Here is a 71,267-nt window from a genome sequence, read left to right on the forward strand (position 1 = left end):
ATGCATGTTTATTTGTACTACTAGACACATGCGCTCGTGTATCTGTTAACTTTTGTTCTATTTTATATGACACAGATAAAATTTAGAGAATTAATTAAATTATAATATAATTTTAAATACTTTAAGTTATTAATTATCGTATATAGTATCTTATGTAATTTTAAATAATATATGTTATTTTTCTTGTCCTAAATATAAAATTTAGAGAGTCAATATGTTGTTAATTATCGCTTGGAATCACACATGTGAAGCAGACATATCAGTTGTCTCTTGTGTTGTTAAGATGGTACAACTAAAATATGGATAAGGTATATATTATGTATACGAAATGTCAAAAGCCTCAAATCAATAAATAAGCTGAAATTAATCAAAGACCTCTACTAATTAAAACACAAATTTTCAAGGTGAAATCTCATAAATTAATTAGTAGTTGTAGAGGTCTTTAATTTTCGAAATAATACTCCCTCCGTCCACTATTAATTGTCATACTTTTCATTTTTAAAATCAAATCATAAAATTTTTTACTAACATTTTACAATATATTTTTTCATCATATTGATGTAGCAAAAATTTGCAATATAGATTTGAGTATCTAAATTTTTTGGTTAAAATATCAAATTAATGTAATCTAATTTAACTTTAAAAATTAGTCAAATTGATTTTCAAAAAGCGTAACATAACAAATAAAAATAAACGGAGAGAGTAACTGATTCACGGGGGAAAAAAGTTGAAATAAAAAATTATATTGACAAGGTTTGAACTCTAGACATTGGAGTTGAAATATCAAGCCTAGTCCAGTCGATCAAATAGCTGGTATATAAATAAGTATACAGCTGAATCAGACATGTTGACTTTCGGCTGAAGGCTGTGTGCTTATTGCCACTTATATATAAGTAGTAGAAATAAGTACTACTAAGTGTAGCAAATATCCCAATGATTAAATGTAATTTTTGGTTTAATCGTCCAAAAAGTCCATGATATTTTATTTATACTAATGAAGTATTCTAATACATTTGATTATTTTATTTCTCGAATATTTTATCCATATTACCTTTGATTTATATTGTTAATGTTGGATTGTTAATAGTTTAAAAAAAACAAATATTATCATATTTAAAAAATTAAAAATATCACAAATAACGAATTTCAAACAATGGTGATTGAGCTCGTGCAGAGCACGAACTTTTCCTTTTTTTAGTATAGGTACAAAAGTATTTTTATCATAAAATATAAAATATATACTCCCCCTTCCTTTTTATACGTCGTTCTTATTGTAAATAATTATTTTAATATTTGTCATTCATAAAATCAATATATAAATTACAATATTCTACTTATTATACCGTTGATAGTTAATTAGTTTTAAAAATAAATCTTTAACCAACTTAGAAAAATTCATAAGTAATTAATATTCATTGTCATTACTTCATACATTGATTAAATACTTTTACCATAGATCTGCTTGCAGCCTTTTAGATTGTATTGTATAAATGAATTACATATAAATATAAAATATAAATAAAACAACGGAAAAGGGTGAAAAATCACCATAAACTATGTGAAATAGATTATTTATATTTTTCGTTATATTTTGGATAAAAAAATATCCCTGTTGTTAATTGTTATCCTAAAAGACCACTTATACCCTTAAGAGTTAACACCTCATATTTTTATTGACTTGACAAATCACGTGGGACTAATCATTCCACCTAAGCATTGTCAACTGGGATTCATTACAAAAGAACTAAACATTTAGCTGCAACAATAGTCGCCACAAAAGCCCAAAAGAACATCACTAAAAGTTTTTAACATTAAATTTTAATTTTGTGTTTTTTTCTTCATCATTTTTAAAAAATCAAAAATGATATCGATTAAGTAAGAGTTTGAAGACACTGTAGATTTTATTTGTATGTTATAAGTAAATGTATAAAATGTACAGTGATGCATTATATAGTAGGAGATTTAATATTAATATTGCAAGTTATTTTTTTAGAAAATTAGATTGCAATCAAAAAATTAATTATCATATTTTTTTTGGTTGAAAAAATAGATTTTACTATTAGTCGTCACTAAAGGTTACTCATAACCTTTAGTGACAATATTTTGAGATTTTGTGGCAACTTTATCGTCACTAAAGATCAAATTCTTTTGTAGTGAATCTTAGTTGGCAACGCTTAAGTGAAGGAATTAGTCTCGTGTGGCATGCTACATCACTAAAAAACTAGGGTGTTAACTCTTGAGGGTATTTATGCTACATCACTAAAAAATCAGGAACTTGTCGTCTAATAACATCAAATTCAGCAAGAATATTTAGATTAATGGAATTTAATTATTTGTGATATTGTCATGTTTGCTTTAAGAATTTATATAAAATTAAATCATTTTACGCAAAATATATAAGAATGTTGAAGTGGGAAAATATTAATTTTTTCAAATTTTAGATTAATTCGTACTCAATAAATTTGGTTAAAAAATAAACTCAAAAATTTAAATAGCCATCCGAATCTATTTTAATTTTTTGAATGTTTATCATTAATTAAAAAATTGATTTCGAAAAAATATTTAAAAAGGATAGAATTTTAAATTTACTTAATTTTTTTAAATATAAATAAACTCTAAAAAGATAACATATAAAAAAAAAAAAATTTACAAACACACTCTATAATAAGGTGTGTCATCGACACCTCTACCTCCCAAACCCCACCTCTTGTAACTTTTATTTACCCTTCAAACACAAGAAAATAAGTGAATTTCAGTCTGTAAGAAAAAACTGTAAAAAATACCTAGATTCTATAATGTTAAAAGCTGACTACATCTCATTTTTATTATTTTTCAAATTACAAAAAGTTTCTTAAAATTATAAGATCTCGGATACATTAGGAAACCTACATATACATAGCTCACAAATATATCCAAGAGAAAAGGAATTTATCTGAAAGAGAATATGAATGTATTCGAAAGAAAAATATTTCTATTTTTTTTTAAATGATAAGAAATTTTAGATAATGTGTGTACTTAGATAATTTTTCCAAAAGTTTTCTTTAAATGTACTAGTCTTCTCTTTGATAATGTTTTTCCAAATGTGACATCTAATTTATTTTTTTTCTGTTTCACCTGCCTGCCCATAATTTGATAATTCCATCAATTGCTTCAAGAACAACTAAATGATGGCAAGCATTGTGCAAATTAAAATAAAAAGTGTCCAAAAGAATGCATTACATAAAGTTGAAAAGTGACATCTTTAATACAATTCAAAAAATTACAAAGACATACATGTGTACTGTAATAATCTAGTGAGTACATAAAAGCTTAAAAGAGAAAATACAAAGTCTCTATTGCTTCATTTCAAAACTATGATAGCATATTGCTTAGTGCAAAAAATTGTGTTGCTAAAATTATAAAACAAAAAAAAAGGAGAGAAAAGATTAACGATTTTCTGCTCCCACTCTCCACTCTGTTTGCTCCCGCGGAACTATACTCATGGATATTAACAAGAAGAAACATCGATATCCAAAATATGTTTCGTGCAACTTTCTCCCTTCACCAAGGTTTTCATGCTGCTCTGAAGTGTTTTGATAACTCCTGATAGTATTTTATTTGCTGCATCCGCCCCAAAAAGAAAAGAAAAAAATAGAAACAGTATAATAAGAGACCAATATAGGATTTAGCATACAATCATAAGTGTCTTAACTTGTAGTCTAAGATGATTTCATGTCATAGAATCAGATGTACCTCATTGGAGACGGATGGAGATACTTTTTCCAAAGCGCATTTGAAATGTGACTCCTTAATAACCGATGATGTGTCATCACAACTTGTAGCCATCGCTGTCAATTTATCTTCTAGTGCAACCATTGCAGCTTCATTCATCTAGAACATTTACGCGATCACTAAAAGTCAGTAAAGGAAACACACCTTCGATAAAGGTACCAACCATGAAAAAAAGTTATGTGACAAATTGCATATGTTCCATTTTATTTTATTTTTTTAACTTCTTTTTTTTTGGGGGTGGGGTGGGGGGGGGGAGGTAGGAGGGAGTGGTAAAGACATGTAATAACAAGCATGTTAAAAGATGAACAAACCAGTGCTGCTAGGTCAGCTCCACTAAAATTTTTACAGGCATCATCTCTTCCAATGGTCATCAAGTCAACACTAGAATCTACAGGCTTCTTCCGGGCAAGAGCTTTTAAAATGAGTACACGCTCATCTGGACTAGGTAGAGGGACATATAAGAGTCTCCCTAACCTTCCAGGTCGAAGAATAGCTTGGTCCATGACTTCAGGCCTGCAAACATGATAACAAGAATAAGAATGTGAAAAACCAAAGGCACAATTACACAGAAGAACGAAAAATACCTATTTGTGGCACCAATCACATAAACACCTTTTCTCTGATCGGCACCGTCTAGTTCTATTAGTAGCTGCAATAATTAGAGAAGTTTCATAGTTGCAAAGGTTAAGAAGAATATTATGTCATGTTTTGTCAAGAACATATGCCTGATCATACAAACCTGATTCAGAAGTCTTTCAACGACCCAACCTCCTTCCTTACCACGCTTAGTTGTCAATGCATCCATCTGTAAAAATATGAAAGGATAAAAACAGATGTAAAATAGAAGGAAAAAGGTTGACAATCATGTGTTTTTCAAAAAAGTTCTACTTTCCCTTTTTCTATTACTACTACCTCCGACCACTTTTACTTGTCTACTATACTAAAAATAGATGTCCACTTTTACTTGTCCGGTTCGGAAAACCAACAGACGATTTACCCTTACCCTTACTATTAATTATTAATCATTTCCAATTCATTTCCTAATGACTGAGATGACTTATAAGGGGTGATATAGTAAAATTAACATTTTATTTATTGTGTTTTAAGGGTCGTGACAAGTGAAACACAAACAAAAGTAGTTTTTTTTTGGTAATTAAACCATCACAATTAAACTTCGCACTCGTATTTGAACACTGTACTAGTGTACTATGTATTAGACTTTGTGGCAAGCATCTTACAAGAGCACTAGAATTTTGAAAGATTCTATTATTGTATATTCTATTATTAATTTGGGTACTGAAGCAACATTGTAGAGCATTCTCTAATATCTGAACACACTGTACATCGTGTTAAGACTAAGTGGCAAGCATCTTACAGATGCATGTAAATTTTTGTAAGAAATAAAAATGAGCAAACGCTTCCGCAGTACTTTTGAAGGTGGATGGACGCATAAAATGAGAAGATGACAGCACTAAGTGAGTTTAAGTTGGAAAGAGTGATAAGCACCTCATCGAAGAATAGAATGCATGGAGCACATGTCCTTGCACGGGTAAATAATGTCCGAATGGTTAGCTCACTTTCACCAACATACTTGTTCAAAATTTCAGGTCCCTGGATGAAGGAGATAAGTAGATGAGAAAACATGACTTGCCTCAGTCGTGCAAAACATTAGAAAAAGCAGTCATTTAAGAAAATAGAAATGTGCAGGAACCTTGATGTGTATAAAATTTGCTCCAGCTTCATTAGCAACAGCCTTGGCAATTAATGTTTTACCGCATCCCGGGGGACCATAAAGCAAGAATCCTGTTTCCAAGTCCACTCCAAAACCCTGAAATATGAAACAACTTTTAGAAGTTTTATACTGTGTACTCATCGGAAAAATTAACAAACAATTTGATGTTAAGGCACAAAAAACCAGCACATAACTGGTCCTAGTTGGATTTTTGCAATCATCAACTGATAGCTTACTAAACTTGTAGCACAGAGGATGCTTGCTAAAGGAAATGAATGAATTTTACAAAGTCCCAGCCAAAGGGAAAGACATTAGTGAATCCTTCCAACCAAGTAGCAGTGACATAAGTCCATCGGACATTTGCAACTACAGTTGTGACACAGTTGGACCCATTGGTAGGACCAAGGACACAATCATATAGTTAAGAGAGAGTACAAGTGACCACACCAAAAAGAACACATGGTCCAGCACATTATGTTCAGGGGTGTCGAGAAGATGATGAAAGGCTCTTCACTACTTAAAAAGATATGTAACAGTACAACTCTGGTATTCCATGCTGCAGAGAAGTTCTATAAGGATGGCAAAACTCCATGTTAACATTGATAATTTAAAGATCCTCTGCAATGGAATAGGAAACCAGCATAAACTTGGCCAAAGAAAAGGATAAATGCCCAAAGAAAGAAGATGGACGAAATAAACAAGTAAACAAATGCACCCAACATGAGATAGAGGGAAAGGAAAAAGGCATCATGTAAGGAGCTCTTAAATGAAAATTATCAAGCCAATCAGCTGACAAACCAGTGCAGTATTTATATCTGAATGTTTGACATAATTTAAGAGAATTACTGACCATGTAATCTTTAGGATTCTTTATACGCCTGACAATGTAACGGTCAAAGTCATGTCTTAACGAATCAAGGCCCCCAACATCTTCCCACTTAACATTAGGGATAGCGGAGAAACCTTCTCTTCGAGATGAAGGTTGAATCAATTTAGCTGCTTCCTGCATATTATCAAATGAGTTTTGCAGATGACATGAAATAGCTTGTTTTCAGATTTTACATAGAAGATAATCCCATACCCGGAAAGAGAGTATCAGATACTAGGCTACTAAACAACTAAATATATATTAAACATGCCAAACTTAATCCCCTTTTTTGATAAGGTTAGTGTTCAAGCCAGCTTCATGCACCTGATTAGTTCACTGGTTACCTTCTACCACAAGAAAAGTTCTGGGGTAACTCCATACACCAAAGACTTTGAAAAATGGGAAGAAATCAACTAAACTTTTTTGTGCCTTTGTAGGAACTTGAACCCTGGTCATGCGTGCTAGCTTTTATCCTTGATCGTCTTACCCATATACGTATGTTTTATTCTTTTAACATGCATAAGTTTCATGTGATAATGCTATTAAAGGATGATGCCCTCCTTACTAAACTGACAAACTTGATCTTGGATTTCTCAGTCTAAAAGGAGGATGCATCATCCTTTAAGAGCATTACCATGTGAAGTTTATATAAATATTAAGTGGATTAAAAACACGGATAAAGCAATTTTAAATCATATATTGAACTGTGAAAGTTAAAACCAACCACTACAATTATGAGAAAGTAGAAAAGGTGGTTTTAGAAGATGCATGTAAATGAAAAACCATGGTGTTCATCTGTAGTTTCAGCGACAAGATATAAAATGTCAAATGGCAATTACATACAACAATTTAGGATCACAAGTCACAACCTAGAAACATTTCTCATAAAGATAAATCAAGATTCTCTGCATCATACCTCAAAATCAGCCATAAAAATGCTGAGCTTTTCCATCTCTTCAGGTGACCATGGCTTTCTCCACCATTCTTCGGCATCTTCACCATCTGACAATTCTCTTGAAAGCTCAACCTTCCTCTCATCTATTATCCTCTTCATTGCCAAGTTACCTGCCTTGTTAGTTAAAGCAGCCAAGTCTGCTCCGACAAATCCTGGGGTTGAACTAGCTATCTTCGTGAGATCAAATGCACCTTCAACTCTTAGGTTACGTGTAAGCACAGACAAAATTTGCACCCTTGCATTTTCATCTGGAATACCCAAGGCGATTTCACGGTCGAATCGTCCAGGCCTCCTCAATGCTGGGTCAATAGCATCAGGTCTATTTGTCGCCCCAATTACTAGGACATAACCAGGTCCACCATTAGATCCATCTGATTTTGCTTCATTATTTCTTTTATCAGTGGGTAGAGCAGTTCCCTTTGCATCATCGGGTTTTACAAGTCTATGTGACTCATCCATGCACGTCATTAGTTGTGTCACAATGCGCCGCTCCATTTCTCTCTGTAAATTTTCTCTTTTGGCAGCAATTGCATCTATCTCATCAATAAACACAATAGAAGGTGCTGTCCGGTATGCTTTTGAGAACAGCTCCCTTATGTTCTCTTCTGATGCACCTGAAATGGAGAACTGCCCAATTAAAATTCCTTTAATTGAAAACAATAAGAAAACGACACCCACTCCTTAAAACACTCAAGACTGTCATAATACTGACTGATGCACCATAATTGCTGCTAAAATAGCAGGGTTACGGATTTCCAAGAATATTCTCCCATATTCATTTTCTAAAAGGGAACACACCTCAACTATTATAAGTAACTCTATGCTACAAAATGCCTGCTAATAGAAAATTAGTAAAGTGAAACGAAAAAAAACATCAAACAGTTAGCTTCACCAGTAATTCCAAAAACCAATTATGTGATAAATTAAGATTGCAAAGATAGAATCATGACAAAAAATCAAAGAACTAGTTTCACCTGAAACTCCAGAGACCAACTCAGTAGCAGATAGTTTGTAGAATGGAACTCGAGTCTCATTGGCAATAGCATGAGCTAGTTTTGTTTTACCACAGCCTGGTGGCCCGTGTAAGAGTATCCCTGACATAGGCCTAACTCCAAGATGCTTAGTCAGCTGAGGATGGTACAATGGAACAATCACCTCCATTTTCAGTTCCTCCAACACTCCATCCATCCCTCCTAAATCCTTAAACTTTGGGCCATCAACATTCCCTTCACTATCCCCAAACCTTTCCCCCTCTCCTCCTCCTCTTCCTCCTCCTAAATCCTTAGTGGCTATGTTTCTTCGTTGTCCTCCTTTAGACATAACAAGTTTCTTCCTTTTTTCATCATTATTGTCATGAATCACCTCGTATTCAATCTTTTTCGACTTGGGAGTACTATTGACCTGTTGATTGTACGTATGTCGAAGCATAGACTTCATTAAATCAGGCTTCTCTTCCAATTTCTCTCCATAAATAGCATCGGAAGACGAAGAAGAATAAGAATCATCACTATCGGAAGTACTTGCGAGAGTCGTCGACGAAGAACCATCCCCTTCCTGCTTCTTTCTTTGACTACTCATTATATGCTTCTTCTCAAGGAGCTGCAAACGCTGCTCGCTGCCGTCTCTTTTTGGCTTCTTCTTCGGAGGCGTTACTTCTTCAGTTGAGTTAGGGTTTGAGCGCTGGAGCTGCAGAACATCTTGGACCCGTTTGGTAAACGGCTGTAACTTTTCGCGGGAATACTTGTGATAAGATGAACGGAGGTGGTCGACGAGATCTTCAACGGAGAGGTAATTGTTCTTACAGGACTCAATATGGGTGCGAAGCTCTCGATCGAACGACGACGAAAGTGACCGGCGTCCACCGCTGCCTCCGCCGCGTCCTCCCCTTCCCATCTCTTCTCTGCCGGCGGCCGACGCTTAAGGTTTAACAATTTTCTGTTCTACTTAGCACTTCGACCAGAATTTATCACTGTTTTTTCGAAATATTAATTTACTTTATTTGAATAAGAGAATACGGTCATAAAAATTTTAAAGTTATAATTTGAAATTTTAATACTCAAATTTTTTGTTTCCACTTTTGCTAATTATTGTTTTTTCAAATTCTACCTTAAAATATACGTTTATATAAACATAACTATAATTTAAATTATATTTCATATTTTTAGGAAAAGTCCATTCAATATATCAAATATTATTTATAAAAATTATAAGGAGATATAACTTTAACTTTAGAAATTTCAAAATAAAAGTGAAAAAATATTTATGTTAGCAAATAATAGTTTGTTTTTGAAATTTAATCTTATAAGAGTATAAGAAAATGTTTCCTAGACATCCAAAAAATCAGTTGAAGCTAGTTTTTGAAATTATATGACATTATTACTTTTCTAAAACAAAATTTGGTACTCCTTTCGTTTCAAAAAGAATGGTCTAGTTTGATTTTGAACGGAGTTTAAGAAAAGAAAAAACATTTTAATCCTGTGATTCTAAATTAAAATTATATCAAATGTACCAAAACGTCATTTAATTTTGTGATCTTAAACATGTAATGTGAAAAGTTAAAGTTAAAATGTTGTTAAAACATTCTTTTTGAGACAAACTAAAAAGGAAATATGGACATTGAGTGAATATTTTTTGTCCCTTTAAAAAATTGAGTGTATAAATCATATTTTTTAGATAGTACATCTAAATTTTAATTATTTTCTAACAAAAAGTATAGTCAAACACAACCCTAACTTCAATTCAATATGAATACTTAACTTTTTTTTTTATTTATTAGACGTTTGATCATGCGATATCATATCGCGATATAGAATTGTGAGATGAAATCATCGTTTGGACATGCGATTTCATGTCACGTTTTAATACCATGAGAAGGAATCTCATATTCTACTAAAATTATGATACAAAAATTGTCTCACAAGTTTATATTTTGTTAAACAACGCCACATTTATATTTACAAATCATTTATTTTATTATAAATAAAAATTATAATCACATTATTACTTTAAAAAAACTTATTATTCTCACTAATATGAAATTTATTATCATTTTAAATTTGGTGGATATAAATGATAAAGTGAAAATTGATTGGTGAATGAAAAAAAAATGGAGAGAGCAATACTTTTTTTGTTTTTTCAAAATTAAAAGAGAAAATACGTAATTATCCCATCGAACTTATATTGAAGTATACAATTTAAGTTTGCGAGAGTCCTATTTACCCTACGAAACTATTTTTAATCATGATAAATACACCCTTTTAATTCATTTTCAGAGTATGTGTGTCACGACCCAAAATCGAGCCGCGACTGGCACCCACACTTACCCTCCTATGTGAGCGAACCAACCAATCTAAACCTTAACATTTCAATGTAATATCATCATAAGGTAATGCGGAAGACTTAAACTCATTAATAAAAACCAATTCAATAACTATTATTATCCCCAAAATCTGGAAGTCATCATCACAAGAACATCTACTTCAAATTACTAAATCTAAGAGTATCTAAGAAGCTAAAATACATAAAAAAGCTAGTCCATGCCGGAACTTCAAGGCATCAAGACATGAAGAGGAAGATCCAGTCCAAGCTAGAAGCATTAGCTCACCCTGATATCCGGAGTAATGAAGACTGGCTAGAGTTACTGTTGAGTCGAAAATGACGGCACGTTTGCTGCACTCCACAAATAAACAAGAAGAAAACATAAAAGTAGGGGTCAGTACAAAACATGGGTACTGAGTAGATATCATCGGCCAACTCAAAATAGAAATCGATATATATACCAAGTAATATCATAAAATCAACTATGATACTCAACATGTAGCAACAGCAAGTACTATATCATTAACAATTACCGTCAAGTTCACACATGAGGACTCAAGCCTCAATACCATACTCATTTGGGAATTGTGTTCATTCGATTGAGTATATTAACATCTTTCAAGATTCATTATCTTTATTTCTCTTGTGTCGGTACGTGACACTCCGCTCCCTCATATTTATTAATCCTCTTGTGTCGGTACGTGACACTCCGATCCCCTAAATCTACGTGTCGGTTCGTGACACCCGATCCCCTAAATCTACGTGTTGGTTTGTGAAACCCGATCCCCTAAATCTACGTGTCGGTTCGTGACACCCGATCCCCTAAATCTACGTGTCGGTTCGTGACACCCGATCCCCTAAATCTACATATCGGTTCGTGACACCCGATCCCCTAAATCTACGTGTCGGTTCGTGACACCCGATCCCCTAAAATCTACGTGTCGGTTCGTGACACCCGATCCCCTAAATCTACGTGTCGGTTCGTGACGCCCGATCCCCTAAATCTACGTGTCGGTTCGTGACACCCGATCCCCTAAATCTACGTGTCAGTTCGTGACACCCGATCCCCTAAATCTACGTGTCGGTTCGTGACACCCGATCTCCTAATCTCCTTCTATCAATTCATCAAGCCTTCTTTCTTGCCAAGGCATCATCAATCTCATTATTTTAGTTTATCACGCCTTCTTTTATACCAAGGCCTCATCATTAACAAAGAGATTAGGGTTTCGCAAGATTTGGGATTCAATAACTTCATCATGCTTATATAATCACAATTATATAATTACATTCATGCAAGCATACAATTAAGCACATAGCAGGGTTTACAATATTATCAATACATATCATTCGCTATTAAGAGTTTACTACGAATATCGTAAGAGAAACCATAACCTACCTCCACCGAAGACTAGTGATCAAGCAAGCAAATTCCCAAAGCTTTGTTCTTCTTCTCTCCCTGTTCGTTCGTTTTCTCTCTCTCTTGTGCTTTCAAATTTTCTTATTCCAACCCTCTTTCTTTTACCCTAATTAGTATATAATTAAGAATAAAAGATGGCAATAATAACCCACTAATTAACTTAAGGTTACCTCTTTTAACCCCCAAGTAATTAGACTTGTTAACATTAACCCACTAACTTTATAATTAAAGCAGGAATAGTCAAAAACGTCCCTTAAAACGTATAAAGAAATCCGGCCCAGACTGGGATTACGCAGTCTGTGACGGCCCGTCGCGCCTGCGACGGTCCGTCCTGCTGCTCCGTCACAGAGTTCAGAGACTCAATTTCTCTGAAGAGTCTGTGACGGTCCGTCCTGCCATTTCGTTACAAAGTTCAGAGAGTCGATTTTCAGTACCCAATTTCAGATTTTCTAAGTGTTTTGAAACGAGACCCTGTGACGGTCCGTCGTGGGGTCCGTCGCCTCAGCCTGTTTTTCCAGAAATAAAATCTGTTGCTCAAAACGACTAAACAGGTCGTTACAATGTGCAATCTCAAATTCAAGAGACACGTGAAAGAGTGAAATCAATCCCTAAGCCAGTGTTTTAGTGAAACAACTTTTCATCTTCCACAGACCTCCATTGATGGCCATTGAATTTCTAAAATTCTCTAGTCGACATGATTATGCACAAAATATTTAAGATCAAAAAGGGAATTTGTCAAGACTTTGAATGGGTCTGGGTGATACCAACCCCTTTATTAAAGAGCCAGAAAATTACAATTGTAATTATTTTATTTGGAGGTGAATCACACTCGCTGGCAATGATATTGTAGATGCTGCTAAATGGTGTATTTGTTGGGTTGAAAATAATTTCGTTGGGTAAATAGGACTTTCAAGAACTTAAGATGTCTACTTCAAAAAAGGGTACAAGTCTGATGGGGTAATCGTGTATATCCCTAATTGAAAACAAAAACTTCTCTTTTAAGTACATATGAAAATGTTTAAAGCAATTTAATATGTAAAAAAAAATAAAATTTGTGTTGTATGTTTGATAATTACTACATGTTTGATTTTACCACAAATTAATGCATGAAAATATGTAATTGTACACAAGTCAAACAAGACACGAATCATTGTGATATTAACATACAAGTGAATATTGTCATAGCTTGTAGAGTAGTGTTACATAATTATTTGTGAGAATACCAAAGGAGTGATGAAATATTTATAGTCTATGAGCATAAAAATATAGTTGGAGATGATTGATCAACAAATTACTCAGAGTAACAATGTTGGTTCGTTTTCTCTGTCACATGATCGATAAATGCAAGTTCAACATGAGGAAATTATCCATAATATGTAGGAGAATTATATTAAAGACTAATACACTACAATTTATGTTCATTTTTTAAAAATTGAAGTTTGATCAATTAAAGTTAAATGAAACGATTACTTAAGTGGAAAACAAATAACTTGATAAAATTGAATAAACAATTGGGACTATTTTAATATTTTTGCAACTTATTAGATTGTTATGTTTATGGGTAAATATACAACATAAAAGTTTATATCACATGTCCAAACAAAACTTCATTTTCATATCACGATTTCATATGGCATGGCCAGACATGCCGTTGCTTCTACTTATTCACCTTTTCAACAACAACATACTAGTGAAACGGAATTTACGGAGACAAAGTCTATGCATGAAGCAGAAATACTCTTTTTGAAAGATCCTCAACTCAAGTGTATACAAATCAAAGTAAACGAAGATGAAAACAATAAAAAAAAGCCATATCAATAAGTAAATAAAAGTATTGTAAAACCTACACGAAATAAACAAAAACAACAATTAACTAGTGTGATAATTGAAACATATTGACAAAGAATTACAAGGGGATGACTAGTACTACAACATGCACTAGAAGGCCTAAACTTTAGCATAGCAAAACAATACTCATTTCCCTACTAACCTTCTGTCTTATTAAGTGACCTCTGATCTTTCTCATCCAAAATCATATTTTCGATAATATGAAATTGCGTCATATCATGTCGAATTCTTTCTTCCCAATACTCTTTGGATTGTAATTTTAGTTTTTACTTGTTACTTTTAAATATTTCAATTAATAGAATTAGTGTGCTAAAATAATCATATCAATTATTTTAAAAATAATATATCAATTTCAAATATAACACGTAAAATTAAAGGGGGAAATAACTTTTTATTTTCAATCCCCAAATGTCCAACTAAAGTAATCAATTTTATCCTTTTACCAAATAATTTTTTTTTTACAAATGTAAATTATGGTATACTAATAAAATTCTTTTGTTCTAAATAAGATATTTCATATTTTAATTTTTACAATGAAAAATTTTACTAGGAACAAAGTTTTTGCAATAAATAATTCAAATTTACTCGAAGCTGTAATATGAATATCGATCACAATTTTTTTTTAATCGAACTTTATTTTTGGTTTAAGTGGTAGAACCTACCCTCATTTTCAGCTTTTGAAATCGAGTCCTGGCGCCATTTCAACTCCTCCTTCCCATCACAAATCGAACAAAATCAGTATCCCAAAACCCTAACCATTTGAACCAAAATTGCGAAACTGGAACGAAAAGTTTCTTCAAAAGCTTCTGAATAAACATAGGAAAAGAACCCAAAACCCTAGGCTGAACGAGTCTTCTTCTATTGAAGAAACAATCATGGAGAATAAGAAAGTGGTGGTATGTCCGGAGAATGAAGAGTTAGCAGCGTATATGTGGAATAAAAAGCAAGAAATGGCTCAAAGCCCGAATGGGATTTCGGAGAACATCTCGATGGCTCTCCAAAAAGCATATACCAATCTTTGCAAGTCCAAGACCCCGATTAAGACTCTAAAAGAGTTTTCTATGATCAAGTGAGTAAAATCTTAAAACCTCATTTGCCCCATTTGAGCCACTAAAATAGTTAATATTGGAATTATTGATTTATTGTTTGACTTGCTATTAATTATAGGGGGGTTGGAAAATGGTTGTTGAGGTTAATGAAAGGGTTTTTTGAAGCGGATGATGGCGATGCTTCGTCCTCTGAGGATAGTGATGACTCCACTGGGAAAGGTAAATCTTGAGGTTATTTTTTGTACTCTGCTTATTATCATGTATGATCATTGCACTACTTAGAGGAAAAAAGGTGGAGTCTTTGTAGTGATGGTGGAGTGTATAAAGGATGATCCTTTATAATGCTATTGGAGTGTATTCTTGAGAAAATTAGCTTATGCTCTTTTTGTCTTTTTCAAATGCATTTGGGTGTTTAAGTTTAACCGATTTATTGATTCATGTGAGTTTTCTCAGTAAACTGGTTGACAATGGATTCTGCCGTATGAACTCGATAATTTTAGTTAAAGGCCAAATTAGGCTACATTTGTATGCGTGGTAATTTGACCCATTGTATATTGGACCTACTGATGGACTGTTCTTGTGGTTTTCAGAAATAAAACATCAACAATTGTGTAGGTCAGAATAATGCAAGAATTATTTTTTTTTTGGTCGAACAAACTGTTATATTGATATCATCAAATGTTTCATCCAGTTCTATAAATTTGTGACAAATACACCATAAAAAAACACTTAACAATGCAAGAATTTGTGTATGTGGAATTGAGTTTTCTTAGTTAATTACTTTATTTATCTGATCTTTTTTGTATTTTGATGGAGGATATGATTTTGGATCAATTGGAAGTTACTCATTTCCTTTCCGTATCTCTAGGGAAGAAAAATAAGGGAACAAAGCGTTACATGCCGCAGAAGAATTCTGTGGCATATGCCTTATTGATCACGCTGTACAGGTGAATAACTTAATGTAATGCATTCGGCATTGCTTTGTTTTAATAAATTGCCTTTTCAGCAATGAAAATTCATGATTCTAGGAGTACAACAAACGGTGAAAAATTTATGCATAAGCAGGAGCTTATTGATGCTACTGAAGCAAGTGGCCTTTCTCGTGCACCTGTTGGGTACGCCTGTTGCTGCTGAACTTAATTTCTTCCTATTTAGTTCAGCATATAATTTAGTATGTACTAAGTGAATTTTATGCTCTTTCTCCATGCTATATGCAATGCGTTAGACCCGAGAAAGGGAAAGGAAAACCCGGACAATTTAGCTCACCAAGGGACTGGTACAGCGGATGGAGCTGCATGGCGAAATTAGTAAGCAAAGCACTTGTTGCTAAGTCAAGCTGTCCTGCAAAGTATGCTTACCATGATTATGCTCTTTCCTGGAACTCTGGTTGACTGCTTTTCTTAGATTTCATATATAATTGCCATTTCATTTCCTGCAAGGTAGTTTATGTGCATGTTAGGAGATTGCAGCTTGCTTTAAGATCTGAAAGTTATGGCTAATTTTAAAAGGGGCCTATGGGTTACCTCCATCAGTTTGGATGTGTTGCACATAATCCCTGTGAATTTTAGAGTATCCTTTAAATTAATTTCATTAATATGTGGACAAAGAGGCCTGTATGCAAGAAACATACCAAAATGTAGATAACATACACAACTCAATCTTCTATACAACAAGTGACCTCATGGGTGCATCAGAACGAAACAAGAGATGGAAGGCTACTACTCAAATGTGCACAATCCGTCTCTACATCTTCAAAAGTGCTCCTATTTCATTCTTTACAATCAATCCACACAAGTGCTAGTGGAGTAACATACCAAGTCCTAGGCTTTTCCTCATTCCACCACAATTCCAGCTGAACATTACCTCTTTCACAGTGCCTGGTATCACCCAAATAGTTGCAAACCAGTTAAGAACTTCTCATCATAACCTCTAAGCAACCGTGACAACGTAGATTGAGATGGTTGATATCTTCACTTGATCCCGTGAAACTAAAGTACACATAAGTGGCCTTCCTCTTCCACAGATTCTCAACCGTCAAAATCACTCTTGTAGTTGCTAGCCAAAAAAAACCCTTTCTTGAAATCTTAGTAGTCCAATCGCTTTATATGGAATTCAACTACCTCCTTATTCAAAAGATTCTCATAATGATTTAACTGAAAAAACTCCCTTTATTCATGACATCCCACCTCCATACATTGTGTCTACCTTGTGAAGTTCTTTCTTGATTAAGCAAATCGATCACGCTTTAGAGCTTAGTCACCTCTCAATCTTGAAAATTCCTACTAAACCTCAAATCTCAAAAGCGACATCTTGTAGCCTCCGGACGTTGAACTTCACCTCCCTTTGGCATTAAATTCTGTTGACTTGTATTTTTTTTATGAGCTGGATACATCAAAAACAACATATCAGATGCATGGATCTGGGGGGAGGGCGGGCACAATTTATTTACTGGTAGTTCTTTTTATAAGAGTTTGCTTGTGAAAGAAGTGTTCTTTCCTTCATGACTCCATTTGGATCTCTAGAGCTCTGAAAAAGATGTGTTTGTATGATTGGCAACTTGGTGGCAAGGAGTGTGATCTTAACAGCAGGAAATCTGAGAAAGAGGAATATAACCTATATTAGATGGTGCTTTATGTGCAAAAGTCCGGGCAAATATGTAGATCATTTTATGCAAAGTGACTTATCGATTATGGAGGGTGGCTGTCAACTTGTTTGGGTTGCAACGTGTGATGCTGGACACAGTGAAGTAGGCTTTGCAAAGTTGGACTCATATGAAGGGGAAGAGAAGCCCAAGGGCATGGAGTGTGCCCCCCTTATCATGTGGGTTATTTGAAAAGAGAGAAAGCATCTTTGAAGGGGTGAAGCAAGTTTTTTTAAAAGAGCAAAGTAGTTTCTGTCTCTAGCTTCTTTTAGCTGTACTTACGAGGTCCCTATATGTATAGAGGATTGAGCCTTTTTTGTTGAGAATCGTATTTTGGGGCAGATTCTCTTCTTTTGGTATATGGCTTGTGTACAAGGTTCCCACGATTTTTAACAAAATTATTTATCTTATAAAAAAAATGAAACACATGAGAGGTGTACGTAAGAGCTTTTCTTGGTTATAGGGGTGAGGGGTAAATAGCTTTCCTAATGGTGAATCAATTGCACCCATTCATAAAATGAGATGTATCGAGATGTACCCTGCTAACTGTGTATACGTATAAAGGCACTACTTTGCAGCCATATTACATGAACCATCATCTTATAAACAGTCATATTGTGCTTTAGTTGCTATGCATGTGTGTATCCTTGCATGCTCAATCAATTTATTTTCCTGATCTTTTTACTTAGTAATAAACCAGGCATCCTTTGCCATCAAGTGCAGATATATGCTGACAGAAGAAGGCAAAGAGATTGCACAGGAGTGTCTTTTGAGGTCAGGAATTGCCGATTCCAAAGAAATATCGGCATCTTTGACTGGATTTTCGAATTTGAATAAAAGGGACAAACCAGATAAGGCGACATCTAGCAAATCATCAGATTTGGAAGTTCGACATACTACCTCAGTGAAAGAAAGGGCAGTGCCATTATCTCAATCATCTGACAATGTGAGAGAAAGGGCAGTTCCATTATCTCAACCGACTGGGAAAAAGAAAATGAATGTCATTCCATCTGAATCTCTTGACAGGGTACTTCTTCTGTTTTAAATGTGCAACTTTGGATTTATTGCTTTCATCAGTCTTCAAGATAAACATAAATATGTAAATATAAAAGCGCTCTATTTAATGCTTGCTAGTTGCCAAATTTGGTTCATGTTCTATGCAGTTTTTATGGTCTAAGGTGATGCTGCAGCATCATTGCCACTACCATATTAGATTAGACCAAGTACAGTAATTCCTGTATTCTGTGTTTGGCTACTGTTTGCTGCAGAAGCTGTAAAAGTTGTTTTCTAAGCATTGACCATCCAGATATCTCCTTTTTTTCCACTCAAAAATTATGTTTGAATGCGTTAAAGAATTCAATCCTTATTATATTTTCATCACTTAGTAAGTCCTTCCACTTGTTCAAGTCTTGGACTTGTTGATGTTTTTACTACTGTGTTTTCTCATAGAAACTGGAAAAGGACTGAACAAATATTTGTTTTTGTGATCTTAGAAAGATTCACCCAAATTACTGTAGCATCTTTATATTAAGCGTACCTCCAAGCAGATCTAAAGGTCCAATATTTGATAACAGTCCTTATCCTTGATTATCTCTTTGGGAGGGGGGAGGGGGGTAGAAAGAAAAGGCTGTGTATCTATATGCATCCAGTCAGTGATATGACATCTCTAGCCTATTCTATTATACACAATGTTTCCTTTCAGCAACTTTTTCTTTTATTTCCACTGAAAGATGTTTCTTGAGTTCTACTTTGCGATGCTTCAAAGTTGTTTCTTTCTTCTTTTAAGATTCTTTTGAAGTAATCCTGGCGTTTGTTGAACTTATTCAATTATCAATTTGTGCTTTGTCTTTTGTTCTGTGCATCTGATGTTGATTAGGTTCTTGTAGTTTATTCAAATGGGATTCTCCAAGGAACAAGTAATTCAGGCTTACTCTGAAGTGTTAGAAACATCACCGAACAAAGATATATTGTTACTCTGGCCATCTGTTCTGTGTCGTCTTCGAGAAGATCAAGTTTATGGTTTGTTTTTTATGACTCCCTTTAGATAAGTTCATGTTGATTATATTGTTGATACTAAGATTTAAGCATTCATAGTTTGGATTGGTAGAGGTGCTGAATAAAACCGTTATAATTTATGTCCTTTTTCATGACTTTGGTGCCTCTCAATGCCCAGGTCAAGTTGGCAGTAATAGAGTTGAAGATAGACTATTCGAGTCTACTTGCAATGGAACATTAAATAGTGCAAAACCTTCTTGTCGTGCTGATTTTGCACATTGTTCGAATGCTTTGAGAGCTTGTTCATCCACTGTAAGTGCAGAGTGATACTATCTTTTATCTGAGTTTAATGACACATTAAAATGTATTACGGAAGACTAAAAACATGCATAGAAAAATTAGGTTGTTTTCTGTTTTTAATTTGTTCGTTCAATAATGTGTTCAGGTTGTTGATGAGCAAATACCATGTCTGGATTTTAGATCCAATCTCTTGGCTGCGCCGCCATTGGCCAATGGAGAGAAATTTAAAGATGTTTATGAAGTAGTTTTGATATTAGATGATCGGGAGCAGTTTACTTCTCGAGGGTAAGTAAGCTTCAGTTTGTTCATTTTTGACAACAATTTTTCAGTTTGTTCATTTTTTACTGCAATTTTAGTTTACTGTCAGTATTATTGTGACACTTGAGACCTGAGTGTGTAACCTAGTGGTCAATTAAGTGTGCGCGAACCTCGGAGACCAAGGTTTAAATCCCAATTCTCAGCAGATGCTCGGTGAAATAGTCAAAGTGTGTGCAGAAGGCCCAGAAGTGACCACCATGTATAAAAACCCAGTATTATTATGATGGTTTACCACTTGTTTAAGCACTATTACAATTAATTTCGTTTTCTCATGTGTGCTTAGACCAGAAATGTGGTGATATTCACTAAACCATATTCAGGTTATCTGCTGAAGTCTTGTGTAACTTATCCTATTAGTTTAAAAATCTTATATATCGGCATTCAACTGTATGCCTGGTGCTCTGGGGATGGCGATCTTTATGGATTAAACTTCGGATCCGCTCCAATGTTACCGATTTTAAAAGAAAATAAAAAGTTATTCTGATCCAGCTCCAAGTTTCTTCCAGCTTTTCTGCAATGGTGCACTTTGACATGCCAGATATTTGATTCTCCCTATCACTCAATTCTGTAAACAGATTGTACCTTAGTAAAGCTGTTTTTTTTAACTTGCCACTAATTTGAAAGGTGACCTAGCAGCATCGCTACCTTGCTGTGCTAATATGGAAGTAGAAAAAAGACCTGATTTTTTCCTGATCAAGTTCTGTTTATTCTGAATATTAAAAGGATATCTGTATAAATATATAACAATTTATTTGCTCAGAGAAAGCAAAGATTGATTTGTCCTCAGATTATTGGTTATTTCATATATATCCTTGAAACTTTGCTGATTAAGGGAGTAAGCATTCAGATACAATAATGCCTAGAGCGTGCTGTTTTCATCTACTATTGTTAAGTAAAAATAGAGACATGAGAACAATATCATTAAAGTTGCAGTCATTCAGCTCTCCTTTTTATTTCCCAAATGCAACCCTCCCCCAAGCATGTGCCGCAGAATAAAGAGAAGAACAAATCCAGGATGACCAGAAAATTAGCAATGCAGTAAAAAGACATCCTTGATATGAAGATCTTTAACTTTTGTCTTGTACTTGTCTATTTTTGATGGGATGTTTAATTGACTATTTTTTTTTTCTTGTGGACTCATTGAAATTTGTGTCGTTATTCAGGTCACGATCCAGGAAGATAGTTGACAACGTCAGCACACAATTTAAAATTAAAATAGATGTAAGTTTTTGCAGTTTTTCCTCTTTAAGTATCTCTTTTCTTGTGCTTTCTTTTATTAACTGAGACAGGTGCAATTATATGAGATATCAGATAAGTAATTGTAAAACACTTTATTTTGGTCAGCTTTCAATTATTTGAAAATTCTCACCATGTGTTCCATGCTTATTTTTTTTTAAGTTGTAGATGCTTCTTTCTTATAAGTAGTTAAAGATCTTATAAATCTTTGCAGTAAGTCCTTTCTCAAAATAATCTTTGCACTTAGCCACTGAATAAGGCATAACTACAGTTTTTTGCATCCTCTGTGGTGTCTAGCATTGCATCTAGTTCAAGTGCAACACCAGATTGAACCAAAAGCTACCAAGAAAACATCTCTGCTCAAGGCTGTAATATTTCTCTTTTCTGCTATGTCTTTCAAGCCAGATAGTTCACCAAATGGCCAGAGGTTAGTATTCCAAGTCTTTAAGAGATTTCTTTCCATCCTTGCAAGAACTCAATAATGGATTTTGGTATGCGTCAACCATGTCAACTATTACCAAAAGTATGTTCCTCGACTGGCTAGTGACCCGAAGAGGTGGCAAAACTTCTTCTGAATTCTCTTCACACAATGGCCATCTGCTGCAAACTGAAATCCCCTCTTTTGCAGGTTTGCTTGGTGAGACAAGCCTCCCAAGCAATGATCCAGGAAAAACAAGAGACCTTCAATGGTGCGTTGTTTTTCCATATCTTTTTCCAAGGTCATAAAACCCTGTCTATGCTGGAAATTAACATTCTGTAATAACTTCTTGCTGAAAAGAGACCCTTAGGATGTCTTTTCCAACCGATGGAGTTTGTTCATTTTGATCTAAAGCTATATTACTCAACATCTGGAGCAAAAAGCGTAGTCCTTCCACTTTCCAATCTCTATTATGCCTTCTGAGAAAGAGATTCCACCCTTGTGTTGAACTAAACACAGCAATTTGCTGAAGATATCCTTGAAGAGGTCTTTAGAGGAGCCTGACCCAACGTGTCTCTAATTTGTTCCAATATCCTCAGATATGTTTCCATAGTCCAGTACCATGAGGTGCTGTAGAGATTTTGGTGCTCCAGGGGCTCCAAGTATGATTTTTTTTCCACCAAAACACTCCAATATGCATTTACTTCCTTATTGAATCTCCAATGCTATTTCATCAACATGCTTCTGTTATGATTCTTTAGTTTCTTATTACCAGCCCTTCTTTACTTTTGTGTCGGGTGACTCATTTTAAATTCACAAGACAAAAAGAATAAGTTTGGTTATTTCCTTGCCAAAGGAAGTCTCATTTCAATTTGTCCAATCGTTTCAAAACAGAGGAAGGAGCCAGGAAGGGAGACATTGTGTATGTAGGAGTGCGATGAGCACACTGTTGATCAAAGACATTCTGCCCCCCTAATCAAATATACTGCTGCTTTTGGCTTGCCAACTTCTTATCCATCTTACCAATCACTTCATTGTCACTGATTTATATATGTCTCCCAGAGGTAAATCATAAGCCCAACTACTTCGTGGGAAGAGTTCTGACATTGCGGCATTGGTTAGTTGACTGATATTTGGCTTTATTACTGGAAAGAGAGAACTTTCGTGAAGTTAATGTGAAACTCCAAGACAGCTTCAAAAAAGGTAGAATCATCCCCAAAATCAAATCGGATGTTTCTCTGTATCACAGATGGTCAAAGTATTGTCTGCATATAAAATGTTAGTGATTTGGAGTCTTGGAGATTTCAATGGCCTCTACAGTCCGCTCAAAACCTAAGATCTAATCTGCTTGTAACTGCACTAACATCTTGCTAAGACCCTCCATGACATGAATAAAGAGAAAAGAAGAAATAGGATCACCTTGTGGTAGTGATAGATGCTAGTACTCTATAATTGGAGACAGGACTGCTGGGAATTTCTTCATTTTTTTCTTTCTTTACCTTTATTATATTTCTAACAGTTTCAAATTTTCAATTTATCAAAATATAAATAAGGCAAAGGGTTTCTAGCAATTTCATCTATGTTGGAATCAGATACTTCATTAGTACTTTTAAAGGATACTTGCACAATTTGTAAACGATGAGTCATCACACTCATCTGATATTGAAAAGGAAAAAGGTACTTTTAAAGGGTATTAACACTGTAGTTGCGATACTTACTGTCTCAACAAGGCTTAGGGTCGCATAATATCTGCTGGTGGCCATGCTTAATGTTGAAACCCTAATAAGCATACAACATAGTTTTAAAACTATTGGCTCCCTGTATATTCCACAGCAGCTGATAGACGTAAGATTATTTTTGGCACTTCCATAGGTTAGGCGCTTGCCTGTTGGTGACGCAATCTGGATAGCTCGTAACAAAGTTATTGGCACTGAATACGTTCTTGACTTTATTGTGGAGAGGAAGAATGTTGAAGATTTGCAAAGTTCAATAAGGGATAACCGATATAGAGATCAGAAGCTGCGTCTTTTGGTATTTTCTCATCTTCTTTTCCTTTGGGGCTGGTTAAGTACATTTGATATGCTGTGGTTATATTTACTTCTGTATCCGACCTTTTATATCGTCTTTTTGTAATTTCCAGCTTTTTTTCATTGTACTGAGCCTTCCACAGCCATGATACATTAACATAAGATTAGTGATAATGCAGTTTGCTCTGTTAGAAATGTACCTTTTTAAGCCTATGACTCTAACCCCTGATGATCTGTATGAATTTGTACGTCGTTATTCAAAAGCAAAAGTGTAGTTTAATTTATTGGCATTCACATATTGCACACATCCTTTAAGACTGGCGTGATTTACTGTTAATGATATTGTACGACTTATCAACAACAAAGGAAAACTATAAAGGGATTAAACTGCTGTTTAATCTCTTGTAATGATGGTAAATGGGAAATTGAGCAACTAGTTTTATTATATGTGAGTGAGTACAGGCACTTACATGAATACTTTTTTAATTTCTTGAATGTTTTATCTGTACTTTCATTTCGTTATGGGACTAACTTTACTAGTTTTATCACAGTGAGTGAGTAAATGCACTTATATGCATACTTTTTAAATTTCTTGACTGTCTTATCTGTACTTTCATTTCGTTATTGTACTCACTTTTGCTCAGTGAGCTAGAATCTTGATATTCGATAGTATTCAAAATGATCCTTTTGAGATCTGATCATTTTTGTTAATATCGTTAAATTCTAGTAAATAAAAAGATGCAGTGATGGGTTGAACACAGCCAATCTTGTACTCATTATGGTATTAGATAGACCTGCAGCTTAGTTTGAATTATGTTTTAACGTACATCAACTGTGAATATCAGTTGCTGGTACACAATGTCAAAAGAGGAGAAGACATCCTTTTGATTACTAATTATAATTTTCAACTACTGGATTTGGCTTAAGTGTGTAGCGATTATCTGGTTCAGAGACAAATTTTGCAGAGTGTGTTATATACTTAATTCCCCTGTCCCAATTTATGTGGCACCATTTGACTTGACACAAAGTTTAAGAAAGAAAGGAAGACTTGTGAATTTTTGTGGTCTCAAACAAACCTTAGCCATTTGTGTGGTTAAATATTAAGGGTAAAGGAGGAATTTTAAAGTCAAGTTGTTTTTGATTATAGAAATGTGATGTTCCTTTTGGGATGGAGAGAGTAATATTATTTCTTGTACAGAGTATAATTTAACATGTGTTTTTGAAAAATTTGTTTAAAACAAGAAAAATACTTGGTCATTTTAGTTGGTTTAATCCATGTACTACATCCCCTTGTTATTTTTCCACCTCCCATCCCTCATAAAATAATGCATAGGATCCCACATAATTATGCAAATACTTCCTTTGTCCCTATTTAGTTGTCCACTTTAAAAGTGACACACATATTAAGGAACCAATTATTATCATAGGATAGTTACAATTTTACCCTTAACTTAAAAGCCTCCCTAAGTATAATAAATGTATTTTCTGGTTCCAAAAAGCATGTATTACAACTTAGTAGTACTAGAAATTTTCTAGAATTAAATAAGGACATATTAGGAAAAAAATATTGTCCTTTCTTGATTTGTTGAGATGGACAAGTAAATAAGGACATATATAAAAGAAAATATGGACAAGTAAATAGTGACAGAGGGAGTAGTATTTAGAGAAAATGGTCAAATGACCTCCTAATCTATAGTCGAATTCTCAACTACACATTTATACTTTTCTGGGGTCCTATTACCCCCTAAAATATTTTAAAGCGGAATATAAACAACCCTAAAACTAGACAACCATATTTTTTCCATGTAGTGTGCACCACGCGTTGCCAGTTGTCAAAATCACATAAAAAAGAACAAAAAAAAAACGTAATTATATTTCTTTCTCTTCATCATCTTCTTCCTCTTCACTTGTCCTAAGTCATGCTTCAAATTTTTCACTGTAACTCTCTAAAACCTTTCTCTCTCTCCACCCCGTTCCTCTCTAATCACTCCCCACCCCCGCTCCACCTTCTATAACCCACAAATTAAGTATCAATATTCATCAGCAACACCACAACAACTACTTTATTAGCTATTTAAACCTCCATTTTCACCTCTCCCACTCAAATTCCACAATGGTAATTCCAGTTTCAAGCTTGAAGTTCTCGTTAATCGTCTTAGAATTGAGGATGAATACACCCTTTTATTTATTTTTTAAATTTTGAAGGATTAAGGCCTTCTACATTTAAAGAAATCATTGAATTATTGGGATTGAGTAGAATCAATTGATTGTTGCTGCTCAACTTCGTGAAATTCTTATAATGTGTAGGTTAGATTCCTTCATCGCACATTAAGAAAGACTAAAGATAAGATCCGAAGGTTGATAAATTTTGCCTGAGCAAAAAAATCAATGACTTAAATTTATCTTTTTACTACATAAATATTAATTTTTATGATGATTTGATGATTCTGATGGTTAATGGATGTGAGTTATTTAGTGAGATAAATTATGAAAAGTATTAGGAGATGGGTGTGGAGATAGGGCTGCTATGGTGATGGTGGTTCAACAATGGTAATGGAGATTTATAGGTATGGTGGTTTTTGATGAGAGAGATGGGGAAAAATGATAAAGGTAAAAGAAATGAAAAAGTAAAGAAAATAGAATTAAATGCAAAAGTTGAAAAATGATATTTAATAAAAAGTTAAAATATTTTTGAAATGTTTTTTATCAGTTCTTTGTCTCTTACATGCCTTTGAGAGTGTGAGTTGTGCCATATCAGCATTTAAGGGTACATTTATTCTGCATAGGACATCCGTAAAAAATAAGTGTATAGTTGAGAATTCGACTATGGGTTAGGGAGGCATTTGACCATTTTCTCTAGTATTTATGTTAGCAATAATAGTGTATAAATAGTGCTGAATTTTATGCATATAAAAAAATGTAACCAAACATGGCATTGCTTATGCTGAAATGTTGGTAGTATCACTCTTCACAATTGAAATCAAAAGAGGACCTAGTGTTTGTGAACTTAATGAGCTGGGTTTTGCTTGTGTTCACAATTTGTTTCTTGTGACAAAGGTTGTTCCACACCTTTCGCTTAGAGCGGGAGTGGTTCGTAGTCTCTTCTCTTAGTTACTGATGCCTATAATAACTAAGGGTGAATGTTTGATTGGATTTCCATTTTCGGGGATTGGACTTGTATCATAGTTTCCATGGGCAATAAATAATAAAGACGAAAGAAGAATGATCATATCGGCTTAACATCTCTACTTAGAAATGTCATGATCCTTTGGAAGAAGTTTATTGTCACAACTCACAAGCTCCATTGTGGTTCCTTTGATTATTTCCCCATAATTCTTAAGTGGGTTTTCTGTTGATTTATGCCAGAGATGTGGACTCAAAAAGCTGATATATGTCATTGAAGGAGATCCTAATGCTTGTGCTGCTGCCGAAAGCATCAAAACAGCGTAAGTTTTAAGTTTCTCTTCTTCTGGTTTCTTTTTATGTAGTTGGATCCAGCAAAGACATCTTAGCTTTTCGTTTTTACTTGATGTTTTTAAATTTCTACTTCTGATTTACCCATGATTGCATTAGTTGTTTCACAACCGAGATCTTGGAGGGCTTTGATGTGCAAAGAACAAGTGGTTTGGGAGAGACTCTGAGAAAGTATGGCTACCTTACTCAAGGAATCAATCAGTACTACAGCTGCATGGATAGTGAGCGGTCTGATTCCAGGCTTTGCCCCAAGTTTAAAGAATTTGTTAGGAAGTGTGAAGATCTCGATAAAATGACAGTTAGCGATGTGTTTGCCATCCAACTAATGCAGGTACATATTTTCACAACAAAGTTGGCATAAATTTAAGCTTCCTTATTAATACTTGTGGACTTAAAAATCTTAATCTTGGGTTGTCGGGATTTTCTGCTTGATAATAATCATGAATTATGTACTAGTAGGTCACTGTTTCTATGTAAAAACACCTCCACCAAGTTTGGGTAATGGTATGCTGTATTAGCCACGAATTCACTCATTAGCTGTATTTTAATGCATGCAGGTCCCACAGGTGACAGAGGAAGCTGCTATTGCTGTTCTTGATGTGTATCCAACACTTTCATCTCTTGCTCGTGCTTACTCTCTGCTTGTGAGTTTGCTGTTAAAAGCTTCTTGTTTACCCCCCTGTATTTGAACAAAGAAAGATAAGAATATCCTTCGTTCCAGAATTTTGGGCATACTCCCACATTTAAGGCAAGAGGGAAAACTGATTAAAAGTGAGAGAACAGAACACTAGACTATTTCATGACTTCATCTATTTAGAGTTTGCCAACCTCACATGATTGCACTAATTCATACAAAAGGCTTGTTGCCTAGAGATGCTTGGACATCCCTCAAGATAATTCATTCTAAAGAGATTGTAGCATTGCACTATTAACGTAAATGCATGACTTGTTGGCAAGTATGTCATAAGGTCATTAGGACTTAGGAAAGCTATATACGTGTATTTCAGTTTTGGTGCCAAATACATCATAAAATGGATGAAATTTAAATGAAAAACCATTATAGGTGATGTGACTTTTCATGGGAACATGGCTTACAACTGCCACTTTAGGTGTATTCTCTTTCTTGTATTATAGTGCTAATAAAAGCTATCTGTGGGAGAGAGAACAAAAGGATTGCAGTGTTTGAGAAGCCCTTAAAGTTACTAGATATCTGTGAAATTTATCCTTCAATTGTTAACAAATTCTTTGGAGGCTATGCGCCATAGTATTCCTCTCACTATGTAGTGTATGAAAAACGCCTGGATCTCTGGATCTGTATTCGTTCTCTTTGCAAATTCTCCACCCAGTAGTTCTCATTAAGATCATCCAAGAACTGTTTCTTATTTTTTTGGCGATTCCATTGTGGTTTTTTTCCAGGACGGTGATGTTCGTGCACAAGAGGAAATGCTCAAGGAGCAGAGCAACAACTTAGTGAGTTCAGCTGCTAGTAAAAACATTTTTCGACTGGTCTGGAGCAGCTGATTTCTGTCAGTCAAGATAACTGATAATGCTGTACAGGATTTCTAATGCTTTGTGTATATATCCAAAAAAGCCTCATCTTCTAGCTATTACCCTTGGTTACATTTGTCATTCAAACTAGCTATTTGTGTGACTTGCTGGAGGATCACTACTTTATTTTTTAGTGCAGATAAATCAAAGAAGCCCTTAATATCAAGGTTTTTCTTGTTCTTACTGCATCTGGTTCTGTCTTTGTTCAAATTTTGGTTGAATTAGAGTGAATTCAAGAATGAAAAGTTTGATTATTTCCCCCACAAAGTTTGGCTGTGTGATCATAGTACTTACAATGTATTTTTTTTTTTATTTCAAAGTATTCATGATACTTACGATGTACACAACTTTGGTGAACTTTAATATACTCTCTTTTTCCTCTTTTGATTAACTACTATTAACTAAATACCTTTCTTTACCAAATGTTCTTTTTTTTCATATACAAATGTTAGCTACAAAACCATGTGAAGGAATATAAGCATCCAATGCAAAACTTTCATTAAAGTTCTGAACAGAGTGATCTCAGTCTAAAATAAACATGGATAAATTTCAATCTATAAAATTATTATTATTATTTTTTATATATAGAGTAAAGATATACAAAATTATTAATTTTTTTTTATAACCGCGCGAAACGTGCATAATTTCACTAATGGATAAATAAGTGAATTGGAGTATAAAAAGCAGGTTATGGTTCCTATGGGCACGTAATGAAAAGCACTAAAGAAGAATAAAGGAGTTATCTTCAGCATCTTCTTTTTGTTTATTGCTAAACTTTAACTCTTTTTTTGCCCTTTATCTTTTGGACAAAACTTAGGAATTATTTAATCTAATATACAACTATCATTTAGAAAACACACACCATGGTATGTCATATTAAGCTTTGGAAAGCAATGTCAGAAGCCATAATTTTCATTAAGGGGTTCAAAAGTATAAAGAAATAAACACACAAAGAAACATAAGGAAATTCAACACCTACTATATATACTTCAAAATAATTTTAATCATGTATAGATGGTGAAATTCTCCGCCAAAGGGATAAGGATGAAACCCTCGGTCCTACCTAGCTCCGTGGAAAGATCATTTAACTAATTTAAGTGGAGTGTTGAACAGCAATTGGATGTTTTAGTTTCCATGTTTGGAGTTCCATTTTACATATAGATATAGTAAAGAAAAAGAGTGAAAATTGAAATGTAGTTCTACATTTTGCCTCAATACTTACAAAAATAATGAAAAGAAAGTTACATTAAAGTGTCCAAGAGAGGATGGCTTCTAACCAACTTTGTCTGAATTATACAACTGACAATTATTTTGCTGCTTTCATATCTTTAGACAAGATTCAGGATGTTTCCCCTTCTTAAAGCTATCAATACTTTATTCCTCACAAAAATAAAACTAAGGTACATAAATTTAACTTAATTGTTCATTATTTGAAATATAGATTAGTTGGTGTAAATTTTCTGTGATGAGAGAAGTTGATGTTGTCTTGAAGTCTCTCAAAGTTCTTTTATGAACCAGGTAAAGCCTCCATAGCTATCATGAGCTTTCAAGAATATATACTCCGTTAACGAGTGAAATGAATTGATTTTATGATAATATTGCATAGTGTAATGTTATTGAATAACTAAGTTTGAACAGTGCTGCAATTGCAGGTGTTCTCAGGAAAAAAATCATTTATCATAAGAGTTGTTGAGCCAGTATTGTGGTGATGGGAAAAGAAATGGGAGTTGAAAAGCTTCTGGTTTTGTTTTTGGTACTAATCTCAATAAGATATTCAGAGCAATTGCAATCATCTCAAGTGCAAACTCTTTTGAGAATTCAACATCTTTTGAACTATCCAACAGCTTTGAGTAGTTGGAATAATGAGACAGATTTCTGTAAGATTGAGCCAAGTTCAACTGTTACTGTTGTGTGCTACGACGAAAACATAACTCAGTTGCATATAATAGGGAGAAAGGGGACTTCCCCATTACCTAGAAAGTTCTCCATTCGTTCATTTGTCAACGCGCTTGCCAAGCTTCCTAGCTTGAAAGTCCTTAGATTAGTTTCTCTTGGTTTATGGGGGCCATTGCCTGAAAAACTTTCGAGAGTTTCAGCTCTCGAGATACTTGACTTGAGTTCAAATTACTTTCACAGTGGCATACCTGAAGCAGTTTCATCCTTGACGGACCTCCAAACTTTAGTGTTAGATGGAAATAGGTTGACTGGCAGAATTCCAGATGGCCTTGGTTCACTTTCAGTTTTGGCAGTTTTGAGTTTGAAGAGCAATTCACTAGATGGACATTTGCCAGATACACTGCGTGATTTGTATAATCTTCGTGTACTTTCACTTTCGAAGAATAATTTTAGTGGTGATGTACCTGATCTAAGCAGTTTACAAAATCTTCAAGTTTTAGAATTAGAGGACAACTCTTTTGGTCCAAAGTTTCCTCAAACTGGAAGTAAAATAGAAAGCATTGCACTGAGAAATAACAAATTTACTGCAAACATACCAGACAAAGTTCAGTCCTATTATCAGCTTGAGCATTTTGATATTTCTTCCAACAACTTTATGGGGCCATTTCCTCCGTCGTTGCTATCTTTGTCATCCATCACTTATCTGAATGTTGCAGGAAACAAATTAACAGGAATGCTCTTTGAAGATAATCCATGTAACACAGCATTAGATTTTGTTGATCTGTCTGGTAATCTGTTGACAGGATCATTACCTAGTTGCCTTCTGTCTAGTTCTAGGAACAGGATTGTGCATTTTTCAAATAACTGCTTAGCAACCGGAGATGATACTCAACATCCATTTTCATTTTGCCGGAATGAGGCTTTGGCTGTTGGTGTCTTACCTCAACATCAAAGACAAAAACATGCTTCTAAAGTGATTCTTGCCTTGATCATATGTGGTAGCATCACCGGTGGAGTCATACTCGTATGCCTGACCATCTTGATTGCCAAATCTTTTCTTGCAAAGAAGGCTTCTGCCCAAAATACGCCAACCAGATTTATTTCAGAAGATGCATCATCTTCATATACCTCCAAGTTATTCACAGATCCAAGTAAGGTTCCTGTCTTCTTTCGCTATGTCTGCCTATATTCTTTGCATTCTTATACTCGCTCTCTGCTTCCTAGATGCATCAAGGAAACTGAAGGTGAGGGCTTTATAACTAACTTGATACCTATGTATTTATTGTATAAGGATTCATTACTCAAGCAATGAAGCTAGGAGCACTTAACCTTCCATCTTATAGAATATTCTCTCTAGAAGAACTTGAGGCCGCAACGAACAACTTTGATACAACAACTTTTATGGGTGAAATTCCTAATGGCCAGGTATGGTATATGAACTCTATTGTTCTTTACTGCTATATCATTGAGGTCTTTGGGTGTTATACTTTTGCCATATTAGTAATGTCGCTCACGTGGCAGATTTGGAAGTGAGTTTCAAGTATTTGGGGTCAATAATCCATGGAAATGGAGAGATTGATGACGATGTTACACATTATATTGGAATATCGGAATGAGGTGGATGAAACGGAAGCTTGCATCTAGAGTCTTGTGGGATAATAATGTGCCACCAAGTCTAAAGGCAAGTTTTTTAAAGTGGTAGTCAGACCAACTATGTTGTATGGGGCGGAGTGTTGGCCGGTCAAGAACTCGCATGTCTAGAAGATGAGAGTAGCGGAAATGAAAATGTTGAGATGAATGTGTGAACTTATTAGGAGAAATATGATCAGGAATGAAGCTATTCGGTACAACGTGGGAGTGGCCTCCATGATGGACAAGATGAAGTTGGCAATATTGAGATGGTTCGGGCAAGTGAAGAGGAGCTGCACATATGTCCCATTGAGGAGGTGCGAGAGGTTGGCTATAGTGGGTATTAGGAGTGATAGAGGTAGGTCGAAGAAGTTTTGGAGAGAGTTGCTTAGATATGACATGACTTACATGCAGCTCACCGAGGATATGACCCTAGATAGGAAGATATGGAGGTCGAGGGTTAGTAGGTCAGAATGTTTCTAGTTTCCCTTTTTAGTATTGCTATCTATTATTACCCTTCTACGATCTTATTTTTCGATATCAGTTTTACTGGTTTTCTCCTTTGCTTCAGTTATCATATTAATTTTTGTTACTACTAATCCTTTCTTCATTTTGTATCAGCATGACTTCTTCGACTATGTTTGCTTTACACACATGTTTTCTATATGTTTTACTTGAGCCAAGTATGTATCGGGAACAACCTCTTTACCTTCACAAAGGAAGGGGTAAGGCTGCATACACTCCACCCCACCCTCCCCAGATCCCACTTGGGATCATACTGAGTTTGTATCGGTATGGGCGTTATAGTAGAGAGGTGGTGTTGGACTTGTAATAGTAATGCCATCTGTTTGTTCTCTATCATTTTGGCACAAAAGGATGAGTGTGACTCTTGAAGAGTAAACCTATTAATATTACCAGCTGTTCTCGAGGACTAAGGCTCACAAACGTTTTCTGTTTGTGATTCAGATGTACAGAGGACAGATGAGAGATGGTTCCTATGTTACGATTAGATGCCAGATAATGAAAAGAAGCAACACTAGGCAAAATTTTATGCATCACATAGAATTGATATCTAAGCTCAGACATCAGCATTTGGTCAGTTCTCTTGGACACTGCTTTCAGTTTTACTCGGATGATTCAAGTGTCAGTAGAATTTTTCTCGTCTTTGAATACGTACCTAATGGGACCCTAAGAAGATGGACTTCTGGTAATTACTTGACAAGCAGATATAAACCCCTTCCTATTGTTGGATGTAAATGTGCTTCAGTAATTTGATGTTCTCTGCTTCTTATTTGCAGATAAACATGCTAGACGGAAACTAACCTGGACACAACGTATAGCAGCTGCTACAGGGGTAGCAAAGGGCCTGCAATTCTTGCATAATGGAATTATCCCTGGCCTCTTTTCGAATAATTTGAAGATAACCGATATTTTGCTGGACCAGAACCTTGTCGCCAAAATTAGCAGCTATAATCTGCCTGTTCTGACGGAGAATATCGGAAAGGTGTGACTACCAACCTATCAAAGTTCATGTCATTCTTTTGTACTCACACCAGCAAAAGTAGTTCATGTATATGCCACAGTACTAACTTATGCATATTTGCAGGAATACTGTCAAACTATTCCAGTTGGTTATAACCAGAGGTGTGTACAAATTATTATAAATCATTCTATGACATGCATTTTCACTCAAACTCAGAAAATATTGTACTCTTGAGTGATTCTGAAGCATGGACATACTTTAATTCTTACCTACAACTGATTTATAGGGAAAAATATGAAGAGAAGTTGGATGTGTATGACTTTGGAGTTATACTATTGGAAATCATTACAGGGAGACCGATAAAAACCAAAAATGACATCCTACTTCTACGAAATCAGGTACTACACACACACACTTATCATCTGCCTAGTTTTCATTACCTTTGTATAGCTCTGAGAAATATGAAGTGAATAAGCTCAGAGCGTGTACATGGAAAATGAAAAAACTTCAGATGGAGCTGTGAACATTTGAATACTGCAATAAGATGCACATCCAGAAAACTACAGAGGTTAAAATGTACTCATCATTCGTTTCTTCTAGATGCAAAAACTGTAGAGTTATCTATCAAAACTCAAATAAAAAGTAATGTTAGGTAGTTATTGGTGCCTATTCATGATTCTGAGGTATTACTTATATTACTTATCTTTAGAGTTAATTTCTTCTTGTTATTTGATGTACTAGTTGCAGGTAAGCATGACTGGCAATGGAGTGAATGTGGTTGATCTAGCAATAAGAAGAAGTTCATGTTCGAGTGAATCATTGAGGACGATGATAGAGATGTGCTGCAGGTGTTTGTATGAGGATCCAGTGGACAGGCCATCGATGGAGGATTTGCTATGGAATCTGCAGTTTGCAGCTCAAGTTCAGGACGATTATCATAGTAGTGATGCCTCTCCAATTTCACCTATACAACGTTCAGGCCAACTTGTCATTCAATAGAGACCATGCCAATTACTAGCAACTAAGCATCTTTTAACTATTTTTGGACTCTAAAGTAGCTTGGCATTTGGACAAATAGATGTTAAGTTAAAGTATGAAAAAAGGAATATTTGATTTTGAATGTTGTTTGGCAGTCATAGGTTTATCCTACATTTGTCTCTACTTGTTCTATTTTGGGTGGTTCAAATTACAATGTGTCCCCTGCATATGAAGGGGGTTCCCTCCGATCTATTTTACTTGTCATGTTTTTTATTTTTATGCACGCATCCTGAACCATCTATTTTTAGTAAAAACGACAAGCAAAATGGACCAGATGCAGTAGTGATTGTCTGTTGAATCAACTCAATACATGCAGCTACCATATTCCAGATTTTCTTAACGGCTTTCTCCACTTTCTTGAGACACTAGGCTTCATAAAAGTCTTTGACTTTGTAAGGTATAGCACATTGCTGTCCAGATAATGTTAAAAGACATATACCAAATATTTGCTGCAACTGGACACTGAATGAAGAGGTGGGGGATAGATTCTAAACTGGAATTGACACATGTGGTTATCTATTGACTAACTGGATTTTATATACTGCTGAGGTTGTCTTGTGTCAAGCATGCTCATTTTAAGACTGTCCAGCTGAAGCGCATCATCTTTGTAGGGAGTCTAGTTCTCCAGATCAGCTTCCAAGGCCATCAATGAATCATTGTCTTACTGGAGCACATAAGGGCTTTGGCTGACTTGACTGATTATGACCCTTCTCTTGAGCAACCCCACTTCAGCCTGTCTGCTGCATTGTGATTGTTCACTGTTAAATGCTGCAAAGAGTACAGGAGTGTCATTAAGTCATCAACTTCCTCATCTTGAAGATGTCTCCTCAAAAGAGGGCTCAGGGTGTTCTCTCTATTCTATGCAATACTGGAGTTTTGATTGGCTGTAATAAGGAAAATATATGGGAAGGTTTGGTTTAGAGGTGAGTTCCCTACCCATATTGGATGAGAAATCCTGCCATATGGCTCAACTCTTCCTTTGCCATGAGGTATTGTGACTAGATTGGATATCCAGCTAAGAGTGACTTCCATTTTTTGCTGTGATGACATCTTTGCATAGCCTGGGATCTTCCAAATTACATCTCCAGTGCTATTTCATTAACATGCCTTTATTGTGGACTGCCAGATCCTTCACTCCCAGTCCACCCAATGGTTTAGGAAGTGTGACTTTAGGCCATTTCACTAGATGGAATTTGCGGCAAGACTGTTACCCTCCCATAGGAAGGTACTCCTGAGTCTAACTGATTTTGGAATTTGGCTGATATAAAAAGAGTGACATGAAATCGGTTGGTATGCTGTTCAGGACACCATTCATAAGGACCAATCTGCCTCTTAAGGGAGATAGGCCTTGCCAAGAGGCTAGCCTCTTTTCAAACTTTTGTTTCACACTATTACAGATCTCAGCTAGCATATTCAGTTCCGATACTTCATTCATATGGTAGATGATACATTTGACATATTGATGCGAAGACCAGGCATAGCCTCAAATAGCATAAGTGTGAGGTTTAGGTATAGGACTGGTGATTCCTCTGCTGCACATAAAATAAGATTGTCATGAGCAAAAGGAGATAAACAGAGACAATTGTACCAACATTCACAGTAAAGCCATCAATCCATTGTAGTTGTTTTGCCTTTACCAGCATCAAGCTAAGCCCTTCCATTGCCAAAATAAATAGGAAAGAGGAGAGGGGGTCTCCCTGCCTGATCCCTCTACTTGGAGAGAAAAATCCAACTGGACTTCTGTTGATTAGGGTGGAATTCTTGACATTTTTATCCCTCATCTAAACACTAGTATTTTTATACTACTTTTCTTCTTAAATTAACCACTCAATACACTGAGATACTCATAACCGACAACAATGACAGTATGGAACTCATGAAAAACAACAATTATTGCCAATTCAAACAGAGATCCCCAAAGAAGATACACAAATTTACAGAAAAATCTTTATAGGCGACAACCATTAGTATGATAATTTATAATTAGTTGCTTAGAGGTCTAGCTCTTACGGAATCCTTCTTAGAAGATGGTTGCATAAATTAGGTGTTTCTTCTTTAGGTGCTAGTATTTGTGTGAAATTTGAAATTTCTATTAATAAACTTAAAAGCTTTACATAGTTGTTACATACTTTGGGATTAATTTTTTTATGAAAAAAAAAGTCATCGCTAACTATAGCCAGCACTAAAAAAAATTATATTTAACAGACTATCAAACTACATGTCTTTCTTTTTATAAGTACTAATAATATTTTAATAAAAAAAATTTCTACAAGTCTTCTCTATTTATCTTTATAGTTTCGTACTTAATTACTTTATAATTTTGAATTTTAAGTTTATTAAAAATTATTCATTAGCCATTGCCAGCTCTAAAAAGCTAGCCGTTTAAGTTTGGAGTTCATTGAATCTGTTTCGATTTACTAAATTTCTGTATTCTTGTATCACACTATCGTCTTTTATAATTTTTAGTGCTTAAATATTAAATTAGTTACAAAAAATAAATCCTAATAAAGGGCCACCGACCCCACCTGTCTGTCCGCTTAGCTTAGTGGAATGGGATAGACCGAGGTCCCACCATCCCCCTCCTCCTCCCCCCCCCCCCCAAAAAAAAATACAATCCCGTTAGATAGCCGGAGATGGAACCAAGTGTGATCTAAGCTGCATCTTTCGTCAATTTAATCAGTAAACTATTTTACTCACTTAATATTCCTTGATCTCAGCTACACGTTTTTGTATATCCTCAATCAATTTATGTAATATCTATTGTCAGAACACATTATAAAATTTGATCTTCTCCTTTTCTTTTGCTTCAAGCATCTGATTTTTGATAACCCATTAATCCAGACTAGCACCATAGAAAGCCTACTATATTTAGTGTTTCGTACCGAAGAAGACTCCCTTATTAGGACTCAGACCCGAGACTTATTTTAAAGAGTGAAGGAACCTTTCACATTCCACCACAACCCCTCCCTTCAATGGTCGCTTCAATCTTTTCTAGATTACAACATTTTACGCTCAAAGCCATGTTCTCTGTAGCTGAACTTGACAGTGGCATGCATTGACCTCATTTTTTTAAATACAAGCTGAAGAATAAAGGTACCACAACGTTTAAAGCAACAAAATCTTACCTTACTACATCATGTGTGCTCTGCTGGAAGGATTCCAGAACAACAAGCACTACTGCAAAAGCATTGAGAGCCTGTAGAGTTTACTGTAGTGTCCCCGTAACTGAAAGCGAGCTCTTCATTTTCCAAAATGACCCTGGAAGAGAAAAAGCAGACTCTGGGTAGCAGAGCTCCAGAATTTCGCACTATCAATGTAGAAAGGTTACCACCATCACAGGAATGGTTAATGAAGCGGGCAATATTGCCGATTCTGGTAGCATCAATGTTGATCCTCATACACGCATTTCCAGATGGAAGGTGCTCCTTCACAACCAGGAGTGCAGGTGAAAAGTGGCCACTCTTCGTACGTTTGTCATATAGCCACTGGCGATTTCTTGCTTCCTCAGTGGTCAAAAGTTCTCCTTCGAAAAGAAAAAGAAATCACAATCCAAAAAAGGAACCAGTTTGTCAAAAGGAATCATTATAAGTACACATCAGCACAAAAAGAACAAGAAAGTAGATAACTTTGTCCACGTCGACAATTTTCAAGTCTTGAGAAGTTTGAGAAAATTCATATATACTGTGTTTACTGATTAGTGAAATGCCAAGATAACTTCACCAATTTCAACAATTATTGTGGACACCACTCTCAAGAGAATAGTCAATTTAGCTTTATTTAGATGATTAAAAAATGGGGAAAGGCTCAAATATGCTGCCGAACTTTGAGAAAAGGCTCATCTATGTCATCCGTTAAAAGTTTGGCTCATCTATGTCATTTTCGTTAGAGAAAAAGCTCATCCATGCCATTATTTGTTAACTGAAATGGCATAAATGAGCCAAACTTTTAACAGATGACATAGATGAGCCTTTTCTCAAAGTTCGATGGCATATTTTAGTCTCAAAGTATTGATCCCTACTGTTTGTACAGTACTTCACTGAAACTTTGAACTGCACTCTTAATTCACGTTGATGAACCATCTAATCTTTTCACAGAACCTAAAGAATGAGGCCTTATCTGCTGACTTTAAACTTCAACATTTAAGAGTCAGAAGGCCTTTATATACACTTCAACCTCCGTTAAGTGCAAACAAATGAGACATTAATATCTATGCCTAATAAAAGTATATCACATAAATGGGATGGAGGAGTATATCCCCTTGAAGGAAAAAACCACATTTAGTTTCCTCAGTTGTGCACCTTAAGCAACATATGGCCAGAAGCGTGAGAATATTTGGTTTTTATTGGTGTCACATTTTTTACTTTATTCGCCTATTTCTTTATATCACAAAAAGTCTTGATTGTTTCTTGGCCAAATGCTGGTCAATATAAGTTAAAATCAATTATGCATCAAGCCCAAATAGTCAGAGTTGTCTACATGAATCCTTTGTGTTCACACCGCTTGTTTTGGCTCCATTTCATTCCAATATGGATAATTTCTCTTCTCTTCCTCTGTGTGAATCAGGTGTCTAAAACCAAAAGTTCTCAATGTCTCATACATATCCCTCTACTGAAATACAACTCTAGAAGAAGACTGTAACCAAACACCAAAACTAATGTACTAACAACTAAATCTCAATAACTAATCCAAAAAAAAAAAAAAAGAATCTTAATAGCAGCTAGTCTCTGCATAGATCATTTGTCATTATCATATTCAAATACAAATGGTTTCATCGGTATGTCTAGTATTTCACCAACTCTTTCAGTGATGCTTTTTATTGGTCAGTAATTTACCCTGAGATCAGAATCAATCTCAAACCTCATGTTGGTTAAACTTTCTTCCGACGAGACAACAAGATTGAAATAAGTTCAACACATTCTCCTCCCATTTGAGCATTAAATGGCAACTTTTATCGAGTCGTCAATCTTCTATCCACATAATAAGCAATTGAAGAAGCATATTGCAGTATCTACAATCTAAAACATTGTAATAAATGATATAAATAGGAGTTCAAATGAGCTCATTGTTGAACATATTCCCATCGAACAACAACATCAAAAGTTTACCTGTATACTCGCATATGAATTTCCCTTTTGGAATGAATTCAGCAGCACACAAGCTCCAGCCTTTTCTCCTATCCTTCACAACCTTCAGCTTCACTGAAATTCCTTTCTGAGTTAACCTATTACCACACTCCAACCCGCAACCGCAACTTGGCCCGCATTCTCGGGTCGGCAACTCAGAAAAATCCACACATGCGCAATTAGAACCGGAGTCCAAGTCGCAACTCTCACAATCGCACCCATAAGCACCCTCCACCCGAACTAGAAACGGGTCCGGCTTAACCCGACCCGATCCACCTCCCCATGGGATGGTTGGAAAGGTGGGTAAGGTCTGAACAGGAGAATAGATGAAATTGGCGTAAAGTTCGGAATCGACGGAGTTGAAGAAAGGAATAGGGTAATTCTCCAAGTTTCTAGAAGCATCGGAGATTCGTGTTGAAGTAATAGCCTTGGAAACTACATGTAACACGTTGCAGGTTGCTGAAACGGAGGCTAGACCGGCCGGCTCTAAGTATGGCAAGACAAGATGAGCCACCCGGCAAAATATTCCGGCGCCGTTGTCGTCTTTTTCCGATTCGCCGGTTCTCTGTTGTTTGTTCATTGTTGCCACTCAAATATTTTGATGATTCAGCTACGTCAAAATTTATTATATTTATAGCTTAATTAATATTTTTTAATTATATAAATATGATTTTTTTTTTAATTTATAGTATTTTTCATATAGTTTTAGAATATCTAATTCTTTTATTTAAAATATCAAATTAATGTGATCAAATTTACCTTTAAAAATTAGTTAAATTGACTTTCGATAAGTACTACATGATAAATAATTCTGAACGGTGGCAGCATATAGGTTTGTGAGTGCCTAGTCGCCATGTTATATTATATGTTTCACATTACGTACTTTTTCTAATCAATCTCATATAATTTATAGTAAAAAATAAATATAGATATATTAGACATCGAAAATTAACAAAGAAATACCTTTGCTATAAAAACAAATTATTTGAGACATTGTTGCTTCTATAAGAGATAAAAATACAATCTCTTTTTGTACTATACTATAAATTTAAACGACTTTCCCTATAATTTGTATTACACAATTTGCTATGCTAGTGTATAGTTTCTCTTTTCATCTTTTGCTCAGCTTTTTATGATTTTAAAATTGTCTTCCAACTTTCTTGTATTTGCATTCACATACTACAAAAATAGAAAAAGAAAAAATTAAGATAATTTTAAGATATGTATAACAAAAAAAAATATGTTTATAACACTCACCTCAGTAGTTAATGAATTTCTTGTTGCATGAACTCGCACATATCCAAATTCAACTTTTCTTACTAAACTCCATTCATCAGCCTGTGTATATCACAAGTATATAACTTTACTGTTACAGTGAATAAAGTACGATTTTTATTTTAAACGAATCGAGGTAGAATTAATTAATTACCTGAGAAGGGAATTGGTCCAAGTTAAACCCAGCCATTCCAATAACAGCATGAACAGGTGCACTATAATTGGAATTATCATAAGTATCAATTCCACTTGCATCTTTAGTAGGCATTGCTTTACATTCCTTTTGATATACTGCACAAGTCCTCTCATAATTGTGTACATGTCCAAATAATGCTAGATCAACCTGGCACGTTTTTCCACGTAACGTATTAATTGACGATCTGATAAAAATGATAATTGTTTTTGAGATTCTCGATATCTAGTGTAGCTTCATATTATCGAGGATATAACTCTAGATAAGAAGGAAGGTCGATATCAGGGTAGAGGGTTAGTAGAGGTACACAATGTGTTGTCTTGCGTTCAATAAGTTTAGGCTTATAAGTGCATGATGTAGCACTAGTCGAACCCTTGTAGTTCTTGTTATATGGAGTTTATATATTGTATTCGGTATTTTTGTTGTTGTTATCACATCTTTCTTTATTGTAGACTTTATACTTTAATTTTTCTTATTAATTGTTATATTTTCCTCGTTATTTTCTTCGTTTACTTAGGTTTGATACACTAGAGCCGAATGTCTTTTGAAAACAGTCTTTACCTCAACGAGATAGTGATAAAATCTGTGTACACTCTGTAGTAAACTCGAATCCAACGATAACTCTTTAAGTCATTTCTCAACTATATTAATTAGGCTAAAGATTAATTAAAAATTTCATCAACTACATGCAATAACTAAAATGCAAAAGCCCACACAGAATTACAGAAATATTAAAAGTAAGAACTAGGATCGACTAAAGGAGTTAGAGAAAGCAGGATGAGAGATATAGACTTTACCTAAGCATTATACTAATATGTATAAACCTATTTTGCTCTCACAATCTCTATTTATCAATCGAAATTCCACACATAGCTACTTAATCCGGTGTATGTTGGGCTGCTTTGCCAATGCTGGTCTAGGTCATTCATTACACACTCTATGTATCCTCCTTAGACCCCACTGAGTGAGATTTCACTAGGTATACTATCGTTATTGTACTCGTAATCTGGCTTGATCGACCCAATCATTATAGTGTATATATAACTCGACTCCATATAAAGCAATTAGAGCTTACCTTGTTTGCCAATAGTAATGGCTCAACAGCTTCGACAAAATCATCATCAACGTTTTGAAGAATTCCACCAGTGACAGAAGAATACATAGGTCGATGCCTATGAAGAAATCAACATATTATTATTATTATTATTATTAAAAAAAAAGGGAAAAATAAATAGTACTATGTAATTAATTAATTTAATATTATTTCAAAATTGTTGTAACATTTTCTCATCTAGACATTCCACTATTTCACTTGATATAGTCGATTTCAATTTGTCTGAAATTGATGCAATGACTAACATATTACCACATATTATAATTCACTTACCCCATAAAAATTAACCACGGTGTTCTTGTTCGATCAACTGAAGCCATGTCATTCTTCATCCATTCATACTGTTCGATCAAATAAATACATATGACGTGAACTTAGTAACTTTTATGCAGACTGTGTATATGTAGTACGAAATCGACTTATAAAATATATGTATATATATACCTGCTCTGAATTTTGAGACCAATCATGTTCAGTTGAAATAACAGTGAAGTGAACACTTCCTTGTTCAATAGAGTACCATGGTTTGTCTTTAGCTTGTGTTGGCATTTGAAAATAAGTTTCATAAGGTACACCACATTCTCCACCTGAATCTGGTGTTCCATATACTGATCCTGTACCTATATAGTCCCTGAATATAATTTTTCACATTCAAAATTATACGTAGAGGTGTATCCAGGATTTTGAGACGATGGGTGCAACGTTATAAAACTGTTGATCTATGAAATGAAATTTGATCGGTTTGACATTTAGGTTTTTACTACTGAAAAAACCGTTCTCAGAGAAGTGTTATCTAATTTTAGAGAAAAAAAGAAAGAAAAACAACTAACTTGCGTAAAGAGGTGTACCCAGTCATAATCACATTATGTGATGATACTTCAAGTGTGGGTACACATATCTATATTTCAATATTTTTAAAAAAAATAATATAACACTACTATATATGATATCAGAAAGGGACCATGGGTTCACTTGAATCCAGTAACCCTCTCAAATTCGCCCTTTTAACTTTGTAATTTAGAACGTATAATATACCCTTCATTATCTAAAAAAAAGAGTGTATTTATCTTTTTCGTTAACAGACTAGATTAAAAAAACTTGAGGTGATTCTCAAGTTAATAGGTATTTATATCGAGTGATCATACGTTTGAAATTAATTTCAGTACGTAACAAAATATACCTTTCATGATTTCCGATAGCGGTCATGTATGAAATACGAGAGGCAATTGGAGTGATTAGATGTAGAAAATAATCCCATTCTACTAGAAATCCAGTAGCATAACTTATATCACCAATGTGGAATATAGAATCAACATTTCCAGATGATACTTCATCAACCATAGCTTTCACCACTGATAATGATCCTGGCTAAAAATTCACATATAATATGCACAATAATTAATGAAATTTGAATCAAAACTTGATGTGTTAAATGATATATGTATGTTTCATACGGAAAAGAAAACATTTTGTGAAAAATATTTTTATATCATGTTCAGTTTAACTAGGAAAATATTTTTCATTCCTTCAATACAAGGGATAAAATAAATATTCATCGACGTCTTTCTTTTTTATTAAGCTAATCTTTTTTTATGTCACTTCCATAGAAGGCAGAGGTGGAATCAGAATCTTCAATAAGGGGTGCAAAATCTAAAGAAATAGACACACGAAGTATAGTCGGAGGTGGTTCGATATGTATTATATATATATACACTTAAAAAAATATTTTAACCATGTAAAAATAATATAATTTTTCGTTGAAGGAGGTTCGGATGAACCGACTCCGCTACTGACTGAAGGTCGGATATGTGCAACTTATACCATCATCAGACAGATTAATTACCAGTAGTTTCATGCCACCCAACATCTTGCATGAGACGTAGTAAGAAAATCTCTTATTTTCTTAAAAAATATATATTATTTTTATGAAAAATATTTAAACCATGTAAAAGTAATATAATTTTCCTTCGAAGGAGTGAACCGACTCCGCTACTGACTGAAGGTCGAATATGTGCAACTTATACCATCATCAGATAGATTAATTACCAGTAGTTTCATGCCACCCAACATCTTGCATGAGACGTAGTAAGAAAATCTCTTACTTTCTTAATAAATATATATTATTTTTCATGAAAAATATTTTTCTTCTTACCGAGCATCTCCATTATTAATTAAAGGACTTAATAAAAATATTAATTAGTGTAATTACCTGAATATAATGTTCTGCAGAAGGATCTCTAGGAGCTTTTCCCATATCACCATATGCCAAAAATCTAACCTCATTTGTTCCACCAGCTGGTGGTGTTTTGAAGGTAATTCTTTCACTCCAACCACTTGAATCACTATATTAATTGAGTAATTAGAAAGAAAGAAAAAAACATATCGTCGTTATAAAAACGTAGAATCATTTAAACTTTCAGATAAGATAATAACGCGACTTAATAATATATGTAACATATTGTCTAATGATATATACCTTCCATATGTGTAGTAGTTTGTGGTTGATGGATTAAGGCCAGTCATTACTGCTGAATGAATGAAGCCAGGATCATGCCATCCAAAGTCCTTAGCTGGACTTTTTAATATAGAACCTAATTAAAAAGATTAACAAAATGGTTATGATCTTAATTAATTTTTTATTATTATTAAAATGGTTATATTATTAATTAAGTATGGTTTTATGATAACTTACTGCACATGTCCTTTTGGGTAAAGGTAGAAACTTGTGATGTTTGAGATTTTCCATATCCATATTGTAGTTGTTGAGGTGTTTCATCTCCACTAACCCATGTTACTCTCATCTAAATATAGGGCCACAAAAAAATAATTAATGATCAATATGGTATAAGTAACGCGAAACTCAGACTCCATTTATGAAATTATACGTTGTTGTATGGTATTAACACGAACCAAGGAATTAAAATAAGAAAAATAAACTATTCTAGTTAGACTATATTCTAAATGGTACTTCATCTGTTCCTTTTTACTTGTCAAATTTTGACTTGACACACCTATTAAGTAAAACAACATTTAATATAGTGAGTTTACCGTTTTACTTAACAAATTGATAGGGTCTCACATATATTAACTTACTACAAATTTCAAATTAACTCAATGTTAATAAATATTTGAGGGTATAATTGGAGGAAAATGGTTCTTTTTTGATTTGTCAAAAATCACAAGTAAAAAAGAAAAATCAAACTAAGAAATATTTGACAAGTAGATAGAAACAGAAAAAGTAATAATATTTTATTAATTAATTCTATTAATCGTTCTCAATCTAAGGAAGAAACATTTACAAATAAGAGTTCCCTATAGTCACATTATTTATTCTTTCATACATACATGCTCCTTTAATAAGAAATGAAAAGATTTTTCGAACTTCTAACTTAAAACGTGTCATTATAATGTAACATGAACCTATTTAACTACACATACAACTTAAACAAGAAATGAGTTGATTTTTCGAACTTCTGACTTAAAACATGTTATGATAACGTAACGTGAACCTATTTAACTAGACATACAACTTTAACAAGAAATGAAAAGATTTTTCAAACTTCTGACTTAAAACATGTCATGATAACATAATGTGAACCTATTTAACTAGACATACAACTTTAACAAGAAATGAAAAGATTTTTCAAACTTCTAACTTAAAACATGTCATTATAACGTAACATGAACCTATTTTAACTACACATACAACTTTAACAAGAAATGAAAAGATTTTTCAAAAATCTGACTTTAAACATGTCATTATAATGTAATGAAAGTGAATAGTAACATTTTTTAATATTTATACGACTAATAAAGGAAAGAGTGTTACGTAAAGAGATGTACTTACAGATGTTGCAGTGGAGTCAATGCTAGAGAGATGTCCATATAAAGGTTGTTTAGGATTAGTGAAGGTTAAATTGTTGTTTGATCTTTTGAGGATACAAGGAGTTGCAAATCCACCAGCAAATAACACAAACTCAATATCTGTCCTAAAATTAACAACATGAAATGAGAGTGAAGCACTACATGTTCTCACTTCACAAATTCCCTTTACATGTTTCTTGCATTCTTTCTTCTTGCAATTTAGATAGCCTGGATCTTTGCTTAAATATTGTGCCTGCATGCATGCATTCATAATATAATAATAATCAATATCGTCTCGTCCAACAGGGTAAAGTGTAAGCAGATCTTATGAGCAGTGGCGGAGCCACCTTACATAATAATATAATAATAATCATCTTTATGAGCAGTGGCGGAGCCACCTTACAATGAGGGGGTTTACCCGAACCCCTTACGTAGAACTATATGATTTATACATGGTTAGAATAAGTTTTTAGGTACATATAGTAAATGCCGAAATCCCTTTGTATACTTCGTGTGTCTATATTTTTAGATTTTGAACCCTCTTATTGAAAATCCTTACTCCACCACTATTTATAAGGATATATAGAAAGGAGTTGTTTTCGATAGATCAACGGATCAATATAATTTCCAACGTAATGGTTAAAATATATAAATAATATAAAATTATACGTATACTAAATTATTATTTATATATGGTTAATATAAATATAAATAATATAATATTATTGTATAATTTTTCCGTTGAAGAAGATTCGACTGAACCTCGACTACGAGATGGCTCCCCGATGGACCCCCTCGGCAAAAAATTACATTGTATATTTAAGATATTTTAAAGAATTTTTTGTGTTTATATATTGATTTTGAACATCCTGAATATAAGATTAGAGGCTGACTTAGTAATTTAGAGGTTCAAATCACTACACGCTTTCTTTTCGAACCCCGCTAATGAAAATTTTGGATCCGCTCCTGGCCCCGCCCCTCCCTCAATATTTAGTACTCCCTCCGTTTCAAAAAAGGATGACCTATTTTGACTTGGAATGAAGTTTAAGAAAAGACAGAAGACTTTTTAATATTGTGGTTCTAAATTAAAGTTATGTCAAATATACTTTAATCTTGTGGTCTCAAACATGTCACGGGAAAATTTAAAGTTAAAGTGTTGCCAAAAAAAAGAATGGAGTCATTCTTTTTTAAACAGACTAAAAAGGAAATAGAGATATTTTTTCAAACCAGAGTGGAGTATTATATTTTCTCAAATGGATGTTGTCATTGGTAACGTAATGTTTCATGAATCACAAATGTAAAAACAATAATTCTAAAAAAAAAAAAGTTCTACCAAATCAATCATGTAAAGATAAAAAAAAAGTAGCAGTCAATTTGAACATGATAATATAGCTAGACGGTGCCAAATAAAAAATCGGCACAAAGTGTTAAATGCTGAAAGCAAACAATTAGAAAGCTTTGAAGTTTCAACCAATCAATATGAAAATAAAATAAAATGTGGAGTCTAACTAAATATTGAAGTTTCAATCAATCAATATTTTATTTTATTTAATTAATTAATTTTATAAATTTCATAAACAACAAAGAGATTTTAATTCTTAGTAACATAATGTGAATGAAGTTACCATAAAGTTAGTTAAGGAGGCAGTATTGCATGACTTATTTCAATGTAGTACACTTTATATATATATATATACACATACATACGCACACTGCGATAGGATTCAGTAAAATAAGTCGTATGTATATGCATAAAACATTTCAAAAGAAAGTCTCGATATATTTTGTGCGTTAGTTTTTTATAGTAAAAAAAGATATTTTACTATAAAATTGGAGTAAAATATGTATTAAATTTTTTAATTAAAACGAAAGAAGTATATCTACGACAAAACATTGATTGTGCCCAAATAATTAATTTCTTATTATAAAAATATTATATGATATAACAAGTTTGTGGTCAAGAAAATAAGTAGATACGAATGTACATGTTAAATGGGGAAGAAACAGTTAGAATTAAATAATGGGCCATCACTAGTGATGTGTATGAAGTGGACAAAGTGGATCAGAGGAATTTACTCGGATAATAAGTATATTTTTTATTTTTAATTTTTGATTTTAAGTGCTGTTAAAAGGTAGAAAACATTTTGGGTGATCAATTTTTTAAAAAAAAATTAAAAAAATTCAAATTATATAAAGTTAGTTAAGGAAGTGGCATTGCATGACTTATTTCAAATTTTCAATATATTAGTTTATATCATGGTCGATTAGGTTATTTACACTAATTGTGTTACCAAATGATAGATTTATTAAAGATTGACGCCTTTTTAAGAGATATATAATAAATGTGATAAGAGATATAATAAAATTATAATCAGTTTAAATTTTGATCAATTATTAATCCGAAACTCTACATTAAGAATAATATTCAATTATTTTTTATTTAATCTTTTTCTCTCCGACTCTGATAATCTTTTTTCTAGTTTCTTAATATACTTTCAACAATTATTATTCAAATAAGGTACCACTTAAAAGTTGAATTATAATTTTATTTTTATTTTTTGTTAGAATATATGTGACGTACCAAGTTAATTACTTGTGCACACAAATACCCACACTTGGGTGCATTTTTTTTTAATAAGAATATATAGCCATCACTTTTAGTTTTCTATTATCCTAAACAAATTTTTAATTAGCTTAAGAGTTATTTATTTTTATTAAAATAGCCATCGAAGTACAATAAACATGGTATTATATTTGTAAACAATTTTTCTTATAATGTTAATTGTGTATTTACTTTATTTTTGAACGATTCATTTTTTAAAAATTAATAAAATTTTATAAATAACTACAGATACGATTTATCGTCGAGATTAAAGAGAACTAACCTTGACTGGATAATGGCAAAGGAGTGGAAGTTCAGAGAGATCACCAGTCTGTTGATATTGTAAGGCATTTAAGGGGCAACTTGAGGAGCTGAAATATGAGATATTATAATAAAAAAATAAAGTTAATAAATATTTTAAATGAATAAAAAGTAAATGTAATAATATTGTATCATTTCTTCCATTATTCACATGCTTCCTATGTGCTTTTTTTTTTTTTTCTCTTTATTAATAATTAAAAAGACCAAAATAATTACTTTCTCTGTTTCAAAAAGGATGGTCTGGTTTAATTTAGAACGGAGTTTAAAAAAGAAAGACCATTTTTTAATATTGTGGTTCTAAATGAAAGTTACGTCAAATGTATCAAAATGCCCTTTAATTATGTGGTCTCAAATATAACACGTAGAAAATTACAATTAAAATATTACCAAAAAAGAAAAAAAAATTATTTTTAAACAGACTAAAAAAAATAGAGACAGATGGAGCAGTATACTTTCTATTCCACTTGGTTAAGTATACTTTAAGAAAAAGTTATGTCTTTTTTCCACCATGTATTCTTATCATTTTTTTTTTATATTTCTAATTTGTAGATAATGGTTTAATAATGACCCACCAAAAAAGGAAAAGAAAAAAAGGTTATGAATCTCAAATAATCAAATCCCATTGCACTTTAAAGATATTTTTGGGGAAAAAAAACAAATAATCATAAATAGAAGATAAATAAGAGAAAATGTTTCAATAATTAAAAAAAAAAACTAAGAAGAAGACTAAAAAGACATGCATTCGAATATTTTTCCTCGATATTCGAATAATTAAAACATCCCATAATAAAACTCGATTGAAACAAATAATAAAACTCATAATCAAATCGAAACAAATAGTAAAACTCATAATCAATAACACTTCCATGTAAATAATTTATGAAAATTAAAATAAATAGTAAAACTCATAATCAATAAAATTTACTTGTAAAAATTAATAAAAATTGAAACAAATAGTAAAAACTCATAACCAATAGTATCATTCACATACAAGAAATTTATGAAACTTGAAATAAATAGTAAAACTCATAATCGATAAAATTTACATATAAAAATCTATGAAAATAAAACTCATAATCAATAACATTTACATCTAAAAATTAACAAACATTGAAACAAATAGTAAAAATTCATAATCAATAGTAAAAAAAAATTAAAATAAATAGTCAAAAACTTGAATCTTTTGAATCAACGTCTAGTCATTATATAATATATAAACTGTCAGCGTACATAAATTAAACTTACTCAGAATACGAAGGCGAGATCATGCCAACCCAATCTCCTTTTGAAGGAACCAAAACTCCAGAAATATGAACAGTAACAAAAGATTCATCAGAAAGGGTTGAATTTGAGGCTGTAATTATACTCAAATACGGGTTTGGGTCGGGGCATTGGGTTAAAATTCTTCGATTCAATATTCGAAATTCGGATATAGCAGTATGGTTAATAAATTCAGAAGTTGAATTTATAACTATATTTGATAAAGAATAATTTGAAGAAGAAAAAGAATGACAAGTGAAGAAAATTATGAAAAATAAAATTGATAATAAAAATTTGAAATAATTAGAGAAAGAAGAAGCCATGGGAGAGAATATTAATGAGGGGGGCTTATTAAATGAAAAAAAAATAATGAAATGGATGGATATTTATAGGTGTCATGTTTTTTTTTTCTAAAAATAAAAAATAATTTTTTTCCTTTTTTAATGAGTTTGTGACTTTTGAGTTGACTGTTTTAATATAGTTTTAGATTTTTTACATGGTAAGATAAATAGTGTGTTTAATTCATATTTTTATTTAAGAAAGTCAATTGGAAAAAAAAAATGCTTATTTTAGAGATTTGGAAACACTAATTGCTATATTTAGTTTTTCTAAAAAAAAAAGCTTATTATAGTTATTCTTTTAAAAAAAAATTTTTTAAAAGTTTGATCAAACAGTTTATTAATTGACATAAAGTAAATAGATTATTTTTCATAACAAGTATGATACATTTTTGTCTCAAAATAAGTATCAGTTCTAGAAATTTAAGATAAAGATAGTACTAGTTGTTTTTAGTCATATCCTTATATTAAAAGATATAACAGAGTGATAAGTAATTTTTTATTATTAATTAAAAAATTTAAATTTAAATTTTAAATATAAAATAGATTATTATTAAAAAGTATTTTATAACAAGATCGAACGCAAATACCTGAAATTGGGTGGAAACAAACTTTCATAAAACCAAACGTTGATTTTTTTGTGTTTCCACTTATATTTGTGGAATAAAACTTAAAAACTTTAATGTTAGCTTCATGCTCACCACTTTTATTTTTGCATTTTAAAGAATATTAAAGTTTAATATTATTGTTCACTATTTTTATTTGATATGTTTTTATGCACTCAAAATATATATTAATTAGTTTCATATACTTCACTTGTTCTTTTTCCCCCATCATTTATAATTAATTTGATGTAATATCTTCATATTTTAGGTATTTCCATAATTGAGTTTAATTTTTCTTACACCACTTTAGTTATTTTAACTTGTCTGACTTTTTTAAAAAAAATAAGAGATAAAAATAATTAACATGACACTTTATCTTTTTTATTTTACAATTTTGTTTCCTTAAAAATTCCTATTGAATTTATCATTAATGCAATTTAATTGTTTTCATTTTCATTAGTCATGAAATATTTTTCTCCATCATAGGTTCATTTGATATTAAGATCAATATCAAGAAATTATTTACTTAATTAAATAATCAAACATGAGAAAATCCAAATGGATTTGCTTTAAATAAAGGAGATAAAATTTAATGTTTTTTGATGCAGATAATAAAGAATATTAACTATTGATACAGATGAAATATATAATTATTCTTATCTGATTTTATTAAATGTCTACTACTACTTTTTTTAAATAAAAAAAGAACTAGGTCAATTATCATAATAATAAATACTCCCTCGTTCACTTTTTTATTTGATCAGCATTTTAAGAGTATCTTTTTATTTTTACATGTCAGTATTAATTAACATATTAAGATTTTCTTTTTCTAGATTATCTTTAATATTAATTATTTATTCTCTAATTCATTTTTAAGACTTAGAAACTATTACATTATTTTTTAGGAATATACATAATTTGAAATGAATAAATAAAAATAAACAGAGGAAATATTTATATTAAAATATCAAATTTTATGGGTCAAAGGTGATTTAGTTAATTTTCAGTAAAATATCAAAGGAGTATTCAATTTCAACGTCATGCTTTCACACGTATATAGTTTAGGCCTGATCTATGAAGCTAAATTCTTATTTAATTGGAAAAAATAATATTATATATAGTATAAATGGACTATAATTTTTTTTAAAAATAATTTTGATTAATATAATTTAACTTGGTATAACATATTATTATTCTACATTTCAAGCAACTTTATATAGTGTAGGCCTGATCTATGAAGCTAAATTCTTATTTAACTGGAAAAAATAATATTATATATACTATAAATGGACTATAATTTTTTTTAAAAAAATAATTTTAATTAATATAATTTAACTTGGTATAACATATTATTATTCTACTTTTCAGGCAACTTTATATAGTTTTTTCATTTCATAATTAAGTGTTATTTTACTTTATTTCATGTCTATTAATAAGAAACTATATTAATAACAGTGTGTTTGATATGAAACAAATGGGTTTTAATTAATTAAAAAAATGAAAATACAAAACTCTTTAAATGACTTAATAAAGTAGGAAAAATATGTAACGTCTGTTTGAATTGATTTTTGACTTATAAGTCAAAAGTCATAAGTTAGAATTTCTGACTTTTGACTTATTTTTGTTGTTTTGACTTTAACATAAGTGATTATAACCATTTTATTTTACTTTATTCAAACATTTCAAAATTGTTTAAAAACAATTTTGACTTAAAAGCACCTAAAATAAGTCAATTCAAATCGAACTTATCCCACCTCCACTTCCAACTTATTCTTATAAGTTTGTGTTAGATATATGTAAATATTTTTAAGATTATATATTTGTTGCTTATATATCATAGACGAAAACAATAAGTAAACGATCATATTTTTGTAATTTATTTATTTTTTTCCATATTGAACACACTAAAGATATGATTTATTGAGTTATTTTTATTTATTAATTGTTTCTTGAGAGTTGAACAATATTAAAAAGAAATAAAAAATTACTTATCACTCTGTTACAAATCTTTTAACAGACATTAAAGGTACTATAAATATCGAGTTAATATGAAATATATATATATATATATATATATATATATATATATATATATATATATATGAGTGGTTGAAAATTAATTTATTTCTAATTTACCAAGTTGGATAGAGCTGTGGAGGTGTCAATTAATCAAGATAGGCCTAATACATTAATTTTTTTATTTGAATATGACCTAATTTTTCCTTTTATAAATGAATAATCTTTTACTCATATTCCACCTAATTTTAGAAGTTCAATGAATAATAACAATTAGATAGGTAGATTTAATTGAATTTAATATCCAGGTGCTTAAAAAAAACAAGTTAATTAAGAACTTCTTGAGAGGTTATCTTATCATATAGGTAACTACTACAAGAATAGCTTGCTTATAATAAATTTTAAAGTAATAAAAAATAAACAGTAATCATATATAAAAGATGATGAAACGTAAATTTTATTGATAAATATTTATGAGTATAATTATGATTCTTCAAATAGAACGTTAAATGACCATTTTAATAAAGATAATATTTAATAACTTAAATTTCTTTATAAATATTTTAATTTTTTTTTGTGGAATTTTAAAATGTGCGTTCAGGAAAATATAACTTTTTATATGTAGGTAAAATAAAGTTAAGTTGTCTACATATCTAATTCAATTACGAAACCTGTTTAACATAAATATTATTTATTTGGAATTACTTCGAAGATAAGGAATCGTTTGGTTCTTGAGATAAGTCTAAATATCTTATAGTTATTTTTTAATATATTTTTATCAAATAAAGTATAAATTTAAAATTGATCTTAATATAAATTTAAAATAATTTAATCCGCAAATTAAACGTATTCGCAAACTATGGACGATATAAAATAAGGAGATTGTATTAGTATACCTTGTTGGTTATGCTGATGCTATATTTTTATTCCCTTTGGGTTGATAATAACTAAAAAAACAATTTGTCTCTTTTTAATTTCTTCCTTTAATAGGGAAATAATATAATTTAGGAATAAGTAGAAGTAACTTTTTTAACTTTTTAAAACTGAATTAACAAGGAACAGCTAACTATATTAATATAGAAATAATCGAACATTTCATTTTACTATGTCACTTTTCTCCAAAGGAAAATGCACGAGTATCCCTTCAACCTATGCTCGAACTTTTAGAGACACGTTTATATTATATTAAGGTCTTATTACCCTTTCTGAACTTATTTTATAAGTAATTTTCTACCCCTTTTCGGCTTACGTGGCACTACATGAAGAAAAAAGTCAATCAGCATTGGACTCACAAGATAGTGCCACATAGACCGAAAAGGGGTAAAAAAATATTAATAAAATAAGTTCAGAAAGATAACAAGACCTTAGTATAATGTAAGTGTGTCACATAAGTTGAGGGTACTTGTACATTATCCCTTTTCTCTAACCTATACGTAGACTTACTTTATTTTGTAAAGTACACGAATTATTTTTCACCAATTAGTTGATAGTTTTCTCCTATTTTCAAATTCCTAAATCTATTTTAAAGTAAGAGTAATTCTTTTAATTATATTTATATCAAATTATATGGATATTAATGAGATCCAATACCTCTCTTTATTTATTGGGAAAATTGTATATAATAACAAACTAATAACCTAAAATAAATGGAGTAGCTAGGGTTTGATTTAATTGTGTTCCATAGCAAACGTTAGCCAAAATTTGTCAGACGCCTCTCTCCCAAAAATCTCGCTCGCCACTCTCCCTTTGCTCGCCTATCTTGCTTTATACACAGAAGTGTATAATTATGTTTCTGTTTTGTATAAAGCGAGAGAAAATTGTATATACACAGGCAAAAATATACTTTCATGTTATATACTTAATTATACAATTTAAAAACATTTTACTTCAATTCAATTGTAGACAAATGCAATTTTTATACAAATATTGCAGAGAAAAAGACCAACGAATTGCAGTGAAATACAATTTTCTATAGCTTTATACAATAGAAGTGCATATATTGTGTTTCTGTTTTTGTATAAAGCGAGAGAAAAACATAACTCTATTATTTCTAAATTAGATAAATAAATAAAAGATGATCATCCTTTTTTTTTTTCCTCTGTCGAGATTTCAATCCAGATTTTCTAAAATAAATTGTTTCACTCTATTATTATATATATACACACTAATTTAACATAAGTATTTTGTACTTGTGTTTCGTGTCAATCGATAAAATAGTTAGGTAATTTTTTTATCATATTTCTAGCACTTCAAGAATTTATTATACTTTACAATAGTCATGAGCATTTATTTATTTTACCAATTTTCTTATATTCAAGGAATTCCACCAGCTTCACATTAGCTATTAATCACATTAATTTAAGGTTATAATATTTACTTAATTAGGTTAAACTCAAACATTGTACAGTTGTGGGAAAACAATCTTGTTATTTTCTCCATGATTAGATGTCATGATGAGCTGTGTAACAAAATTCCAATCCATATATATTATGCTTTGACTAATTGGTTCAAAAATTTAGTGCTTCATCCATTAATACTTCTATAATATTTTAGATACATGCTCTACGTTTACTTTTATGTGTTCATACTAAATATTTTGTATATTCCTTTAAAAAAAAACATGTGGTTTGACAGAAAAATTTTCAAAATTTGTAATTTAGTATATGTGTGTTGCTTATTTGCGTAGGTATAAATTATTTTATCAAGGATAAAAGAAAAAATTATAGAATCCCACTAATTCTAATTATATAAATGTGACCCTTTTTTTTTTGAGATAAACTAATAAAAATATATGTCACGTATTAGTAATAAATTAAGTGCATATTTTACTGTAATGTCTATAATGATTAGAGCATAATGTCAAGTAAATGTAATATTAAAGGTAAAACAACAACTACATAATTAATAAAATTTCAAAAATGAAATTTCAAAAACTGGGGACTAAAAATAATAGTGTAGTACACGTATCTTATTCCCTATCCATGAAGGTAAGGATATTATTTTTAAAGAACCCTCGACGCAAATTAAAATACTTATGAAAAGAAAAATGACAATGAAAAAACATAACAACTCATAAGAAAAGCAATATAGCACATTCAAGAAAAAAGAATAAATAAAATAATATTATACATCAAATACTATAAATAACAGATGATGATAAATATATATCAAAAACATAAAATTACGAAAACAAAGTTAATACTACAACATATGGGTAGTTCATTTTACTTAACTTTAATTAATTAACATGTGTTTTACTTCACTAAATCATATGATAACAGAAATTGAATTAATTCGATATGAACACCCGATGCAAATAAATTTTTTCTTATAATAAACACAACCATAACTAAGCCCGTTGAAAAGTATTAAGTAAAAGAAAAAAAGTCTCTGGAAATGATAATATAGGTGTAAGAAAATATTACCATAATAAAAAGATAAAAATAGACCGAAGAAGCATATAGTGTATATATATATATATTGCTATTACCCCTGATTAAGTAATGATAGACACTGATAAGTGACAAAAGAACTATACTTCTTTTCTAAACAAGTTAAATTGACTATATGAATCTCACTAACGATATTCATTATTTAGATTCGCTCCAGCAGTACAAAGTATAAAAAAAAATAACAAAAGTAAAAATGACATAAAAACCTAATCAACGTAATCACTTTTTCTCATCAAAACATTTATGTGTTATAAATTCCTTTGGTCAGAAACTAGTGATAGATGGTGATTTTGCAGAGATTTCACGATTTTACATTTATCATTTTAATAAACAGAGAGAAAAGATCTTTTTCCTAAACAACAAAAACAAATGTAAATCGACATAATCTTACGATACACTCCCTATGATACAACCCTTCTTTCTTTCATTTTATCATTAAATATTCCCTTAATTTGTTCATCTAGTTTCAAAAAAGTTATAGCGCGGGGTAATAACCTAATCAATTTTCTATGTGAAATAAATCAAATTTATATATTTTAAAACACTAAAAAATATCACAAAGTAACAATCCAAAATATTTAAAGCACATTTGAATAAAAGAAAGTTCTTTTTGACTTTCCATATATAACTAGCCAATTATCTAACAGTTTTGAAACAAAACAGAAATTAATATAAAAAAAAGTCAATAGTTTCCTTAATTATAAAAAAATATTAGGAAACCCTTTTTTACGTGTGGCTGTGGGATGGATCAATTTTGGAAAACCCTATAAAATGTGATTTGATGCTAAAGACTACTGACAGATATATTTGTTAGAACAAACAAACATTGATCAAAGTAATTTTGTGTGTAGATTTAGAGAATATGGTTATGAATGAATTTTCAATTTGAAGCGAAGTATCCACACTGCGTAGAGAGATAAAATTCCAAAAATGGAGACCAAAAACAATAGTCTCCTATCCATGAAGGTAGTGAATAAGGAAAGCAGTATAAAGTATTTAAGAAAGAAACAACAGATTGATAATACATAAAACTACGAAAACAAAGCTAATAGACACAACGTCCAAAAGCATTCAGAAGCAAATCATAAAATCTATTGATGTGTTAAAATAGGTGGTGTATAATGAGCAAATAAAGATGGACAGAAGAAGCACAAACTTTAGCATGTATACTTGCTACGACCTGATTAAGTAAAAAGATACGACGCTGATCAGGACAATAATCTCAAGGGATAAAATAATTATACTACTTTCCGAACACCATATGACTTCGCTCGATCACCAGAGAGTATAAAAAGGAAAAATGGCACGGTAAACTGATCAACAAAACCACTTTATCCATGTACTCAGTATTATCAATATACAGTTTTAAAACCCCATCTTTGAAGGAAGTTGTCTATCTGTGCCACTAGCATATAGTTAAGGCAGAATTGAGAGCTATCAATAGCAGAAAGAAACAAAAACAACAGAGCCTATAATTGCAGAACTGCTTTGTTTTGAAAACCATAAATACTTGAAATCAAACCTTTTCAAGATCATGGATAAGCCACAGTTCATGTTGAAGTTGCTACAAAAACCGGTGCCAAAGAATTATGTCCAGAGGAAAGAGGAAAATCAAACCTCCCTCTCTACAAGCCAAAACACTGTCCTGTTGTCCTCTACCTCCTACTGCTGCATCACTTTTTTGGACCTTTGGAAGTCATAGCTACAAGCTTTTGACCACCTCCATTTCGCCAAACACCACGCACAGGCAAACTTTCAGGGTTACCTTGGTCATCTGATGTCTCCTTTTGATCTGGGTTCGGATCCAGATCAGGGTTTGAACTATTGAGATTTAAAAGTGTTTCAACAGATCCATCACCTAAGCGAACTCTGTGAAACTTTGAGGTTTTCTTCCGCTGCTTGCCTTTCCCATCATTATTCCCCGGCCTGTGATTTGACTCATCTTTAGCAGACAAGTCATTCTGGCGGGCATCCAGCTTTAAAGGCTTGCCTCGGGAGTTCAATTCTTCCTCGGATTCATTCGGAGTCAATTTTGATTTACCTTTAGCAGACCGATAACCATCTCTAGACAAAACTTCCACATCATCTTCAGGAATCTTATGGCTAGACTGCAATTTCCTCACAGTACTTAAAATGTTATCTGCCACAATATCCTTTGAAGTAACACTTCCAGCATCTATTGACTTGCCTTTACCATTCTTTGAACTTCTACCATCTTTCAAGCGATTGATACCACTTTGACGATTCTGTATAGGGACAGTGCCTCCTAAATTAGCATTATAGGTGTCAATTAATGCTTTTTGCCTTTCAGCATCAGGGCATAGTCTAGCCAACTCAAGAACGAGATGTGACAAGCCAAACTGCGCGGCATATGCCAGATATGTCTCAGCATCAATTAAACCTTGACGATATTCCGCAGAGATGTCCTTAAATGCAGTGAATTTGTCTTGATCAAAATCTAGAGCAATATGCATCCTTTCTACCAAAGATTTATTTGCGGTTTGAACATCTTCCACATTTGTAACTGCCTGCTGGCCACTTGCAGGAAGTTTGCCAGACTGTGCAGCAGAGACTGGAGGAAAATCAGTAGTAGAAGAGTCAAAAGACCCACTCTGAACAAGGTTTGGGGCTGACGAGGAATGGCTAATTCGATTGCTGTGGGCCCAACTCCTGGATGAACCAACGGAGCTAGAAGATGATTCATGTGCTAATGAAGATCGAGAAGCAACAGAGTTCAAATGACTAGATGATGGAGGTCCATCTGCTGCTGTCAACGTTTTAACCTGAGTAGAGCCTGATGCTGATCCAAAAGCACTATTAACAGCAGGCCAAGCTTGTCCACGGGTAATTACTGGTGCAGAAGGTTTGTTCACGACTGCCTTACTATGCCTGGAATTAGATGATGATCCAGAAGCACTACTTATCACAGGCCAGGCAGGCTGATGACCAATTACCGGTGGTGAGTGACCGGTTGTTGCTGGCCATGCAGGAGATGAATTAGGAAGCTTTGTACTTTTGTTTTGCTTTCGGCGTAGATGTGATGCCATAGTGTTCATGGGTGCATCAGACTGAGGTCTTGGTTGACTATTAACAGGAGGCGCAGCAAGAGGAGGAAATGAAGATTCTTCCAGCTGAGAATTTCTGGAAATTTGAGATACAGCTTGTAGATATCTTGAAGCTGGCTCAGAATCAGTAGTCAAAGAATCAAAAGGTTGAACAAGGAGATCAGCATCATCTGTTACCGTTTGATCAGGAACTACCCTCCTACTGCCTGATGTATCATGCAGTCTTCCATCTGCATTAGCGGTCTCTAAACTGGCTTGAATGGCCATGGAGAGTTCACTCTCAGCATTATCACGCCTAAATGATTGTCCCCTTCCACGACGATTAACCTGTTCACTACTACGGCGATATCGGAAACTTGTTGGTATCTGTATGAGAAGAAAACAAATATCATTTCTAACTACTACGACTCCAACATAGCGCTAGGAATGAAATGTCAGGATATACACAACGGGAACAGCTAATGAATGAGGCATCATGAGTGCATCTTCCCTGGTGGCTTTAGGAGAAGATTGTTTTTAATTCCTTATTCAAGAACAGAGTTGAGACTTGCCTGCAAAGCAGCACTGCGTTGGGAACGCGACATACGACCTCCATGCTCGAGAGTATTGTGCCTCTGAAAATGAGAACAGGAAAATAAACATCGAAAGAAATCTACTACAGGAAAGTTACACACCTCTGCCCATGAAAACTATGAAATAACATGAAAGTAATAACTTCAATCTGCATGAATATATGTTTTATTACAGCCATTAATAATTTGCACCAGACCAACAAATCCTACCTTCAACTCAGCTTCAGACTGGAAAACAATAAATTTTTTCGCAAGACAGCTCCCGTCTTCACATAAGAAATGATCTCTGCGGAAGTGGATCTGAAATGAAAAAGAAACACCATCTTTAATTGGTATCAAAAGCACCACTAAAAGAAGTCAGAAAGCTTCAGATAATATAGCACATTAAGACCACCTCTAGGTCATCATAATTCTTGTAGTATTCGTATTGCCCAGGGTGCTGCCTGCATGAATTCAATCGATGAAACAACCTTGACTTTAACTGATCAATGATAACCAACTTATGACATGTTATTGGACAAATAAAACCATACCTCTGGCACATGTGACAAGTATAATGTTCAGTCGACATGTGAGAATACAACTCATTATCACCATAAAATGGGGTCCTACAGAATTCACAAAGAGGATGACCCATGAATCCACCTCTTTCACTTTCAGTACCATCAACCTCAGAGTCACCTGTGTGTATATGCTGATTCAGCTGAGCCCTTGTGTACAGCTTCTGCTCACAGATAAATATCTGATTGACAAATAAGCAACCAATCAGATCAATATGTTGCTAACAAGATTGATATGCATGCATTGGTGTTATCATTACTAGTAATACAGAATCTGTGAAGTCTCACAACACAATTTTACTAGGCAACACAGTTTCAGTATGCAATCAAATCCAATCCATACGACCAAAGTATCAAGAACTAAGATGTTCTTCCTTAATCCAGTCAAATGACCCTTCCCATTGTTATAGACAAAGGTGCTTTCTTTTTTTCTTTTTGTTCCCTTTTCTTTTGGGGGAGGGCAGAGAAACCATTTCCTTATTTATCAACAGAGAGCACTCGTAAGTTTCAGTTATCAAGCAATGTAACTGCAATGCACAAGAAAGACTAAGCGGAGCAGATAGACTAGATATTGAATAGCATCCTTGGGGGTTAAGAGAACCATTCAATTCTGCAGTCGAGTTTGTGTATTTCATCTTCGATAGCAAGATTATGGACAAGGCAGTAGTGAGGGGAGTGATTGAGGCGCTTCATCACTAGGTTCTGAATATATTTATATTTATATTAAACAAGTGTCAGAACAATCAGGCAGCCAAAGTGGAAGATCATCAGATCGATTTCCCTTACTATAACTTAAATGGAATTTTAACCTTACCCATATCAGAAAAAAAAATTTATATGGAATTACCCTTGAACTTAGATTACTACTTTACTAGGGCTAGGTGGTAATTAATCTGTTTACTGAGAGTGCTGCCAGGGAGTGGACTTGTAGTTTGTTCATTTTTTAGAAAAAAGACTATGTCCAGATGTCCCAACAAGTGAAATACTAGCGACTATTTTCAGCATTTATTGCTAGTATATAGAGGAAATAGGGCAGGGAAACTTCACAAGACCTAAAATTCAGGAGGAGAGGGGAAAGAGCTCAACTGTTAGGTGGTGTTACTCAACTGTTGAATAGGCAATAGGTATGGTTATCTACTTTGTGTATGCATCATGTAAGTATGATTATTCCCTCTCACATAAGCAAAATATTTATACATCAAAAAATATGCAACAAATGAAAGCTAAAACAGATATTGCAGAAAATGACCTTTCTTCCTTCCAAACATAAGCTGCACATGTGCAACTTGTGCTTATGGAACAGGTGTCCTTTTAACTGATCAATATTTTTGAACCTTGCTCTTCTCTTCACTCCATCAACATCTGGCCCCTCCATCTTATCACACACACTACAAGAAAGCCTGCACATTGCCAGGATCATCTTGTAATGGTCAAAATCATCAAAGAAAGCCTGGGTGTCCTCATGATACCAATAAGAACCACTTTTGCCTTGTTTTGGTTCAAATGGAAATACTGAAAAGTCACCAATCATATTTGTATAATCCCCTAAAGCCTGCCACATAGAAAAGGGGGGAAATAATAAGAAATTCACAACCATAAATCTTCAGTCTTAAAACCATAATGGACAGCAATTCAATAGAGTGAAATACTGTGCTTGCTTCTACATAAATTTTGGTTGATCATCATCTCAATAAATGTACATTCATATTTATTAGCAGACTAAAAAATACACGAAGCATGAGAAGATCATCAATTATAAAAAAAATGCATAGAGATCAATCCTTCAAATACAAGAGTAGCAATTCAATACAATGCCAGTCCAATTATCCGGTAAAATCTGGATTGATCAACCTAGTCCACAAACAACAAACTAAATAATCATAAAATCAGTCTATAAAAACACAGATTTATTGGGACTTTGAGATTGCAAACTTAAAGATAGCTCCTACATCCATAAATGGCGATTTCACAAGTCATCACCAATATTGAAACTTAGACATAAAACATATGTGAATTTTCAAACTATTAGGTTAAATCTAAACTTGCCCAATCAAATGTAAATAACTCTTACGATCTAATAGATCAATCAAAACGAAGATTAGAGTTGGAACCTTGGTGACAAATACAACATCAGCCTCAGTTTTGCAAATACAACATCGGCGATCATCGCAGATGAATCGAAGACGAGCAACACAGGTAGAGCAAACATCTTTGTGACCGCAAGCTCCATAGGCAACCCATTCAAGGGTTTCAGCACAGACTGCACAGCTATCATCCATGGATTAACAAGATTTTTGATCTAGGGTTTCTTCGAAGGAATAATTTGTACACCTCGCGCCGATGCAAAGTGAATTTTGCCCTTTTTAGGGTTCCGAAGCTTTGTTCTTCTCGGGACAAGTATAACACCGCTTCGTTTTTCTTGTTTTTATTTATTCTCTCTTCATTCTCCTAATTTTGACCAAATAACAATTCATTTTAAATTAAAAATTAATTAGAAAACTCTAACCTAAGTATTTTATTTTTTAACTGTTTAAAATTGACACGATATTTTATTTTACGGCATAAATTTATTCATATCTTGTAATATCGATTAATTTATGCTTAATAAATATTTTTTTATTGATATAACTACGCGTGTGATTCGTACAACTTTTAAAAAGCGTGAAATAACTTAGGGTTAAGATGGGCTTAATGAGTAAATAGAATGTATTAGGGCTAGTTAGAGTATGAAAGAAAGGGAGGTATGACTAATTTTTTTTGGACTATTTGTTTAATAAAAAACGTGTGTAATTTATACGGCTTTTAGAAGTGTGAACTATTCTGAATTATGTTAATATGGATCAAATGAGGCGTTGGATGCATTAAAACTTGTTCAATTATGGAAAAGAAAAAAAACCACGTATTTATTTCGTTCGATAAATTGTTATAAAAATTTTTAATATACGTAATTTTAATAGTACAAAATTTTCGATAGGTCAAACTCTAAAAAAAAATTTAGTACAAATTTTCGATAGGTCAAACTCTAAAATAAAGTATGTAATTCAAAAAAATTATTTTAATTTTAATATGTATCAAGCTTCTTTTAATTTTCTTTCTTCCTTTTGTTGTTAACAATAAGGATGCATTAAAGGGGGGTTTGATTTGGGTCATAAAAGAGATTTAATTTCTTGAAAAATTTTCATCATATTGTTCGCGATAAATGTTTTACATTATTGAAAATTAAGTGTAATAAAAATAAATAGAAGAAAAAGTAATTTTATTAATGAATATTTATGAGTATAATTTAGTTATTTTCTTGATTTTTTTTCTCCTAATATTTCTATGTAATTTGAAGATTGATTGTAGTATTTTTCTCGAATATACTATGATTCGAATTTTCTTGAAATGTGTTTAATTTCTAAAAACGTTGAAAAGAACACTCTACAACACTCTACTGTCTTGAATTTATCTTGAAAAAACTTTGTTGATTATTCCTTCAAAGAACCACATAATGCATCTATAAAATATTTGTTTTCCGAAATATTTTTTAACTAGCTCATGAGTTGAAGAGGTTTTTTTTTTTTTAATAGCTCATAGCTTTAAGAGAACAATATTAGTAAGTTTCGCCGTTCATATTAACAAAGTAATTTAACTATAGTATGTAATAGCATTATTTTTTAAAAAGTGAAGAAATACATAAAAGGGACGATAATATTTAGATCTACTTTCACATTAGCTTTACAATTTTATTTATATGTGAACGATATGTAAATTGTTACAAAAATGTTGATAAATTGAAAAACAGAACTTGAAATTATGTAAATTGTATAATAAAAGTATGGGATAGTGAGTACCCCTCAATCTATACCCGAAATCTCAGAGACACACTTATACTATACTAAGGTCTTACTGCCCTCCCCCACCTCCGAACTTATTTTATTAATAATTTTCTACCCTTTTTCGACCTACGTGGCACTATCTTGTGAGCCTAATGCTGATTGATTTTTTTTCAAGCTTGTCACGTAAGCCGAAAAGGGGTTGGAAATTACTTATAAAATAAATTCAAGGTGATAATAGGACCTTAGTATAGTATATGTGTGTCTCTGGAATTTCGGGCATAGATTGAAGGGTACTTGTGCATTTTCCCTAAAAAATATTATTATATTATTTTCACACATAATAATGTATGAGTTAAATCTGTGTAGATTTTAATATTTGTATGAATTGTGATTTATATAACTTAAAATGAATTATATATTAACTAGATATGATTTAAATATTTCTTTTTTTCATATTGAAAACTAATTCTATTTTTGATTATTTTTTATCGCAAAATTTTGAGACTAACATGAATTGCAATATATGTAACAATATTGAAATCGTAGTTGTACCTCCAATTTAGTATCACAAGCGGAAGTTCAATAAATTTATGGTAGCATAAATCTGTAAATAAAATGTATCTTACATATTTCAGGCTTATTTATTTCCAGCACTTTTTCTCTATTGTTACATGTCAAGTTGTTTAAAAAGTATTTAGTTATTTTAATTACTTTTTGTTGTTGTAAAATATTAGCAATATAAAATTATCTAAGACAATAAATATATGGACAAGATATATGGGAATGCTTTCTTATTTAAAGTTACATGAATTAAAGTGTTCATTTATTGCATATGTGAACTTCAAAGAAAGTTAAGGAAGAACTTTGACAAATGACATCCATATTAATTCATTTATAACACTCCCCCTAGAATGTCCATAGATAATGTGCCTCGTTAAAATCTTACTAAGAAAAATTTAGAGAGAAAAAACTTAGTGAAGGAAAAAGAGTACACACATCTTGTAATACGTTTTGAGTGCTGCCTCATTAAAAATCTTACCAGGAAAATCCAATGGGACAAAATCATGGCTAAGGGAAAAAGAGTACATCGTGTATTTGCTTCCCCTGATGAAAAAATTATTTGATATCTTGGAGATGATGCACCCCAATCTTATATCTTAGCTTCTTAAATTTTGACGTTGGCAATGCCTTAGTGAATAAATCTGCAAGATTATCACTCGAACGAATCTGTTGAACATTTATCTCACCATTTTGTTGAAGATCATGTGTGAAATAGAACTTAGGTGAAATATGTTTTGTTCGATCTCCTTTGATATATCCTCCCTTTAATTGTGCTATGCAAGCAGCATTATCTTCATACAATATTGTTGGAGTCTTTGTTTGCACAGAAAGACCGCATAATTATAGAATGTGTTGAGTCATTGATCTCAACCATACACACTCTCGACTCGCTTCATGAATGGCTATTATCTCTGCATGATTTGAAGAATAGCAACTATTTTTTGCTTCATCAAACGCCATGATACAGTTGTACCTCCACAGGTGAATAAATAGCCTGTCTGAGATCGGGTTTTATGTGGATCAGACAAATACCCTGCATCTGCATAACCAATCAATTCTAACTTGGATGCATTAGAATACAACAATCCCATATCAATTGTTCTTTAAAGATATTTGAATATATGTTTAACGTCTTTCCAATGTCTTCTTGTTGGACATGAGCTGAATCTCGCCAATAAACTTACTGCGAAATAAATACCTGGTCGGGTATTGTTGGCAAGGTACATTAGTGCCCCACTAGCACTAAGATATGGTGTTTCATCACCAAGAACCTCTTCATTTTTTTCTTGATTTCTGAATGGATCTTTATTTATATCAAGAGATCTCACAACCATTGGGGTACTGAATGGGTGTGTTTTATCCATGTAAAATCTCTATAAAACCTTCTCAGTATATGTAGATTGATGAATAAATATTTTATTTGTCAAATGTTCAATCTGAAGGCCAAGACAAAATTTTGTCTTACCAAGATCTTTCATTTCAAATTCTTTCTTCAAACACTCAACGACTTTTGAAAGCACTTTAGGAGTTTCAATGATATTCAAGTCATCAACATAAACATATTTTATTACAAAATCAGATTTTGACCTTCGTATAAAAATACAGGGACAAATAGGGTCATTCATGTACCCTTCATTTAGCAAATATTCGCTAAGACGATTATACCACATTCGCGCTGATTGTTTTAATCCATGTAAGAATTTTTGAAGCTTTGTTGAACAACTTTCTTTTAAATTTTTAAATGCTTCAGGCACTTTGAGTGCTTCAGGGATTTTCATAAAAATATTGTGGTCTAGTGAGCCATATAAATAGGCCGTGACAACGTCCATTAGATGCATTTCGAACTTTTCATGAACTGTCATATTTATTAGATACCTAAAGGTAATTGCATCTACCACATGAGAATACATCTCCTCATAATCAACGTCAGGCCTTTGCGAAAATTCTTGTGCAAGAAGTCGTGCTTTATATCTTACGACTTTACTATTTTCATTGTGTTTTCGCACAAAAACTCATTTGTGCCCCCACTGGCTTGACACCTTCAGGTGTTCGGACTGTTGATCCAAAAACTTCACTTTTTCAAGTGAAACCAATTCTGTTTGAATTGCTTCCTTCCATTTTGGCCAATCATTTCTCTGTCTACACTCGTAGACAGATCTTGGTCCAAATCCTCATCTTGTTGCATTATTTCAACTGCAACATTATCGGCAAAAATATTATCCACCACAATATTATTTTGATTTCACCTTTTTCTCGTCGAGACATAATTTATAGAGATTTCTTCATTCTCGTTATTTTCAGTACATGGACCTTTTTTGTGGTGTCATGATTTATTATGTCTTGGAGCTCTTTATGAACAATTACCTCTATATTATGATCATCATCTTGATCATTTTTCCTTTCCTTTTCCGAGGATTTTTATCCTTGGAACCAATTGGTCTACCACGTTTTAAGCGTGGTCCAGACTCATTTGCCTTAACATTCTATACTATAGGAACATCAACACGAACTTGAGCATTAGCAGTTGGGATATATGATTTAGTAACCCATGGAAGGTTAGTAAATGCATCCGGTAGTTGATTTGCAATATTCTGCAAATAAATTATCTTTTGAACATCTTGCTCACATTGATTTGTTCGAGAATCTAAATGAGACACTGAAAGTGAATTTCAATCTATCTCATTTTCCAACTGCTTTTGTTCTCCCCCTAATGTTGGGTATACTGATTCATCAAAATGACAATCAGCAAACTTTGCTGTAAATAAATCTCTAGTTCTAGGTTCCAAATATTTTATAATAGAACAAGATTCATACCTAACATGTATCCCCAATCTTCTTTGGGGACCCATCTTTGTGCATTCTGGTGGGCAATTGGAATATATATTGCACAACCAAAGATTCTAAGATGGGAAATATTTGACTCCGGACCAAAAATCAAGTGTAATGCGGAGATGTCATGATAACTGGTTGGCTTTATGCGCACAAGTGCTGCTGCATGCAAAATAGCATGCCCCCAAATCGAAACAGGCAATTTTGTTCTCATCAACAAAGGTCTAGCTATCAATTGAAGACGTTTAATCAATGACTCTGCTAAACCATTTTGAGTATGAACATGTGCAACAGGATGTTCAACTGTTATTTCAGTGGACAAATAATAATCATTAAATGCTTGAGATGTAAACTCACTAGCATTATCAAGACGAATTATTTTTATTGCATGATCTGGAAATTGTGCTTTTAACCTTATTATTTTAGTCAACAACCTCGCAAAAGCCATATTGCGAGTTGATAATAAGCACACATGAGACCATCCTGTAGATGCATCTATCAAGACCATATAATATTTAAATGGTCCATATGCAGGGTGAATATGTCCACATATATCACCTCGTATACGTTTCAGAAATGTAGGGGATTTCACCCCAACCTTAGCCACTGATGGTTTGATAACCAACTTTCTTTGTGAACAAGCCGCACAAGAGAATTCATTTGATTGAAGAACATTTTGGTTCTTCAAAGTATGCCCATGTGAATTTTCAATTACTTTGCGCATCATATTATAACCTGGATGGCCCAACCGATCATGCCAAATGATAAAATCATTAGAATCAGTAGACCTTTTGTTTACTACGGCATGTGATTCAACTATATCAATATTTGTATGGTACAACCCAGAAGAAAGTGCTGGCATTTTTTTATGCACGGTTTTCTTATCCGCATTTATTGTAGTTATATAAAGGTATTTCACCTTTCCTTCATTCGCAGCCTCAACATGATAGCCATTATGGCGAATAACCTTGATACTTAACAAGTTTCTATGAGACTTACTACAATACAATGCATTGTCAATTACAATCAATGTTACTCCAGGTAGTAACAAGGTTGCTCTTCCGGAGCCCTCAATCATTTTTATACTACCATATATTGTATCAACATATGCCTTTTTCATTACCAAAGAAGAGAAATATTTCTTTTCTCTTAGTATCGTATGAGTTGTGGCACTATCCAGAATACACATATCTCTACTACTCATCTTGGATCCAACTGAAGACTGAATTTTTTTTTCTTCATAAGAATAAAAAATACATAATAATAAGTACGAAATTTAACAAAATAAATAAGTACATACATTTAATTAAGACATTAAAAATATATAAAAACATTATTAATTTTCTAGCTCAATTATCAATCTCAGTTGTGATCCCTAAAGAAGTCCTCAACTTCCAGATGAGTAATATCATCGAGTCCATCAAAAGCATTATCTTTCAATGCTAAGTTTGCCCCAACATTCTTATTATATTTTTGAGAAAGTCCTGCCTCTACATCATCTTTGAGAGTTAAATGTGACTTTACTCGAGCTTTAGAAGAGAAGGCGCCACCTTTATTTCCTTCACTTTTAAATGAATTTTGATACAACCTGACAAATTGCTCAGGTGCCCGACATTCATTTTTCCAGTGACCTTTAAGGTCATAACGATGACAATGATCGTCCTTTCCTTTAGAAGGATTATTTTGAGAACCTATATTATTCTCCCTTTTGTTATGATTATTATATCGTCTTTTGCCTTTGTCACGCTCGCGCACATTATCAAGGTCCCGATTGTTTTGTCTTATTTCAGACTAGTCATGTGCTTCAACCGTCTGTGCCTCCAATAATGGAGCATTTCCAGCGGGACGGGCTTCGTGATTTTTCATCAAAAGATCATTATGTTGCTCAGCCATTAGAAGGCATGAGATTAGTTCAGAGTATTTCTGAAAACCTTTTTCACGATATTGCTGTTGTGATGTCATATTAGAGGCATGGAAAGTAGTTAGTGTCTTTTCCAACATGTCCTCATCTTTTATTGTTTTCCACATAATTTCAATTGGGAAGTTATTCTAAATAGAGCAGAGTTATACTCAGTTATAGTATTATAATCTTGAAACCGTAAGTGCATCCACTCATATCGAGCCCTTGGCAATATCGTTGTCGTAAGGTGGTCATACCTCCCTTTCAAACCTATCCACAATTCAAGTGGATATTTCACCGTTAGGTATTCAACCTTCAGGCTTTCATCAAGATGATGACAAAGGAAAATCATAGCTTTCGCTTTATCCTAACTTGATGTCGTATTTTCTTCGATTATACTATCACCAATACCCTTAGCGGTAAGGTGAATTTCAGCATCAAGTACCCATGACAAATAATTCTTTCCAGAAATGTCAAGTGCCACAAATTCAAGTTTTGACAAATTCGACATGATGAAAACTATCATAAAATAATTGAGTTAATCTTATGATGTTGATTTCTTTATAATAAATTGTAAATAATGTTCAAATGATAGTATAATATGATTATATAATAAATTATATGTTACATGCATACACATTGAATGTCTTAAAAACATATAAACTAATGACGTATTGAAACAGTAGACTTAATATGTAATTTTAATTGTTATATAGTATTAATGCCAATTTTTTTCTTAAGAGTTTCAAGTCATATTTAATACAATAATATTCTTTTTTATGACATACTGATTATTATGTCAAATAAAGTATCATAATAATAGCTAAATCAAATTATA

The 71,267-nt window shown here is 32.9% G+C and overlaps 6 protein-coding genes and 1 long non-coding RNA gene across 12 annotated transcripts; 2 read left to right on the forward strand and 5 right to left on the reverse strand.

The window, feature by feature from the left end:
* Window positions 1-3,186: 3,186 nt before the first annotated feature.
* On the reverse strand, window positions 3,187-9,421 carry LOC101245092 (cell division control protein 48 homolog C). The gene is made up of 10 exons (XM_004229242.4): window positions 8,301-9,421; window positions 7,288-7,940; window positions 6,354-6,506; window positions 5,483-5,599; window positions 5,278-5,382; window positions 4,511-4,576; window positions 4,356-4,420; window positions 4,083-4,284; window positions 3,733-3,870; window positions 3,187-3,600 (listed from the first exon to the last, which is right to left on the reverse strand). The coding sequence occupies exons 1-10, from the start codon at window positions 9,217-9,219 to the stop codon at window positions 3,553-3,555; spliced, it is 2,466 nt and encodes an 821-aa protein (XP_004229290.1). The 5' UTR covers window positions 9,220-9,421; the 3' UTR covers window positions 3,187-3,552.
* Window positions 9,422-14,537: 5,116 nt separating this feature from the next.
* Window positions 14,538-29,306, forward strand: LOC101256033 (crossover junction endonuclease MUS81). Of its 2 annotated transcripts, XM_004229117.5 has the most exons (15): window positions 14,538-14,978; window positions 15,077-15,177; window positions 15,827-15,905; window positions 15,987-16,073; window positions 16,184-16,306; window positions 18,323-18,626; window positions 19,486-19,618; window positions 19,773-19,906; window positions 20,040-20,179; window positions 21,376-21,433; window positions 23,739-23,897; window positions 27,260-27,339; window positions 27,467-27,698; window positions 27,925-28,011; window positions 28,784-29,306. In XM_004229117.5, exons 1-15 carry the CDS (start codon window positions 14,785-14,787, stop codon window positions 28,886-28,888), a joined length of 2,016 nt encoding a protein of 671 aa, XP_004229165.1. In that variant the 5' UTR covers window positions 14,538-14,784; the 3' UTR covers window positions 28,889-29,306. The 2 variants fall into 2 exon arrangements, with proteins under 2 accessions (XP_004229165.1, XP_025886581.1); XM_026030796.2 differs by lacking the exons at window positions 14,538-14,978; window positions 15,077-15,177 and having other exon boundaries at window positions 15,965-16,073.
* Window positions 29,307-30,020: 714 nt separating this feature from the next.
* On the reverse strand, window positions 30,021-31,200 carry LOC138349095 (uncharacterized). Its single transcript, XR_011221627.1, has 3 exons — window positions 31,060-31,200; window positions 30,889-30,987; window positions 30,021-30,790 (listed from the first exon to the last, which is right to left on the reverse strand). It is a non-coding gene; the product is annotated as an uncharacterized lncRNA (long non-coding RNA).
* On the forward strand, window positions 30,624-35,174 carry LOC101255729 (probable inactive leucine-rich repeat receptor-like protein kinase At3g03770). 2 transcript variants are annotated; one of them, XM_010322458.4, is made up of 7 exons: window positions 30,624-31,962; window positions 32,103-32,236; window positions 33,407-33,647; window positions 33,739-33,944; window positions 34,047-34,084; window positions 34,210-34,321; window positions 34,665-35,174. In XM_010322458.4, exons 1-7 carry the CDS (start codon window positions 30,624-30,626, stop codon window positions 34,920-34,922), a joined length of 2,328 nt encoding a protein of 775 aa, XP_010320760.1. In that variant the 3' UTR covers window positions 34,923-35,174. The 2 variants fall into 2 exon arrangements, with proteins under 2 accessions (XP_010320760.1, XP_019070532.1); XM_019214987.3 differs by having other exon boundaries at window positions 34,671-35,174.
* Window positions 35,175-35,332: 158 nt separating this feature from the next.
* LOC101244804 (histone-lysine N-methyltransferase SUVR3) lies at window positions 35,333-40,696 on the reverse strand. Of its 4 annotated transcripts, none has more exons than XR_011221622.1 (4): window positions 40,067-40,690; window positions 38,087-38,484; window positions 35,898-36,490; window positions 35,333-35,729 (listed from the first exon to the last, which is right to left on the reverse strand). XR_011221622.1 is itself a non-coding variant. In XM_010322449.4 (3 exons), the coding sequence occupies exons 1-2, from the start codon at window positions 40,662-40,664 to the stop codon at window positions 38,096-38,098; spliced, it is 987 nt and encodes a 328-aa protein (XP_010320751.1). In that variant the 5' UTR covers window positions 40,665-40,696; the 3' UTR covers window positions 35,333-36,490; window positions 38,087-38,095. The 4 variants fall into 4 exon arrangements, 2 of the variants coding, with proteins under 2 accessions (XP_010320751.1, XP_004229289.1); XR_741345.4 differs by having other exon boundaries at window positions 35,898-36,493; XM_010322449.4 differs by having other exon boundaries at window positions 35,333-36,490; window positions 40,067-40,696.
* A 336-nt stretch (window positions 40,697-41,032) lies between these two features.
* LOC101255428 (nucleotide pyrophosphatase/phosphodiesterase-like) lies at window positions 41,033-51,071 on the reverse strand. Its single transcript, XM_004229115.5, has 13 exons — window positions 50,699-51,071; window positions 49,416-49,503; window positions 46,514-46,783; window positions 45,359-45,467; window positions 45,143-45,257; window positions 44,876-45,008; window positions 43,847-44,034; window positions 43,111-43,297; window positions 42,940-43,007; window positions 42,628-42,724; window positions 41,514-41,702; window positions 41,342-41,422; window positions 41,033-41,263 (listed from the first exon to the last, which is right to left on the reverse strand). The coding sequence occupies exons 1-13, from the start codon at window positions 51,034-51,036 to the stop codon at window positions 41,207-41,209; spliced, it is 1,920 nt and encodes a 639-aa protein (XP_004229163.2). The 5' UTR covers window positions 51,037-51,071; the 3' UTR covers window positions 41,033-41,206.
* Window positions 51,072-58,438: 7,367 nt separating this feature from the next.
* On the reverse strand, window positions 58,439-63,803 carry LOC101255131 (uncharacterized). The gene is made up of 7 exons (XM_004229114.5): window positions 63,433-63,803; window positions 62,571-62,873; window positions 61,295-61,503; window positions 61,156-61,204; window positions 60,972-61,061; window positions 60,741-60,803; window positions 58,439-60,555 (listed from the first exon to the last, which is right to left on the reverse strand). Exons 1-7 carry the CDS (start codon window positions 63,598-63,600, stop codon window positions 58,798-58,800), a joined length of 2,640 nt encoding a protein of 879 aa, XP_004229162.1. The 5' UTR covers window positions 63,601-63,803; the 3' UTR covers window positions 58,439-58,797.
* Window positions 63,804-71,267: the final 7,464 nt, after the last annotated feature.

Source organism: Solanum lycopersicum, chromosome 1 (assembly GCF_036512215.1).
Source record: "Solanum lycopersicum chromosome 1, SLM_r2.1".
Taxonomy (NCBI): domain Eukaryota; kingdom Viridiplantae; phylum Streptophyta; class Magnoliopsida; order Solanales; family Solanaceae; genus Solanum; species Solanum lycopersicum.

Excerpts from the sequence above, each read along its gene's own strand:
- LOC101255131 (XM_004229114.5), bottom strand. The coding sequence starts at position 63,600 with ATGGATGATAGCTGTGCAGTCTGTGCTGAAACCCTTGAATGGGTTGCC. Across the intron at positions 61,504-62,570 it reads TATGTTTGGAAGGAAGAAAG|ATATTTATCTGTGAGCAGAA; the intron begins GTCATTTTCTGC and ends TTTGTCAATCAG. Across the intron at positions 60,556-60,740 it reads AACGCAGTGCTGCTTTGCAG|ATACCAACAAGTTTCCGATA; the intron begins GCAAGTCTCAAC and ends CTTCTCATACAG.
- LOC101245092 (XM_004229242.4), bottom strand. The coding sequence starts at position 9,219 with ATGGGAAGGGGAGGACGCGGCGGAGGCAGCGGTGGACGCCGGTCACTT. Across the intron at positions 4,577-5,277 it reads GCATTCTATTCTTCGATGAG|ATGGATGCATTGACAACTAA; the intron begins GTGCTTATCACT and ends ATATTTTTACAG. Across the intron at positions 3,871-4,082 it reads GAGCTGACCTAGCAGCACTG|ATGAATGAAGCTGCAATGGT; the intron begins GTTTGTTCATCT and ends TAAATGTTCTAG.
- LOC101244804 (XM_010322449.4), bottom strand. The coding sequence starts at position 40,664 with ATGAACAAACAACAGAGAACCGGCGAATCGGAAAAAGACGACAACGGC. Across the intron at positions 38,485-40,066 it reads ATTCATATGCGAGTATACAG|GAGAACTTTTGACCACTGAG; the intron begins GTAAACTTTTGA and ends TTCTTTTCGAAG.
- LOC101255729 (XM_010322458.4), top strand. The coding sequence starts at position 30,624 with ATGGGAAAAGAAATGGGAGTTGAAAAGCTTCTGGTTTTGTTTTTGGTA. Across the intron at positions 33,648-33,738 it reads CCTAAGAAGATGGACTTCTG|ATAAACATGCTAGACGGAAA; the intron begins GTAATTACTTGA and ends TCTTATTTGCAG. Across the intron at positions 34,085-34,209 it reads CCAGTTGGTTATAACCAGAG|GGAAAAATATGAAGAGAAGT; the intron begins GTGTGTACAAAT and ends ACTGATTTATAG.
- LOC101255428 (XM_004229115.5), bottom strand. The coding sequence starts at position 51,036 with ATGGCTTCTTCTTTCTCTAATTATTTCAAATTTTTATTATCAATTTTA. Across the intron at positions 46,784-49,415 it reads TTTGCCATTATCCAGTCAAG|GCACAATATTTAAGCAAAGA; the intron begins GTTAGTTCTCTT and ends GCATGCATGCAG. Across the intron at positions 43,298-43,846 it reads GCTATCGGAAATCATGAAAG|GGACTATATAGGTACAGGAT; the intron begins GTATATTTTGTT and ends AATTATATTCAG.
- LOC101256033 (XM_004229117.5), top strand. The coding sequence starts at position 14,785 with ATGGAGAATAAGAAAGTGGTGGTATGTCCGGAGAATGAAGAGTTAGCA. Across the intron at positions 16,307-18,322 it reads AAGTCAAGCTGTCCTGCAAA|ATATATGCTGACAGAAGAAG; the intron begins GTATGCTTACCA and ends CATCAAGTGCAG. Across the intron at positions 18,627-19,485 it reads CATCTGAATCTCTTGACAGG|TTTATTCAAATGGGATTCTC; the intron begins GTACTTCTTCTG and ends AGGTTCTTGTAG.